Raw genomic sequence first — 72089 nt, 5'->3', positions numbered from 1 at the left:
AGGTGATCTCATATATCTAACCTTGTCTCAACGTTTTTCTGAAAATCTTTGACATGCATAAGATAATCATTTACTAGATATAAGTTCAAAAGATGAAGTTACAAGATACTCCAATATACTTATATCTTTTCCGAATACTACTTGAACTACCACCGTTCAAGTTATAATTAGTTTCAAAAGTTCATCACACTTATGAGACTACAAGATAAGACTTGAATAGATTCAATCTTTGAAATATCATTTGAAAGAAATGAAGTTACGAGATACTTCATGAAGTCCCGATATATATATACACCTATATATATATACATTTCATACACTCCTTGAAAACCTCTGTTATGAAAATTATAAACAGAGTTGCAATATCCAATGAATTTTGGAAAGGAGAAAACCTTGGCATAAACCTGATATCTTGCTGATCAGGCAAAGATACCAATAATTAATCTTTTCTACTAGTAGATGGACGAATTCCCCACTGGTCATCACCCTGGCCGCAATAGGACCTTATGCTGGACTGCAACTCAACCACTTACGCATTTTATAAACTCCCACTGAGCCACTTACACTTTCATGGACGCCCACTGAGCCCATGTTGCTTATGCCGACTCAAATAGATGAACTTACTTCCCGAACGATGGGCAAGTGATCAAGATTTTTTCTCAAAACAACAACCTCATTGCGAATGTAAAATACACCACTGAGCCGGGTCCCTCAGGTTTTGAGCGAGTATTTAAATCCCCTTCGAAAGGAAGATCTTAAATATCAAAATGAGTTTTGGGATCCGTTCTAACTTTTAAAAATCATTTTGAAGACTCGAAAACATTTTTAAGAATGTTTGGAGTATTACTGATTTAATGAAATAAATCAGTCCCGATATATTAGAAAATATCTGAATATTATTATTTAATAATATTCCCATAAAGGATAATCTTTATAGAAATAATTGAAGTACAAGTTTTAAAAAAACTCATACTTGAAATGAATAATAAATAACCAAAGATATACTTATACAAAAGCACGATCTTTATTTGAATAATCGAAAATAAGTTTGATTATCGAAACATTATTCTTTAATAAAATAAAAAATATTATTTAATAAAATAAGCGGAGTCATAAGTCCTCGAATGAATATTCAAAATAATATTCATTAAATAAAGTATGCGGAGTCATAAGTCCTCGAATGAATATTCAAAAAAATATTCATTAAATAAAGTAAGCGGAGTCATAAGTCCTCGAATGAATTATCAATTATCAAAATAATATTCATTAAATAAAATAAAGTTATCGAATAAACCTTATTCGATTAATAGTTTTGAAAACTATATCCATATATATATAAATATAAATATATATATATTATACTCGGGAACATCGACTCCCGGTTTAGAAAATGTTCACCTTTGGGTCCCCTATACTAAGGGTATACACAACCACTGCTTATCTCTAGCATAGGTATTATGCAACTTATAAGCATTTGAATCAACAATTAGATATCAAGATTACGAAACAGACATGCATATATACCATATCAGCATGCTCCAATATATCGCAAAATTTGCTAATAACAATCATGCACTTATCACAAGATAATGCATATACATATATTTACATCACAACAACAGTATAACGGGTAGAAAACTTGCCTGAGTGCTCCGGTGTAGACTTAAGCTTAAAGTGGGTCCGGTAACCTATGAACAACAACATAAGCCGGAATTAAACCACGGTCGCTTAAGAAACTAGACTTTAACCAATTGAACCCTAACGTTTGCTTATGCTCATTTCTACGCTTAACAAATCACATAAGTCGTTCGAGTACCCTCGGCTCCACAATTTTTAATAAATTAACCGTTACGAATTTTAAGGCGACGCTTTCGCGAATACACTACCAACTTCCTAGTCCACTTTACATAATTGTTTCATACTCCAATTAGTCATTTAAGAGCCTTAACCAAGGTTTCAAAGTAAGGCGAGGGGTAATGGTTCATTCGTGAAACGTCGTTACTTAAAACAGTCGTTTCTCCTAAACCGTACATCGGATTCAAGCGAACCACATATCAAAACAAAGCTCGTAACATGAACTATCTAAACATGGCAAAGGTTAGAATCTTTCAGTGAGTTCATGGGTCCTAAATTTAAGAACAGAACAGTTAAGGAAAATCGGGCATTATGACGTTTATGTTTACGCGATTTCCAATTTAATTAACACTCTAAATTATCATCAATTCACTCACAACCACCAATACAACAATATTCAACCATAATACTACAAACTCAGTCCCCAACTCCATATTTTACCAATTTATCCAACCAATCAAAGAGCCAATATTCAAAACCAATACAAATCCACCAAAACTACTTATAATCAAAGATCAAGCCTTAATACTAACAATGCTTCAATAAAACTTAATGGAATCATAAAATGAAAGCTAGGGTTTGAAGTTGATACCTTCCTCGGTAGGTATTAAGTTTCTAGGAAGCCTTAGGGAGCCTTAATCTAACTTCCTACAAGCTTGATCTTTCCAAAGAAATCAAGAACACAAAGTTAGGTTTTGAAGTTTCTAAAAGTCCGATTTAAAGAACTGTAAAAATGAGGGTCTTTCCATACTTATTTGGACGAGACTTGTGAATTAGAGTTGTATTCCATCTCAATACCTTTCCAACGAGCTATAGAAGACAACATTTGAGTGAGTATTGAAGGAGATATGGTAGTTTTAAGTTGCTGCTCTGGTTTTTGCCGAGAGCAAGGGAAGAAAAAGTGAAGTAAAAATGTTTCTAGTTTGATTAAATGATTTGTGTGGTGTTTAGCTTGGTTACTTACTTTTGTTGTTAATTAGTTTGTTACCATGGTAAAAATTGTGTGGCTCACAATTAACCAACGAATTCCTTCCCATTGTGTCATGCTTATGTCATCCTCTTATGTCATCTTCCCGCATTTGTCTTCTTCTTGTTGGTGTGATATCATCATCTCTAACCTCTTTGATTAACTCCTAATTACTTGGCTAATGATCACTGATCTGTTATACGGTTCTCTTAATTTTCGTTTTCGTTTATCATTTGAGGGATCATACCCGGGATCTTATTACTTGGGTTTCCTTAACCTTTCTCAATATATTATATTCCTTTTATGATCCTCTCTTATAATCCTTGAATTTAAATCCTTTTTATCCTGTTACCTTATACTCAATCCTTTCGGTATCTGGTGGATTTTTGGGAAAAATCAAAGTGTTCGAATTTGGATTCTGACGATCTTTACATACACTTATATACCATATAGAGTACTAATAAGATCTCAGAATAACAATAAAAGAACCCCTACAAAGTGTGACATGAAAAGTTTTCTTTTTCAGTATAATCAGCAAAATCACTATTCATAAGGGTTACAAAAAGTCCAAAATTTTGGGTTTATTATAATTTTGTACCAACAATTGATCTGTTCTTTGGTCTTGGCACTAGGTTCTAGACTTTATTTCTTTCAAATTCATTTAACTCTTCCTGCATTGCTTGCACCCAATCAGCATCTTGAAGAGCTTCTTCCACTTTCATTGGTTCAGTCTGAGATAGAAAGGAATGATAGAGACATTCATTTGTTGTTGTTGTTCTAATTCTGACACCTGCTTCAGGATATCTAATTATTAAGTCAGGTGTGTGTGATTTAGTCCACTTCCTTGCATATGGAAGTTGATCTCTAGAACTGGATCCTCCCCCGTTATCCATGTTGTCTCCATCAGCATTTTCTGATGCTCCCCCTGAAGTTATGCTCTCTGAAATTCCAAAATTTGAGTTGGATCCTTCAGGAATTGAAGAATTAGAGTTTCCAGAATTGTCAGAATTTGGCTCATCAGAACTTGATGAATCAGAACTTGAAGAGCCAGTGACTGGTGCTGATGCTTCTTGAGAATTTTGAGGTGTGGTATGATCATCAGCTTGCTCCCCCTGAACAGGTGCATTTTCCTTTGGAGCAATTACCACAGTTTCAATGATATCAGAATTTAACCCGTCAGAACTTACAGGATCAGGATTTAGGTCATCAGAATTTACAGAATCAGAATTTACATCTTCATTTTCAAATCTCAGCTGATCATGATCATTAAAATCTTCAAGTCCAGTAATCTTTTTATCATCAAAAGATACAATGATAGATTCCGTGACAACCCTTGTTCTTAAATTGTAGACTCTGAAGGCTTTTGTGGAAAGTGGATATCCAACAAAAATTCCTTCATCAGCTTTTAAATCAAATTTTTACAGCTGTTCAGGATGAGTCTTAAGAATAAAACACTTACATCCAAATATATGAAAGTATTTCAGATTTGGCTTCTTTTTCTTCACCATCTCATATGGTGTTTTTCCATGCTTGTTTATGAGTGTGGCATTCTGTGTAAAACAAGCAGTCTGCACAACTTCAGCCCAAAAATAGGTTGGTAGCTTTGCTTTATCAAGCATAGTTCGTGCAACTTCAATAAGAGTCCTATTCTTTCTTTCTACAACTCCATTCTGCTGTGGAGTTCCAGGTGCATAAAATTCCTGCTTTAGTCTATTAGGTCACACAACACTATAGAAGGGGGTTGAATATATTATTTATGCATTCAAATTGATTTCGAACACAAGTATGTAACAGTAATCAAGTATATTCAATATAACAAACTCTGTTACAATAGAACATTTGTTCTCTCTTAGTGATGAACAATATCACTAAGAGCTGCTAGGTTATAATGTATAATCTTCCCCGTGAATAATAACACATATAGTGTAAACCCTAAGCCGTGTTTATATAGTACACAGTTACAAGATATCTTCTCATTGATATGGAATATAATTTTGTCTCCTAAAATATATCAATCAGATAATATCTTCTACAAGTCTTCTAGTCTTCTAACTCTTCATGCATATCTTCTATTGTTTTAGTCACGATCCTTTCCTGTAAATTAGCTGCTTTCCTTATCTGAAGTATCCGCACTTAAGTCCTGATATAAATCCTGACGGCCTTAAGTTCTGATATACGTTTTGACTTCAGTAAGTTCTGATTTCCAGTAAGTCCTGATACTTAAGTTCTGAAACTAAACACAACAGATTAGACATGACATCTCAAATATATCTAACAATCTCCCCCAACTTGTAAATTATGAAAAATAAACAAGTTAATAGATTTGATGATGTCAAAAACATTTAAGTACAAATGCAATGAGAGTTTAATTAGACAACTAACTACAACTTACAGTCCTTGTAGCTTTTACCAATTTTACTGAGTCAATCTGAATCCAAAGTGATTCTTGACAAAGTTTGATATCAGCTTCTCTTCTGCATTCCTCAAGACTTGAGCTAATGTAGCTTTGACTTGCTTCATCTCTTCATCTTGACTTCCAATCTGGTAGATTACAGTCCTAAGTGCTGAGATGTGATTTCTTCCTAATCCATCACCAAGTCTGATTACTCTTGGGTGAGATGAGTCTTCATTATAGCACATACATTTCTCTTTCAGAAAAACTTCAAGTTTAGCAGAATCCTTCTTCATTGGAATTTCACTTCCATCATCTTCAATTATATTTGGAATGAATTCTGTAACCCTTGATCCATAAATTCTTGCTTTATCCCTTATGGTCTTCAGTATGAAATTTGACCATCTCCTGGTAATCTCAGACTTTATCTCCAAAAGATAATGAAAGAATTGAAGTTCTTTCAGAGATTTGTTCAGCACATCCGATTCTGACATTCTGTATGTTCTTCCATCTTCAAGAAACAAAATCAGCTTTTCTTTGACATTACTTTTATCATAAGCATCCAGTACCACTTGAACAGATATAACCTTATCAAGGTGTTTATGTGTAACTTCTTCAAGAGGTTTGTCAGTTAGTAAGAATGGATCTCTAGTAAGTACTTCAAATCCTGTCTTGATTTTGGTTTCTTCAGAACCTAATCCAACTCTGTTTCTTGCTTCTCTGGCTCTCAATCCAACAGTCATGAAATCAGAGAGCAGTTGGCTTTTCATAGGATCTGATGGATTAACATTCTTCCATAGGAGTTTTCTCTTATCAGTAACTGTCATTTTGTTCAAATCAACTTAAGCACTATCAGAGGTTGATATCTTGATGACTTGATCAAAATTTGTCATTTCTTCTGTAGCTTGTTGTTCTTTACTCTGAACTTGAGCTATGTCATAGGATGTCTTAGATTCTTCTGTTATCTTCCTTCGTTTCAGAGTTTCAACAGTTTCATCTTCTGCAGTTGTATCATCAAAAACTTGAACCATTTTGCGTACTGGTTTCATTAGGATTTGAGGAATCTTCATCTCCTGTTTCTTTGTTGGTTCATCAATCTTTCCTTTCCCTTTTGCCTTGGGATCAATTTCAACATTTGATCTTGTCTTGGGCTTTGAAGCCTCAGAGCTTTCCTTGATCATAATGCCTTTTTCCTTAGGGCTTGGAGGTTTCTTTGCATCAAAAGCTTTATACTTAAGATTTGTCTTCTGAGCTGCAAATCTAGCTTCTTTCTCCTTGAGAGTCTCTAAATCCATTCCAGTATTATGTTTGAAAAATAGTCTTCTAGCAATTTCTTCATCAAGTGTCTGAATCTTGGGATCTTTATAATAGACTATAGTCTCCCTTCCCTTAAGCATCAGAGTTTGCAAAAACTTCTGAGAGTCTTTACTTCATCCTTGAATAAGAATATCAGAACTTGATATCAGAGTTTGATCATCAGAACTTGCTATCCGAGCTTGAGCATTTACAGCTTCAGAACTTGTCTTCTTCTGTGTAGAAGATTTGCTAGAGTCAGAAATTAGTTTCCTTGAAGAAAATTTGTTGTTTTGCCCTTGACCTTGACCCTTTCCCTTGCTAGGGTTTCCCTGGTCATCTTCTTTATCATCCTTCTTCTTCAGTACTTGACTAGTTGAGCATTTCGACTTCACTACCTTCTCCCCCTTTTTGGCATCATCTGGTAGGAGTAGAGATAGAAGAAGTTCTACTGAATATTTGATTTCATTCAGTTGAGCTTGTTGAGAGGCTTGATTCTGCAGGACCTCAGTCAGTTGGGCCTGTTGCTTTTGTTGAACCTTCTCAATAGCTTCTACTTTCTCATGAATAGGTCTAATAAACCCTTTCTTGTCCATTTTGATCATCAGGTCCAGCTTATCAGCATTTTCCTGTAGTCTATCAACATTGGCATAAGTAATGGAGTATTGACCTTAAAGGCTTTTAGTAATGAGAGCCGTGACTTTAAGTTGAGCTTTAAAGTCAGAATTTGTCATCAACTCATCAGCCTTTGCAATATGATCTGATAGAACTTTTGAGCTTGGTATGAAATCAGATTCATTCCACTTCTTGGTCCATTCAAATCCTCTATGAGTTTCTTCCCATGGAACGAGAGCATCTTTTTCAACAAACTTTTTAATCATTGCCCCCTTTCCAAGAGTTTGAGCTGGTGTGTTTACTGGAGCTGACTCTCCAGAACATGCAAGAAACTCATCATCTTCAGACAACACAAGTGTGTGTGTGGCTGTTGGAGATTCTGGTACAACTTCATTTGTTTCCACATCCAGAATTGGAGTAGTTGGAACTTCAGCATTTATTAGAGAAACTGGTGGAGTTGTCACTTGTCCTTGTGGTGCTTCCAGAAACAGGACAGATGGAATGTGCAGTTTGTGAATATCAATTTCAGGACTTAATCCTGAATCTTCAACTGGAACATTTTCTTTGATAGGAGAGATAGGAGGTGTGATCACTGTGTCAGGAACAGTGTCTTTAGCTTGAGATGGAGGTGGCAAGGCTTCAATCACTATTGGTCCCGTTGAGATCAGAGATTCCTGATCCCCTTTCTCAGCTTCATGAGCATCCTCAGAGCGAGGTTGTGCCATATGCCTTCCTGCTCTCATTTTGTTTGATCTCCTGAATGGTGGAGGAGTTGTTTGAGCAACATCAGAACTTGAAGTTCTTTTCCTCTTTAAAATACTAGAATCCTCAACGTCAGTTTCATTCTGAGAAATATCTTTTTCAGCTGCTACCTCCTTCTGAAAAATTTCTTTTTCAGCTTCTACTGTCACAGGTTCTGATGCATGAACCTGGACTTGCTCCTCTTCGTCTGATTCATCCCTGAAAATCATCCTTCTTCTCCTTGGTGGAGATTTAGAAACAGATTTTGCTCTTGAAGGTTTGGGTCTAGATGTTGTAGCAGATGGTTGTGGTTGAGAAGATTGTGCAGGTTGGAAATAAGTTATGATGATAGGTTATGGTTGAGGTTGAGAAGATTGTGTTGGCTATTTATTGGTTGTAGGTACTGATGGAGGTTGATCTGGTGCTATATCAGGATATATGGTACTATATATGAGAGTATCAGAATTTACTAAGAACTGTTTGACTGATTGAGAAATTTGGAGGGGTCTTAGTATAGTCTTCTTATTATCAGTAGATGATAAGTCAGTAAAAGCCCTTTTGTGTAGCTTAAAGGGTTCAATCAACTCACTAAAGGTGTGTGGTGTATCAGGATAACAGAAATTATAAATAAGTTGACAAAACCGAGCAAAATAGACTATATTGCTATCTTCTTTCATCCTATCACAAATAAACCCTAAAACAGCACTTGTATAATCAAAATGTGTTTGATTCAAAAGGACATACCCGATTTGCTGACTCATTATGGGTATAGCATCAAAATTTGAGCACTTGTTGGCAAAAGCTTTTGTAATATAGTCAAATAAAAAACTCCACTCCCTCCTGATGTAGGGTCTCTTCAATTGTCCCAGCTTTGCCAAAGACTTTTCATAGCCTAGATTTTCCATCATTTGTTGAAGAGCCGGCTCCTCAGCTGGTGAATTGAAGGTGCAATCTTCTGGTAAATGTAGTGCTTGTCGAACAGTTGACAAGGTCACCACATGCTCATCCTCCCCTGTTGTAAAGATAATACTTGGGGACCCAGCTTTTCCACCATCATTATAAACACCAGACCGCCAAAACTCTAGAATCTGCTTGCCTGAGAGAACCTAGGGTTGGGTCAGTGCATAGCCTGTTTCACTCCGAGCAAGAAAGTCTTGGACGAAATGAAGTTCTGAAGGAGCCTCGTCCTTAGAAAGAATAGCCATGTAGTTATTAGGAACAAACTTGGCTCCATCATATATCAGATCTTTGGGTGCCATTTCTGTAAAGACATAAGTGAGAAAATGTGTGTTCACAAGATGTTTGTTAAAATTTCTGTAAGAAAGTTCGTCAGAAAATAGAGAGTAAAAGAGAGAGAGAGAGAGAGAGAGATAGAGAGAGAGAGAGAGAGAGAGAGAGTAAAAGAAATAAGAGATTAAGTAAGAGAGAAAGTAAAAGATTTGGGTAATCTTTTGTCTATAATATTTATACTCTTTCCACTCAATGGCTCTTTTTGGAAGTAAAACAGACACTTTACACCTGTCATCGAGTAAATAGTCAAAGCAGTAGTTAGTGGGTGTGACGCCCTCAATCTCGGGGTTAGGAAATGAGGACTCACACACCTCTAGTCTAATAATTAAATATGCATAAACCCCGATTAACTACTAACAGGATCAACATGATAAAGTATGAGACAAGATTACAACTACCAATCATAAAATATAACTTACAAACCCAAAATATTATTAAATAAACAATATCGATTCCGGATGGGAACCAACAGATAACCCATTGTATCTTTACACTTTTCCTTCTAGGCGCGTGCTCACTCAAAAATACCACTACCTGCTCTGGCAACCGGAAGCCCTCAACACGGTAGGGGCCACCAGGTACGCTCTTACGAGCAGTGCACCTAAGCCTGGCCATATTCTTGCTTAACTGCCATGATTAGATTAAAACAAAAATTATGAGTATAAAACTCAGCAAGCAACTATATAGCAGTTCTACAATATCAATTCTCAATATGCTTTACCAAACTCAGGGCATTCTACTTTATTTGATCTAGGTGGCAGATTTCCAGCTTTTGGGTTAAGGAAAGGTTTTTGAAGGAACAATATGGAGCTTTTAAGGAACAAGAATGTAAGTCAAAAGCCGACATTCATCACAAATCAATAAAGGATCAGAATAGATCTTTCAATAGAGGAAAGCAACAGTATTTCAATATATGGAATCAGTCATATGATCAACAGATTTAAGAATCAGGGTTCTCGAGCTTTAAGCTTCACATTAACATAATCAACTCTTTTCAAAGCAAGATAAACCCTTTTCATTTTCAAAAATCAATTTACTGAACAGAAAGTTTCAGTTCCCCTTTTTAAATAATCATTTAGAACCCTTGATTGGATCACTTTATCTTTCCATTTCATATTAATACGGGTGATCAGCCCGTACCGACCTCCATCCGGTCTTTAAGGTACCAATCGGCATAATTTCAGCCTTAAGTTGGACTAGCCCCGCTAGCCTCTTACCATGACTGGACTAGTCCCACTAGCTTCTTACGTCCCAATCCAATCCATCAGGAATTCATTTGGAAAACCTTGCGTTGGAAAAACAAATAGGTTTTCTAAACTTCATTTTATCATTACCAAGCATTTGAAATCACTCGGACTCTTTCAAGTCGAAACTCATTCTTAATTCAGATTTTAAGGAAACAAAGTTCAGGGAGTGATTCAAAGATAAACAAGGAACAATTCATAAGGATTTTGTATCAAGGATAACAAGGCACTTAAGTTAGAAGGATCAACATCTGTTTAGGGATCAATAGGGTGATCAGGAGAACAGGGTATCATTAAACAGGGTTAACAAGGATAATCAGAGGGTTCAATATAATCCATGGCTTAATAAATAACTTGATAAGAAAGAACAGATTATCAAAGGGTTGAATCATTAAGCTTATCAATAACTGTTTATCAAGAACAAAGGCAGGGTATCTCAAATCAATATCAAGGTTTCATAATTAAATAGTTCAATACTCTACATGGTATGAACAACATTCTCTTTATAAACATTTACACAAGTAATCAGAGTTACTTGCCTGAATTTGCTTTCCTGAAGGTTGAACTACTGCCACCTAGTATATCATTTCCTTTCCTAGCCTGAATGCCCTCACGCTCCGAATCTACAATCGAAAACCAAAACCTTAATCAGATTCTCAACTCTCGTTCCCGGAACGATCACTCAATACGATAACTCGATTATATCCTTGACTCGAGTATATGATTATAGCTTATACACATAAGCACATAGCACATAGCATATAGCATATTCCTTTCTCGTAAATTTTATATCTTTCTATATACTTAACAATCAAAGCGTACTTGCTTATCCTAATTTTCTCAAATCACACTAATATAATTCTTACGAGTACATGATTTATTTACAATTAAATCTTTGCGACCATAACTATCACTTATGGTTTTTAAAATCAATCAATCTCCACCTTAGCTCACATAAACATATAACATAATCAAAAATCTAAAAAAAAGAATCATTTTCTTCTCTTTTAACATCAATATTCGAACCCAAACAATCATATAAATCACATAATCTCTAAAATTTCTCATACATTGACTTAGCATCAAATCAATTCCTTTTATTCCTATATTCCATTCGGCTATATCCACAGAACACAATTCAAGGGTCGAACATTGACATGCAAGCATTAGATTTGCTTAACAACTTGAGATTATTCAAACACTCATCCTTTTTAGCTTATTCTTAACTTGACATTTACATGCAAGGCTATACTTTAACATGCATCACTAATATTTCTTGCAAATCAACATGCAAATCTCGAGAGTAGCTAATTAACCAAAGATCAAGTTACAAAATTTTAACTCCCTTTTCATTAGTACAAAACTCGGACCAAAACTTAGAATGCAACAACAATTTCACTCCTTTAAATCCATTAACCCTTCCAACAACAATCCCTAATTATTTTATTCAACAAGAAAAATCAAATTAATCACTCCAAGGATCAAAACCATTCGGGTTTTTTAAGAAAACAACACATGCAAAAGATTTCTCTTAATCCTTCAATCACAAATCAACCCATAATCAATTCATCACTTATTTCTAATAAACACTTATCAATTTATTTTTTTAGAAATCCAAAACCCTTTTTGAAATTTCAACGATCCAAGCATGCAAACATAAAAATCAAATTTTATAGTATTAGAGTTCAGTTTTTCACATCACAACTCACCACCGGTTCACCGGAGTTCATCACCGGTGGCGGTGGTTTCTTGGTGGTGCCCCATTTTGGGGTTTCCAACCTTGAAACCTCCGATTTATGTACACACAAGGCACATGCAAGACTCACTTAGCTTTGAAAATCATTTTTCAATCATAAAATCACCTCCTTAAGCACATATTAGACCATATACATACACGTACACACGCATCAAGCATGAACACACACACACACACACACACACACTTTGAGCTTGCATGCAATCAGATATTCACACATGCACACTCCAATAACCACTTATGTATGTTTAACAAGAGATTTTGAGAAGGATTGGTGAGAGTTATCAAAGAAACAAGAGGTTTACCAAGAGAAAAGAAGAAAAACCGAGAGAGTAGCCGAGAGAGAGAAAGAGAGAGTGAGAAAGAAAGAGAGAAGAGAGATTGATATGCTCGAGAAAAAGAAAGAAAAAGGGAGGAGAGAATGAGTTTTATACTCAATCAAAATCAAGGGCATTTTAATATATTACTAATTCCCCTTTTATTCTTATTTGTTCCTTCCTTTTTACTCAAATGTAACAAGAATTAAATATAAAATATATCTCTCTCGGGAAGTCGAGAATTATTGAAAATGACAATTTTAATCTGTAGGCCTCGAAATTAGCTTTCCAACCATTACTCATAATAAGATTTTGAGCGTACGGTTGATTTTATATGAATTTCGCAATCTCGCCTTAATAATAACATTTTCCACATAAAATCAATTTTAAAATGCAAAGACCACCAAATAGATCCACTCATCATTTTTAAAAAGTCTCTAGGACCTCTATGAAGATGGAAAAACAAATCCCATATTTTTATCTTACTCAGATGATTTTATAAAAATGCGCGAAGGTTAATTAAACCTTTATTTAAATCACATAATCCCTTCTATATTCATAAAATTGTCACAGAACACATAGTCATGCATACAGACAACAATCTTACATATATAATCACATAACGACTCAGGTCTGATCATAGAATTTATCCTTCTTTAATCTTTATCCTTTTCTACGCGTACCGGGTCACGCTCAGCCTGACGGCCCGACCCTCAGCGTTTCGATTACGCTTCTCATTATCATTATCAATCAACACGTCACTTAGGATGAAATACTTTATTTACTCATTCATTTCATTCAATCACACATAATTCACATTTTATATTCTTTAATTCCTTATTAGGACGGGTTCCGTTCTACCTGACGGCCCGACACCACACCTTAACTTCTAAGCAGACTCTTTAAATTGGAATGTTTTTATTTACGCTCCTATACTCTAACATACAGTAACGATAATTAATCAACACTTAATCACATAATTATAATCACATCACATAACACACTTTATTGACTTGATTACGTCGCAAAATTCTCAGTCGTCACAATCTACCCTTCTTAGAAGGATTCTGTCCCCAGAATCTAATCTAAGCAAATAGATGGGGATACTTTTCTTTCATTTCGCTTTCTAATTCCCAAGTCGATTCTTCGAATAATGGATTTCTCTATAACAGTCTAACTAGAGGTACAACTTTATTTCTAAATGTCCTTTCTTTTCGATCCAAAATTCGAACTGGCTGTTCCACATAGGACAAATCAGGTTGGATTTCCACTGGTTCCAACTCGATCACATGGCTCGCATCAGCATTATACTTCTTCAGAAGAGATACATGAAATATATTGTGCAGATGTTGCATTTGCGGAGGTAGCGCCAATTTATATGCCACTTTCCCAACTTGACGCAATACTTCAAATGGTCCAATATACCTAGGACTCAACTTTCCTTTCTTTCTGAATCGGGTTAAACCTTTCCAAGGAGATATCTTTAATAAGACTTTATCTCCAGTTTCGAATTGCACATCCATACGTTCTTGATTTGCGTACTTTGCTTGTCGATCTTGAGCTGCAATTAATCTCTTTTAAATCATTTCGACCTTTTCCTTCGTTTGTTGAACTAGCTCTGGGCCAATTAATTTGCGTTCACCAACTTTATCCCAATAAGTAGAGGACCTACACTTTCTTCCATACAACGCTTCATAAGGCGGCATGCCAATACTCGCATGATAACTGTTGTTGTAGGAAAACTCAATAAAGGGAAAATGATTGTCCCAATTTCCTTTGAAATCTATTGCACAGGTTCGCAACATATCTTCAATCGTCTGAATTGTCCTTTCACTTTGTCCGTCTGTCTGCGGATGATATGCCGTACTCATTTTCAACTTCGTTCCCAAATGATCATGGAATTGTCGCCAAAATCTCGAATTAAACCTTGGGTCTCTATCAGATACGATAGATACAGGAACTCCATGGCGCATCACAATCTCATCCAAATACAATTTGACCAACTTTTCCAACGAAAACCTTTCGTTCATCGGCAAGAAATGTGCTGACTTTGTCAACCGATCGATTACCACCCAAATCGCATCATGATTTGACTTGGTTTTAGGTAATCCTACCACGAAATCCATCGCTATATGCTCCCATTTCCATTCGGGTATGTCCGGTGGCTGAAGCAATCCACTTGGCCTTTGATGTTCCGCTTTGACTCATTGGCACGTGTAACATTTATTTATCCATTCTGCAATTTCCTTTTTCATGTTTGGCCACCAATAACTTTCTTTTAAATCCTGGTACATCTTCGTACTTCCAGGGTGAATTGAAAATCTCGAGTTATGCGCTCTTGCAAAATCTCGTGCTTTAGTTCCACGACATTAGGTATCCAAATACGTGAGTTAACACGGTATATCCCTTTTCCATCCTTTTGAGCTTTAATTTCTTCTCCCGTCAACTTATCCTTTTCACGATTCATCACTTGCTCTTGACATCATCGAATCTTTTCCAAAATCTCGGGTTGAAACAACATTGCATATATAGCTTCACCTCCACATTCTGGAGTCTGCACCTCTATTTCCATCTTTTCAAAGTCCTTGATCAATACTTCTGATGACGTTAACATATTCAACCTTTCTTTTAGACTTAAAGCATCAGCTACCACATTTGCCTTTCCAGGATGATAGTTTATCGCACAATCATAATCTTTGATCAATTTCAACCATCTTCTTTGTCGCATATTCAATTCTTTCTGAGTAAAGATATACTTTAAACTTTTATGATCCGTATAAATCTCGCACTTTTCCCCGTACAAATAATGCCTCCAAATCTTAAGGGCAAACACAATTGCTGCCAATTCCAAATTGTGCGTTGGATACTTTTGCTCGTGCGGCTTTAGTTGCCTTGACGCGTATGCTATTACCTTCCCATGGTGCATTAACACACATCCAAGTCCTTTATATGAAGCATCACTGAATATCACAAATTCCCATTTTTCATCTGGTAATACCAACACTGGGGCGGTTACCAACCTCTTCTTAACTCTTGAAAACTTTCCTCGCACTTTTCTGTCCAAAAAAACTTCTCGTTCTTTCTCGTCAACTTTGTCAACGGAACGACAATCTTATATAAATCTTGCACAAATCTCCTGTAATATCCGGCTAATCCCAGAAAACTTCTAACTTCCGTATGAGTCTTGGGTCTTTCCCAATTCATTACAGCTTCTATCTTGGCTGGGTCCACTTTGATTCCTTCTTTATTAACTACATGACCAAGAAATTGCACTTCCTTTATCCAAAATTCACACTTTGAAAACTTAGCATACAGCTTCTCTTTTCGCAGAATTTCCAAGGAAATCCTCAAATGCTTCTTATGATCTTCTTCCGTCTTGGAGTAAATCAGTATATCGTCGATAAACACAATAATAAACTTATCCAAATACTGCTTGAACACTTTGTTTATAAGATCCATAAATATGGATGGCACATTCGTCAAGCCAAACGCCATTACCAAAAACTCATAGTGTCCATATCTTGTTCGGAACGCTGTCTTGGGTATATCTTCCGCTTTAATCTTTAATTGATGATACCCATATCTTAAATCAATCTTTGAGAAACACGAAGCTCCTTTTAACTGGTCAAACAAGTCATCGATCCGCGGTAGAGGGTATTTATTCTTGATCGTCAACTTATTCAGTTCATGAAAATCAATGCACAACCTCATACTTCCATCCTTTTTCTTTACAAATAACACCGGTGCGCCCCATGGGGATACACTCGGTCGGATCACTCCTTTGTCCAATAATTCTTGCAACTGAGCTGCCAATTCCTTTATCTCGATCGGCGCCATGCGATAGGGAACTTTTGACACTGGTTCTGTTCCAGGAGCCAAATCAATCGTAAACTCGATCTCTCTGTCTGGAGGTAGTCCAGGCAATTCATCGGGAAATACGTTTGGAAAATCTCTTACTACCGGAATATCCTCGATCTTCATAGATTCTTTCTCCATGTCCACGACATGAGCCAAATAAACTTCGCATCCTTGACGTATTAACCTTCTTGCATCAATTGCCGTTAGAAATTTCTTCTCTTGCCTCTTTTCTTTGAATATCACTTCTTGACCATCCTTGGTTCTTAATTTCACCTTCTTACTTTTACATTCTATTTGCGCTTCATGGTTTGACAACCAATCCATTCCTAGTATAACCTCAAATTCTCCTAACTTAAAGGGAATTAAGTCAGCAAAAAAGTGCCGACCTTCTATAGTCACATCACAATTAGGACAAATCTTGCTAGCAATAACTTTCTCTTGATTTGCTACCTCTATAATCAAATTAGGTTCTAGAGGGTACGCAACAAAATTTAACTTAGCAAGAACACTTTCAGAGATAAAAGATCTAGTTGCTCTAGAATCCATCAGAACTTTTACTTCTACTGAGTTAATAACAAGCATACCTGCTACCACGTCCACATCTTGCACCACATCTTTCATCGACATGTTAAAGGTCCTAGCTCTGGGTTGAGCTGATGGTGCTGGGAGAGACGGCGGTCCAGCAATCCGGAGAACATTAGCCTTCTGAACAGGCTCCTTGCAATTCCTGGCCTTATGGCCCACTTTACCACACTTGAAACAAGCCGAATCAGGCTTCCTTGCTCCACTTGGGCATTCTGAAGAGTAATGCCCCTTCTGGTTGCACTTGAAACACGTTATATCCAGCTTATTACACCTTCCTGGGTTTCTCTTTCCACAATTCCTGTATTCTTGCATCTGGGGTCTGTTGTCCTTCCCCGGTTGACCAGCTTTCTGGAAATGGTTCTTCTGAGCTCCATTATCGGGTTTAAACTTCTGGAACTTTTGGTTCTGACCTCCACCATTCTTTCCAAACTTCCCTCTGAACTTTGAGCTTCCTTACACTTGCTCAGAGCTTTCAAACTTCCTCTTTCTTCCTTCGTTTTCTCTTCTTGCAGCTTCCTGCTCACCTTTCACTATCATTGCTTTTTGAACCAAAGCAGCATAATTCTTGATTTCTAACATTGTTATTTGACTCCTAATCCACGACTTAAGTCCCTGTTGAAACCTCTTAGCCTTCTTCGCCTCTGTATTCACGTACTCAGGTACAAATCTAGACAATTCCGAAAACTTCACCTCATATTCTGCTACTGACATATCCTCTTGTCTAAGGTCCAGAAATTTCATTTCCAACTAATCATGCATATAGCTTGGAAAATACTTCTCCGAAAACATCTCGGTAAACTACTCCCAAGATAAGTCTTTGCCTTCCAACAACGCCTTTGAAGACTCCCACCAGAAACTTGCTTCATCTTTCAGGTAATAACTTGCATACTGAGCTTTCTTATCGTCCTTAACTTCTGCTAACTCAAAACCTTTTTCCATTTCTCTTAACCAAGACTGAGCTTTAATCGGGTCTGGAAAACCTAAGAATTCTGGGGGATGAATAGAATGAAAGTGCTAAAAGTTTCCAACTTTGGGGGCCGCACGTTGTTGCAAAAGCTGAGCAAGTCTACTCATCATGGTGGTTTATGGGTTTACTTCTGGGTCTTGGGTGGGAATTTCTTCTTCTTGGTGATCTGGTGAGTTGGCCATTTCTTAAAAAACCTGATTGAGCAATTATTTAGCAATATGATAGCATGGCATAACAATAGTTTCTATAAAATCTCTTTTGTGGGTTTTAAGTTTTACCCAATTTGCACATGCAATCCTATTACTACATAATTCTCATATCAGTGTTGTTTTATCATGGCACAGAACAGGGTTTTATGATCTTTAAACATGGTTATATGAAAACATGGTTGTGTAGAAACATAATATTGAGAATGGTTTAGAGATATTTAAGGTGCACAAAGGAAAGCAAGACAATAGATTTATTTAAACAAGGGTACATAAAGACAGTTCTAGATATCACATGTTCTAAATCAAAGTACAATAAATAGCAGGGTTAAACAGAGGAAAAACTGGAAAACATCCCCTATTTACCCCTAACTTCTAACTACTACTACTACACAGATCTGAAATACAACAAGATAAATGAAAAGGGATCCCGGCATCTGACCAAGTATCCCAAAGCCTACCGGCGCTGAAAAATATCAATCTACGGGCTCAACCAACAGTCCCGTCTAATCGTCTAGAATCTCTCTCAACACAACCAACATCCAGCGAATGATCTTATACAGTCTCCGGGCCTCAGCATCAGCATCACTAGTGGATGGTCCCTCATCCAATCTCCTCCTGGCAACCTGCTCCACCATCTTCACCCGAACTCGCCACTCATCCTCCATAACGGAAGCACTCTGCCTAGAATCTCTGGCTAGCCTATCCACCAAAGCTCCCAACTCAGGAATGCGGGAGTACACAAAGTCTCCATCCTGGGCTAACTTGCCACCAACACTGACAGGTACAGTCTTAGGCATCTCGGACTCTGGCTCAGGGGCAGGGGTCTCTGAATCTGGCCTCAAGGGTGAAATCTGCATAGGGATCTCACTACTCTCAGAAGGGTCCTCCTCTGGGTCTGAACTAACATACACAGGCTCCTCTGGAGAGGATGGAATGGGGTCCACAGGAGTACCAGTCAAACTAATCTCTGAGTCTGAGTCACTACCACTACTAGGATCCTGAGAGAAAACACAAAACAGCAACCAAGAAACAATGTTAGGGTTAAATAAAGCTTCCAGCTAACTCACACCCTAACTCTAGTTTCTACTTCACCAATAAGCACTTTCCTTAGACTATACCTACTAGTCTAACTCAACTCTATATGAGTCGAACTCTCTCGCGATATAGATATATTCCCAAAATACCCCTTTCTTAATCCTAACTTGTCTCAGGGACTAGATCATGTAGCTCTGATACCAACTTGTGATGCCCTCAATCTCGGGGTTAGGAAATGAGGACTCACACACCTTTTGTTTAATAAGTAAATATGCATAAACCCCGATTAACTACTAACAGGATCAACAGGATAAAGTATGAGACAAGATTATAACTACCAATCATAAAATATAACTTACAAACCCAAAATATTATTAAATAAACAATATCGATTCCGGATGGGAACCGACAGATAACCCATTGTATCTTTAAACTTTTCCTTCTAGGCGCGTTCTCACTCAAAAATACCACTACCTGCTCTGGCAACCGGAAGCCCTCAACATGGTAGGGGCCACCAGGTACGCTCTTACGAGCAGTGCGCCTAAGCCTGGCCATCTTCTTGCTTAACTGCCATGGTTAGATTAAAACAAAACATATGAGTATAAAACTCAGCAAGCAACTATATAGAAGTTCTACAATATCAATTCTCAATATGCTTTACCAAACTCAGGGCATTCTACTTTATTTGATTTTGGTGGCAGATTTCCAGCTTTTGGATTAAGGAATGGTTTTTGAAGGAACAATATGGAGCTTTTAAGGAACAAGGCTCAATGTAAGTCGAAAGCCGACATTCATCACAAATCAATAAAGGATCAGAATAGATCTTTCAATAGAGGAAAGTAACAGTATTTCAATATATGGAATCAATCATATGATCAACAGATTTAAGAATCAGGGTTCTCGAGCTTTAAGCTTCATATTAACATAATCAACTCTTTTCAAAGCAATATAAAGCCTTTTCATTTTCAGAAATCAATTTACTGAACAGAAAGTTTCAGTTCCCCTTTTTAAATAATCATTTAGAACCCTTGATTGGATCACTTTATCTTTCAATTTCATATTAATACGGGTGATCAGCCCGTACCGACCTCCATCCGGTCTTTAAGGTACCAATCGGCATAATTTCAGCCTTAAGTTGGACTAGCCCCGCTAGCCTCTTACCATGACTGGACTAGTCCCACTAGCCTCTTACGTCCCAATCCATCAGGAATTCATTTGGAAAACCTTGCGTTGGAAAAACCAATAGGTTTTCTAAAATTCATTTTATCATTACCAAACATTTGAAATCATTCGGACTCTTTCAAGTTGAAACTCATTCTTAATTCAGATTTTAAGGAAACAAAGTTCAGGGAGTGATTCAAAGATAAACAAGGAACAATTCATAAGGATTTTGTATCAAGGATAACAAGGCACTTAAGTTAGAAGGATCAACATCTGTTTAGGGATCAATAGGGTGATCAGGAGAACAGGGTATCATTAAACAGGGTTAACAAGGATAATCAGAGGGTTCAATATAATCCATGGCTTAATAAATAACTTGATCAGAAAAACAGATTATCAAAGGGTTGAATCATTAAGCTTATCAATAACTGTTTATCAAGAACAAAGGCAGGGTATCTCAAATAAATATCAAGGTTTCATAATTAAACAGTTCAATACTCTACATGGTATGAACAACATTCTCTTTATAACCATTTACACAAGTAATCAGAGTTACTTTCCTGAATTTGCTTTCCTGAAGGTTGAACTACTGCCACCTAGTATATCCTTTCCTTTCCTAGCCTGAATGCCCTCACGCTCCGAATCTACAATCCAAAACCAAAACCTTAATCAGATTCTCAACTCTCGTTCCCGGAATGATCACTCAATACGATAACTCGATTATATCCTTGACTCGAGTATACGATTGTAGCTTATACACATAAGCATATAGCACATAGCATATAGCATATCCCTTTCTCGTAACTTTTATATCTTTCTATATACTTAACAATCAAAGTGTACTTGCTTATCCTTATTTTCTCAAATCACACTAATATAATTCTTACGAGTACATGATTTATTTACAATTAAATCTTTGCGACCATAACTATCACTTATGGTTTTCAAAATCAATCAATCTCCACCTTAGCTCACATAAACATATAACATAATCAAAAATCTAAAAAAAAAAGAATCATTTTCTTCTCTTTTAACATCAAAATTCGAACCCAAACAATCATATAAATCACATAATCTCTAAAATTACTCATGCATTGACTTAGCATCAAATCAATTCCTTTTATTCCTATATTCCATTCGGCTATATCCACAAAACACAATTCAAGGGTCGAACATTGACATGCAAGCATTAGATTTGGTTAACAACTTGAGATTATTCAAACACTCATCCTTTTTAGCTTATTTTTAACTTGACATTTACATGCAAGGCTATACTTTAACATGCATCACTAATTCTTCTTGCAAATCAACATGCAAATCTCGAGACTAGCTAATTAACCAAGAATCAAGTTACCAAATTTTAACTCCCTTTTCATTAGTACAAAACTCGGACCAAAACTTAGCATGCAACAATTTCACTCCTTTTAATCCATTAACCCTTCTAACAACAATCCCTAATTATTTTATTCAACAAGAAAAATCAAATTAATCACTCTAAGGATCAAAACCATTCGGGTTTTTTAAGAAAACAACACATGCAAAAGATTTCTCTTAATCCTTCAATCACAAATCAACCCATAATCAATTCATCACTTATTTCTAATAAACACTTATCAATTTATTTTTTTAGAAATCCAAAACCCTTTTTGAAATTTCAACGATCCAAGCATGCAAACATAAAAATCAAATTTTATGGTATTAGAGTTCAGTTTTTCACATTACAACTCACCACCGGTTCACCGGAGTTCATCACTGGTGGCGGTGGTTTCTCTGTGGTGCCCCATTTCGGGGTTTCCAACCTTAAAACCTCCGATTAATGTACACACAAGGCACATGCAAGACTCACTTGGCTTTGAAAATCATTTTTCAGTCATAAAATCACCTCCCTAAGCACATATTAGACCATATACACACACGTACACACGCATGAAGGATGAACACACACACACACACTTCGAGCTTGCATGCAATCAGATATTCACATATGCACACTCCTATAACCACTTATGTATGTTTAACAAGAGATTTTGAGAAGGATTGGTGAGAGTTATCAAAGAAACAAGTGGTTTACCAAGAGAAAAGAAGAAGAACCGAGAGAGAGAGTAGCCGAGAGAGAGAAAGAGAGAGTGAGAAAGAAAGAGAGAAGAGAGATTGATGTGCTCGGGAAAAGGAAAGAAAAAGGGGGGAGAGAATGAGTTTTATACTCAATCAAAATCAAGGGCATTTTAGTATATTACTAATTCCTCTTTTATTCTTATTTGTTCCTTCCTTTTTACTCAAATGTAACAAGAATTAAATATAAAATATATCTCTCTTGGGAATTCGAGAATTGTTGAAAATGACAATTTTAATACGTAGGCCTCAAAATTAGCTTTCCAACCATTACTCATAATAAGATTTTGAGCGTACGGTTGTTTTTATATGAATTTCGCAATCTCGCCTTAATAATAACATTTTCCACATAAAATCAATTTAAAAATGCAAAGACCACCAAATAGATCCACTCATCATTTTTAAAAAGTCTCTAGGACCTCTATGAAGATGACAAAACAAATCCCATGTTTTCATCTTACTCGGATGATTTTATAAAAATGCGCGAAGGTTAATTAAATCTTTATTTAAATCACATGATCCCTTCTAAATTCATAAAATTGTCACAGAACACATAGTCATGCATACAGACAACAATCTCACATATATAATCACATAATGACTCAGGTCTGATCATAGAATTTATCCTTCTTTAATCTTTATCCTTTTCTACGCGTACCGGGTCACGCTCAGCCTGACGGCCCGACACTCAGCGTTTCGATTACGCTTCTCATTATCATTATCAATCAACACATCACTTAGGACGAAATACTTTATTTACTCATTCATTTCATTCAATCACACATAATTCACAGTTTATATTCTTTAATTCCTTATCAGGACGGGTTCTGTTCTAACTAACGGCCCGACACCACAGCTTAACTTCTAAGCTGACTCTTTAAATTGGAACGTTTTTATTTACGCTCCTATACTCTAACATACAGTAACGACAATTAATCAACACTTAATCACATAATTATAATCACATCACATAACACACTTTATTGACTTGATTACGTCGCAAAATTCTCAGTCGTCACAGTGGGCACGGGAAATAAGCAGTAATTATTGCTCACATGATGTTACCAAAACAAACACGCAACCCATAAACTAAATGATTATCACTGTTTTTATCTCACTAAATTATTTTCTGACAAAATATAACTGTTACGGTAAATATTAAAAATAATCCAAGTAATTAAATAATGCTACGTAAGCATTAGAGTTTCCATCAGGATTTTCATTAGAACTTGACTATTATCATAATTTAATGGTTATCAGAACATGGCTTCTGTACTCAAAAAGTGAATTTCTGTGTCTGTGATTCTTCATAAAAATACTAACTGGTTTCTTCAGAGTTTAATCATCAGAACTTGTCCTCATAATTTATGCAAATAATACTTAACTATTTGTCAGAAACAACTTAATCACCATAGTAATTTTCTTCATTCATATGGAGTGAGAGTGTGTGCATTTGCAAATGATCAGATAAGATTAAAGTCTGATAAACTTCACTATATCTTAGAAATAAGGCATAACTAAGAAAAGTGCTTAAAATCTGTCTTTAATTTTGAAGTCTACTATAGAATAAATTCATGCAAGAGTCCACCTCAGATGTTTGTGCTCATTTTATGCATCTTTTAACATTCCTTTTACAGTGGCTTCTCAGTGTAAATGAGCCACAACTGCTATCAGAATTTATGCTATTATCAGAGTATTTCTCCAGTAATCAGAGAACGTGAAAAGTCACCAAGAAAAATTTATTTGATTTTCTAATGCATATAACTTAATACCAACAATGCACTTGGGTCTTCCCTTTCACATATTTACTCTAGATATCAAAGGAGAACCTGACTTCAATTTTTCTTTTCTTTTGCTTTTTTCAGATAAGTGAGGCTTATCAAGCATGTAGTTCATCTATAAGATTTACTGACATCAGAATTTGACAGATAAAAAGCAATATTATAGTTTGTGACTTAATAATAAGATACACAAAGTAAATTTGACTAAGATCAAAATCAGAATTTGCTTGTGTTATGGATTTCCACATAAACAACTAATTCAAATATGGGATACACAGTTTATTAAAGACTACTAAGTCAGCATTTAACAAATAATCCTCATTGGATTGAATAGTCACAAAACATTCAAAACACTATTAGAGTATATAGAATCATATCAGATAACAATCAGTATTTAATATATTACAATTTAAGCACAGATTACATAGAGATAAGACAATCTGTAAATACTGATCATAAAGTCTGATGCATGAGAACAAAAACTAAACAGATTTTGAGAAAGAACCTGAAACCATTCCAAGTTCATTTACCAGTCTTGTAAAAGTAGCTTCAGATAGTGGTTTTGTGAAGATATCTGCTAGTTGTTGATCTGTTGGGACAAAATACAATTCCACTGTACCTTCCATCATATGTTCCCTTATGAAATGGTAACTAATGTTGATGTTCTTTGTCATTGAGTGTTGAACTGGATTACCTGTCATAGAAATAACACTTTGATTATCACAGTAAATGGGTATTTTAGAAAATTATAAGCCATTGTCCAGTAGCTGATTCTTCATCCAAAGAATCTGTGCACAACAGCTTCCTGCAACAATATATTCTGCTTCTGCAGTTGATGTGGAAATTGATTTCTGTTTCTTGCTAAATTAAGAAACCAATTTGCCTCCAAGAAATTGGCAGCTTCCACTAGTGCTTTTCCTGTCTATTTTGCATCCTGCAAAATCTGCATCTGAGTAACCTATTAGCTTAAAATCTGATTCTCTAGGATACGACAATCCTAGATCAGCTGTACCTTTTAGGTACTTGAAAATTCTTTTCACAGCTATTAGATGAGGTTCTCTTGGATCAGCCTGAAATCTTGCACAAAGACATGTAGCATACATGATATCAGGTTTACTTGCAGTTAAATAGAGTAAAGATCCAATCATACTTCTGTAGTTAGTAATATCTACTGATGCTCCAGTATCTTTATCTAACTTGGTTGTAGTGGCCATGGAAGTGGATGTAGTTGAACATTCTTGCATTCCAAATTTCTTGAGTAAATTTTTGGTGTACTTGGATTGATTTATTAAAGTACCTTCTTCATTTTGCTTGACTTGAAGTCCTGAAAAATAGCTAAGTTCTCCCATCATACTCATTTGATATTTTGACTGCATTAGCTTTGCAAACCTTTCACAGAGTTTGGCATTTGTAGAACCAAAGATGATATCATCAACATATATCTGTACCAAAAGTAAGTCCTGTCCATGGTTGAGGTAGAACAGTGTTTTATCAATTGTGCCTCTGTTAAATCCACTTTCCACAAGGAATTGAGCTAAAGTCTCATACCATGCTCTTGGAGCTTGCTTAAGGCCATAAAGTGCTTTATCAATCCTGTAGCCATGATTTGGAAATTTTGGATCTACAAAGCCTGGAGGTTGTTCAACATATACCTCTTCTTCTAATTCTTCATTGAGAAAAGCACTTTTCACATCCATTTGAAAGACTTTAAACCTTTTGTGAGCAGCATAAGCCAAAAAGATTTTTATGGCTTCCAATCTAGCAACTGGAGCACATGTTTCATCATAGTCAATACCCTCATGTTGAGAGTAACCTTTAGCAACCAGCCTTACTTTGTTTCTTATAATTATGCCATCACTATCAGTTTTTTTTCTGAACACCCATTTTGTGCCAACAATGGATCTGTTCTTTGCTCTTGGCACTAGGGTCCAGACTTTATTTCTTTCAAATTCATTTAACTCTTCCTGCATTGCTTGCACCCAATCAGCATCTTGAAGAGCTTCTTCCACTTTCTTTGGTTTAGTCTGAGATAGAAAGGAATGATAGAGACATTCATTTGATGTTGATGTTCTAGTTCTGACACCTGCTTCAGGATCTTCAATTATTAAGTCAGGTGTGTGTGATTTGGTCCACTTCCTTGCAGATAGAAGTTGATCTCTAGAACTGGATCCTCCCCCATAATCCATGTTGTCTCTATCAGCATTTTCTGATGCTCCCCCTGAAGTTATGCTCTCTGAAATTTCAGAATTTGAGTTGGATCCTTCACGAATTGAAGAATCAGAGATTCCAGAATTATCAGAATTTGGCTCATCAGAACTTAATGAATCAGAACTTGAAGAGCCAGTGTCAGGTTTTGATGCTTCTTGAGAGTCTTGAGTTGTGGTAGGATCATTATCTTGCTCCCCCTGAACAGGATCATTAGGTGGGGTTTGTGTTTCTTCAGACATGATTGTAAACTGGATCTTAATGTTTGTAAATCAACAGAGAGGCTCTGATACCACTTTATAGGTCACACAACACTATAGAAGGGGGTTGAATATAGTGTTTATACAATCAAACTGATTTCGAACACAAGTATGTTACAGTAATCAAGTATATTCAATATAACAAACTCTGTTACAATAGAATAGTTGTTCTCTCTCAGTGATGAACAATATCACTAAGAGCTGCTAGGTTACAATGTATAATCTTCCTCGTGAATGATAACACATATAGTGTAAACCCTAAGCTGTGTTTATATAGTACAACGTTACAAGACATCTTCTAATTGATATGGAATATAATTCTGTCTCCTAAAATATATCAATCAGATATTATCTTCTACAAGTCTTCTAGTCTTCTAACTCTTCATGCATATCTTCTATTATTTTAGTCACGATCCTTTCTTGTAAATCATCTGCTTTCCTTATCTGAAGTATCCGCACTTCAATCCTGATATAAATCCTGACGGCCTTAAGTTCTGATATAAGTTCTGACTTCAGTAAGTTCTGATTTCCAGTAAGTCCTGATATTTAAGTTCTGAAACTAAACACAACAGATTAGACATGTCATCTCAAATATATCTAACATATTCCTTGCTCTTTGCAGAACTCTTTCATGATTAAATTCTTGAACTCAGTGCCATTATCACTTCTTATTATTTTAACAGAATCTTTGACTAACTTATCCAGTTGTCTAACATGATCAGTTAGAGTAGATGTAGTTTCATTCTTATTATGCAAGAAATACACCCAAGTGTATCTTGTGAACTCATCCACTATAACTATAGCATATTTCTTCTTTACCGTAGACATGACATTGACTGGACCATATAGATCAACATGCAGTAAGTGATAAGGCTCAAGAATTGATGATTCAGTTTTGCTTTTGAATGAAGGTTTCATTTGTTTTGCCTTTTGACACGAGTCACAAAGACCATCAGGAGCAAATATTTATTTTGGAAGTCCTCTCACAAGATCTTTCTTTACTAGCTCATTTATGTTTTTTAAATTTAAATGAGAGAGTCTCTTGTGCCAATTCCAGCTTTCTTCAATTGATTCTCTGCTTAACAGACAGATTGTAAAACCATCAGAATTTGTTGAAAGTCAGGCTTCATAGATGTTACCATTTATATAACCTTTCAGAACTACTTTTCATGTTGAATTACTTACAACTTCACAGTGTTCTTCAAAGAAATCCACATGATAACCTCTGTCACAGATTTGACTCACACTTAGCAGATTGTGTTTAAGTCCTGAGACAAGAGCTACTAAATCAATTATGACATTCCCAAGATTGATATTGCCATATCCCAGGGTCTTTTCCATGTTACCATCTCCATAAGAAACTAATGGGCCAGCTTTCTCCACAAAGTCTGATAGCAGGGCTTTATTTCCAGTCATATGTCCTGAACATCCACTGTCCAGAACCAGGATGTTTTTCCTGTTGCCCTGTAATCACAAAGACCACTATTGGTTAGTTTTAAGGACCCAGACTTGCTTGGGTCCTTTGGCCTTGTTAAGTTTGTTAGCATTTGCAGCGGATTTAGTTTCAGAGTTTATGCTAACATGCTTTTTATCAGACTTTGCATCAGAATTTACACTAGAAGGAATTATACTAACTTTCTTTAAAGAAGGTTTTATTTCATAATAATCATAGTACATACTATGATATTCCATACAAGTATAAATAGAATGCCATAAACTACCACAATGGAAATAAGGATTTTGTGGTTTAAACCTAACAGACTGACTCTTAACTCCTTATCTAGGAGGTAAAGAGTTTATATCTTTATTTTTCCTGGAAAAAGAAGCAAGATGGTTAGAGTTTCCACAATTATAGCATTTCTTCCTAGGAGCATTAGGAACAGGCATATAATTATTACATTTATTCACACCTTTCTTTCCATTCTTATTTTTCCTAGCTTCCTTTACCTTGTTCACATTTTTAATCTCGTTCCGCTTATACTTAAGCTGCTTCTTTGTCATTAAGCCTATGTTTACTACAGCTGGTTTATCCCGTTTTAATTTGTCAGAAGTTGACTTTTCTTTGACTTCTGTCTTAGAGTATTTCATCTCTTCAAAATCAGACACAACAGTTTTTGCTACAAATTTAACATGATTTACCTTTTCCTTAATTGGAAAAGTCCCTTTTCTCACTTTTACCATCTTTATAACCTAGCCCCTCTTTCCAGTTTCCAGTACTTAGAATATTCTGAGTTATTTTGCCTGAGTTAGTCCAAGTCCAAATAATTTCTCTTTCTTTTTCTAATTCAGTTTTTTAGATAATAATTTTGTTTAAGCAATTCATTCTTAACATACACAACATTATCTCTCTCTTCCTGAACAGTGTTCTGGTGGACTAACTCTTCTTCAAGATAGCTATTTCTGTTTTTGTACTTTAGATTTTCAGATTTTAATCTTTCATTCTCTAAAGTCTGATTTCTATAACTAATATAAATGTTTTTTCAGAAATAATCTCAACTCAGTAATATCATCTATATCCAAAGCAAGAGTTGATAGAGGTACCTCTAGTTTAGCAACATCAGAACTGCTATCAGCATTTGCCATTAAGGCATAGTTCACCTCTTCTTCAGATTCTGAAGTGTCTGCCCAGTTTTTGTTCTTTATGATAAGTGCCTAGCCTTTATCACCTTTTCCTTTCTTGCAATCAGGAGAGATGTGGCCTCTTTCACCACAATTGTAGCATTTGACATTTGAGTTGTCTCCTCTGTCAAACTTTCCTCCTTTGCCTTCAGACTTTTTGAACCCTTTCTTGTCAGAACTTCCACCTTTCCTGGAAAATTTCTTCCCTTTCTGAATTTCTTGTAGGCTATCTCTGTGATACCGTTCACCATAAGAGCACACAGTTGCATCATCTCTGCATCAACATCCACTTCAGATAAATTTTTAGGTTCTGAATCATCATCATCAGAATTTGATGACTCTGAATCAGACTGTATGATGAGAGCCTTTCCTTTTGCCTTCCTAGAGACAATTGGCTTTTCTTCAGACTTTAGAGCAACTGTCTTAGACTTCCCTCCATGCCTCTTCTTTCTTTGCTCCGTCTCAAGTTCATGAGTCTTGATCATCCCATAGATTTCATCAAGAGACATATCAGCAAGTTCATAGTTGTCTCTTATTGTAGTAGCTTTCAAATCCCACTTTTCAGGAAGAGCTAGTAGGATTTTCAGATTTGAATCTTCTTGATCATATTCCTTATCCACTAGTGACAGATCATTCAACAGCTTTGTGAATCTGTCATATGTCTCAGTTAGTGACTCATCAGATTTTGAGTCAAAGTGCTCATACTCCTGTGTCAGTATTGTCTTCCTGTTCTTTTTGATAGCATTGGTTCCTTGACATCTCACTTCCAATGCATCCCATATTTCTTTTGCAGTCTTGCATCCAATCACCCTGTTTGACATGACATTGTTAATTGCACTATGAAGCAAGTGTCTTACTTTTGCATCCTTGCCTAGTGAAGAGATGTCTTCAGTGGTGTATTCTCTCTTTTCTTTGGGAATCATCCTTTGAGGCTCATTCCCAAATGCAATAGAAAGCTTTGTGGGCTTGTGTGAACCATCATAAATTCTGTCTAAATATTCTGGATCTGTAGCTTCCAGAAATATGGCCATCTTCACACTCCATACAGGGTACTCAGACACCCTGAGCATAGGAACCCTGATAATTTCATATCTACTGGTGTTTTGAATGGGTTGAACCTTTGCAGGTTCTTGGGGGTCTGGTATTTTTGCTTGATCAGACATGATTGATTGTTTATTTGGATCTTAACTGTTTGTAAGCTTAATAGATTGGCTCTGATACCACTTGTTAGGCCTCAATGATACTATAGAAGGGGGTTGAATATAGTATCTACAATCAATTTGATTCTGAACACAAGTATGTAACAGAAAACAAGTTTATTCAATATATCAAACTCTGTTACAGTAGGTTAATCTACTCTCTCAGTGATGTATGGCATCGCTAAGAGCTGCTAGGGTTAAAATGAATAATATTCTCGTTAATGATAACACTTATAGTGTAAACCCTAATCTGTGTTTATATAGTATACAGTTACAAGATATCTTCTAATTGATATGAAATATATCTCTTCCTAAAATATATCAATCAAATATTATCTTCTGTAGTCCTTTAGCTGTCCAACTCTCAAAGCATATCTTCTTTTGTTTAATCCAGAACCTCTCCTGTAAATCAATCACTTTTCATCCCTAAAGTGTATCCGCACTTAAGTTCTGATATAAGTTCTGACGCCTTAAGTTCTGATAACTTCCTGTCTTCAGTAAGTTCTGATTTCCAGTTAATTTCTGATATTCTGATAATAAGTTCTGAAACTAAACAAATCAGATTAGACATGACATCACAAATATATCTAACATTCTGAATTATGGTGAAATGATGAGTTTGGTGGATGGAAGTTGATTGATGTGCTTGTGGATGGCTTGGTTGATTGATGATGTCGGCTCAAATCCGACTGGTAGTCCATAATATAGGGGAAGTGCTGCCCAAATGTTTAGGAAGTACCCTACTTTTAAGGATAAAAAGTATACTTTCATATGTTATTGAGATTTCTATTGATACTCCAAATGATTGCGATTTTGGTTCTTGAAAAATATTGTTGTGACCAAACTGACTCTATGTAATTGGATTTTGATTTCATTTAGCTAGTCATCACTTGATCTAATTGAGCAATTAAAAGAGTTAATTGATTAACTTTACCAACTACTGGTCAGTTAACTGGAAATCGATTCCAATTAGATTAAGTCAAATTCTGACATGATTTTCAGATCTGAAATTAAAGCAAGTAGGAATTTGGAGGAAGTAAAGACCTTAGTAGAAATAGGAAGTTTAGTAGAATTAGCGTGATGTTATTACAAGCTTGTGCGAGGTTTTATCTAGATAAATATGCCTTGGCAATAAATAAGAAGAACAAAAAGATTATCGGTGCATGCTAGTGAGAAGAATATTCTCAAGAATTGAAGGTTGAAGATAGAGCAAAGAGATTTTATCATCTGTAATAGTGCTCCATGAAGGACGTGAAAGTATATCCATATCGAATGACGAGGTAATGGAAGTTACTATGCAATACTAAAAAACTCGCAAATACGAGTATCTGATGTATGACATAGACTGGCAATATCCGTATGTGAACTAAGAAAAAAGAAGTGTTGAATATGTAGGAAAAATATATATAGAAGGTGCATACCTCAATAATCTGAAGCGTATCTTCAATTGTGAAAAGCTAAATATGAGATAAGGAATAGTGAGAGTTAATTAGAAGTAAAAGTATGCGATCGGTGATAAATTAAGTAAGGCTAAGAAAATAGCTGTCAATTGGTTTTGATGATTCCGTTAGTAAGAAATTTAATATTTACAAATAAAACCCATCATTCTAGTGTTAACCCTAGAGATGGCTTATCTAATAATGAAGAGATTAGTACTATTGTAACGACTCGTATATTTTTAGTATTATTTAAATGTGTAATTATTGAACAATTAAATAAATAAAATATGTATATGGATTCTGTCAGCGGGTTATTACTTTGTTATTATGCATATGTGATTATTAGTGTATGAGATTGAATTGCGTGGTTAATTATTGGGTTGTATGATTTTGTTTCGCTTTTAAAAGTGATTTTATTGCAGTTTTATTTTTCATAAATATTTGGATTGTCTCTAAAATTGTTTTTATGATTTTATAATTACAATATCTAGCTTTGGGATTTTATAAAATTTAGAAATCAATATTTCATTAATTATTTAGCCCTGAATGATTTTCTGATGATATTAAAATGTAAACTCAATATTAAATCCAAGAATTCTTCAAAAATTATGAAACTCATATTTTATTACGTTTGGATTATTCCGGGAATTTTAAAATTATTTTGGAAATTTTGGGGATTAATTTTACCCGCGCGTTGATTCGTTTAATTGCTAAAAGCGGGTATAAATTGCATTTCAGAAATGACTTTAAAATTACGAAATTTATGTTTTTATTAACTTCGGGATATTTATAACATTTTAAGACTATTTTCGTGATTTTCTGAAATCGTTTTAAGTGCACCTCGATCCGTAAATTTTGAAAAATCGGGACAAAATCCAGGCTCGCAGATGGAAACATGACATGTGTTGCACTTCTGGGTCATTATTTGATACGTGTCAATTGTTGATTTAAAGAAAAAATAATAATAAATAAAGATAGATATACATAAAACACCCCCTCAATTCTTCCCCTGTATCTCTTTCGATTACAGCTCTCTCCTCTCGCTTTCAATTATCTCTAGACCTCTCTCTTTTCTCAGTTTCTCCTCCCTCTTTTCCTCTTCTCTATCCCCTTTCAATTTCCCTTCGGTCTTTTTCCATGTTTCCCGGTAAGTTGCTTCCTGATTTTTTTTGTTTTCTGATCACCCGCTGTTCCAGCTGGTTTGTGTTTGACAAAATTATATGGCTCTGTTCTTTTTGGTTGTTGTGAAAATATACATATGTATATATATAAGTGTGTGTGCGCGCTGTGTTGTGCATGTGAGTGTGTTTTCTGTGTGTTTGTGTGTAAAATTATGGGTGTGTGTGATGTGGGTGCATGGGTCGTGTGTGTTGCTGCTGTTTTGGCTCCGCCGTGTGCCGCCTGATTCCTGTGTTTCCGACCATGGATTTGTCCTGTGTTTGGCGCGTGTTATACGCGTGTGTGGTGGAATTTTTTTTAATTATTTTGTTTCATTTTCTGCAGGGATTAATTGACTGGGTTTTGTGAAATAAAATAGTTAATTCTGTGTGGGATTAATTATTAATTAATCGGTGGGATTCGCGAAGGATGTCCGATAATCGAAAACCCGTGAATTTTACCGCCATTGGCGAACCGACGGTGGACTGTGATAATTTGTTCTGAGTCCTAATATTTTAAAATAAATAATTTAGTTCGTACATTATTAGTCGAAATAAAAAGTAGTTAAATAATACATTTCAGGATTATTGGGATTGTGAAGTTGGATTGATTGTCTGATTCTTGGGTTGTGATTGAATTAATTTGTGATTGTGATTGGGATTTGACATCGATTATGTTTCGACGGGCCGCTCGATAAACAAGGAGACGCTGCCCGATTTCCGGGAAATTGAACTATGGATATAAGGGAGCATATCCGATGATTATCGAGACGTCGATCGACTATATAAATGCATATGTATCTTGTACGAAACTTGATTGTACGATGTGATGAAATTTTTTCCAAAACCAATAACCCTAATTTCATACAATGGCGAGTATACGTATTTTCTGAAAACAAACACCGAACCGATTTTCGAGAACATGAACCATAACTGATGCGTGTATTACAACAATGTGTGTGTGTTATGAGTCATGTGTTATTAACGTACATGTAAATTGTTAGCGAGGATATGTCAAGCATAATCGAGTGTCTAAATTAGGGTATTTCGACTCTATAGGTTCTAGTCGGAAGGCCCAAGAGTTGGCGTTGGTCTAAAGATATCCTAGTGGACAGTTGATGAGCCCAGTAAGGTTCCAAATGAAGGACCTGAGTGTTGAAATTGAATCCAATATGATCTAGTGGTTAGACGATAAAGCCTGAGCGTCCGAGTCGGCTCAAAGTCAATCAATAATAGTTGTACAGCTCTGCAAGGAAAGTACCCCTGACCATATCTTTATGGATCAGTAATATATGAATAATTGTTGATTTAAATTTACGTACTGGAACAGAATGTTTTAAGTTACGTATCCCTTGTGTTCAAATTGCTTTGTTAACTTGTGTTTTGGGGGAAAAGTAACTTCTGAAAGTACCTATCTCTAAACTTTGAATAAAATGAAATTTTTTTGAGAACGTGTTATGTGATAGAATTGTTTTGAAAAGAGATAGGTAAGTGGTTTGGAAAACTGGATAAAGTTAATCAGATAATTGGATGAACGTGCGAAAGGGCCCGTAACGGCCAGGAAGATAGCGTAAGAGGCGAAGTGGTTGCGCACCCTATTATAATCACCAGCCCAGCATGACAGGGACCTAGCTAGTCTCTTCCAAAATGAGTTTCATAGGATGGCCAAGATAGAGACGTCATATGGAGATAGCCTGATCAGCTGTCTCACCAGGGATCATCCAATACTCTTATATCTGAGCGTGATTTTGAGGTTCTTGTAACGGAACAAGTGATTTTGAGGTTCCCGTAACAGAACAAGTTATTTTAAGGTTCCCGTAGTGGAACAAGTGATTTTGAGGTTCCCGTAACGGAACAAATGATTTTATGGTCCCCGTAACGGGAAAAACGGTTTTAAGGTTCCTATAATGGAACGGAAGATTTGGAAATAAAAGTAGCATGATAAAATTGAACTCTGGTATTCACACAGCACACAACTAATGATACATTATACAGAGCATGCTAGTTATTGATATCCAGTTTACACATGATTTACTTGTTTTTCATAAACGAGTTATGATTTTTGTTCCTACAACCGTTTATCATAAACTGTTTTACTTGTTATTCGTATATTGGTACTGCTAAGCAATTGATTGCTCATCCTTGCAAAATGTTTTATATATGCATTGCAGATACCTAGGAGATTCTTCCCTGGTAGTCGGGGCCAGAGTTCCAGTTCCTTCCGTGTCAGGCTCCTCTGAGGTAGTTGTGTCAGACCTGAAATAGTCTGTTGAGTTGCTGTATTAAGATAGTATTATCAAGGATGAGTTTTTGCGAGCGGATGGTGGACCGTGATGATCGTAAACTGAGTCCTAATTTTATAAATAAATAAAAATAAATCGTATATTGAAGTTGTACATAAATAATTGCGTGATTGTGGAATTTGTATTTTGTCGAGACATGTGATTTATTGGTTGTTGACGTCGATTGTAAAAGACGGGTAGGCTTATAAACAGAAAAGATGATGCTGAAATTTTCCTAAAAATTTATTTTAAATATGACAAATTACTTTATTATATAAAACGTGTTACCCTTATTCGAATACGAAGTACGTGACTATGTGTATAATTATTATACGAGTCGGGTTATCGAATTGGGTTATTAGGATTCGAGGATATCAAGCATGTCGGTATAACTGATTAGGATATTCTATTATTGTAGATCCGAATCGAGTTTCGCAAGGACCGAAGTCAGCTTAAAAGCTACTTAGGGTTTCAGAAAGTGTTGTAAGGCAAGTACCCTGACCATTCTTTTATGGTTCAGTACGTATGAATAAACTGTTGTTTTATACTCGTAAAGGAACATAAATGTTTAAAGTTACATATTCCCTATAGTTATAAATCACTGTTTTAAACTGTTTTGGGGGAAAAGTAACTTTGAAAGGTACCTATCTCGAATGAAAATGATTTGTGAACCAGTTTTACGTGTGCTGTTAGAATAAATGGTTTGGAAATGAGATAGGTACAAGTGTTTTGAAAAATGGATAAAATGATCAGATATGGGATACATAGGGGCCAGAGTAGGCCTATTGAGGTGGCGTAAGAGGCTAATTTGGTTGCACGTATTTCATAACAGATTAGTCTAGCAGGTAAGAGACCTAGCTAGTCTCTGAGTTCTGGAACATGTATATGGGATGGCAGTTGGATCCGTCTGGTGTTGATAGCCTGATCAACTGTCTTCACATATCCGTTAGTATCTGATTTGGCTTTGTGATTCCCGTAAGGGAATAAGTGATTGATACAGTTGATTTATAAATGTGAATAGCATGCTAAAATTGGACTCTGGTACTTACACAGCACACAACTACGTTTGTTTTGTTAAAAGCATGCTAGTCAGTGATATCCAGTTATCTCAGCTTTTCTTATATACTGATGCTCAGAATGATTTACAGATTGCAGATTTCATATTGATTTATTGTTCTGTTCCTATAATTATTTACATTACTGTTGTTATCTTGATATTCATATGTTCACCCTTGCAACCTATTATATATATATATATCATAGATGCCTAGAAGACCAGTCAGACCTTGGCAGAACCGTGTATCATCCCCTTCAGGACCTGGCTCCTCAGAGGTAGTTAATATCAGACCATATGCGGTCTGATGAGTTGCTGAATAAGTTAGTGTGTCAAAATTTTTAAATCAGTGGTTTGTAATAATGTGTAGCTTGGATCATACTTGAACCTAGATCGGATCTTGGTATGGGATCGAGTTAGTATATAATAATAATAAAAATCTTGTTGTTTATATTTCTGCTTGTCGTGTTTGGTGACGTCAACTCCTGACCCTGTGGTTGAGGCCGTCACATTCCCCCCTTAAAAGGATTCCGTCGCAGAATCAGTTCAGAAACAAGCGGGGACACGCTTCTCACATGACCACCTCGAGTTCTCACGTTAAGTTCGTAGTATTGGATCTCTTCATAAAATTTTCATTTTTCCGTCAAATATATTTTAGAGTACTCGTTCTTGTAAACCTATGATTTCTACACGTTGCTCTACATATGCTAAGTATGGCTGCAAGTTTACTAGCTCACTTCCAATCATATATCTGGCATTGTCAGTTAAATTTCCTAACATCGATTCATGGTACTCATTATAAACGTGGCAATTGTTTGACGATGGTGCTAATTTATAAGCCAAATTTCTTAGTCTTGTAAAGATTTCAACTGGTCCAATAAATTTTGGTTTCAACATTTCCTTACCTTTCGAATCTCATCACTCCCTCCCCGGGAGGCACTTTCAACAATACTTGGTCTGTTACGTTGTAATTTCTGTCTTTATAGCTCTGGTCCGCATATCTCTATTGTTCATCCTGGGCTGCCACATGCCGGGTTCTGATAAGTTCTAGGAATTCCTTTGGTTTGTTGACTCAACTACGGTCCAAGTATCCTCCGCTTACCAACTTCTGCCCAACCTAAGGGAGAACGATTCTTTCTTTCGTACAAAGCTTTGTTGTCGTTCCAATTCCCGCATGATAACTCATTATTATCGGTAATTCGATTAACGTCAATTGGTCACTTCATCTTCCTTAAAGATATATAATATGGACTATTAGCGCATCTTCTAGTGTTTGGAATGTTCTTTCAACTTATTTGGAAGAGTTTGCTCATTTCGGCGCATCATCTCTGTCGATTATTTTATGTAAGAAGTTCTCGTTACATTTTTACACGTTCATCTCCTACTAAATGCTTAGCGCCAGATTTAACATTTCTTCCCGTAGTAATGTAAGGCACATCGGGTCCTATTTCCGTCTTGAAGGAAGTATCATTTCATACGTAATTGATTGATATGCTTTAGAATCGTGGAACGCTCAGCTTTCGCTATCGGTCAGACTTCTTTAATCATTTCTCGTATAATATTTATAGTACTACAATACCTTCCAGGTCTTATTCATTATTCTCGCAAGCACATTAGACGTATTCGCGTTTATTGGGAACAACTACTAGTGGCCTTTAAAGGGCGTGTACGATCTTTCTTGCCTTCAGTCAGCTCTAACCATAACATCTTTCATTCTTCCAAGTTATCCTTCGTAAGGGATATCGGCATCTATTTTCCGTATGCTCGCGTGGTAAGTATATCTATACAAATTTTCTGTCAATAATAGGCGATTCTTCTAACCGTTCCAAATAAAAGGCAAGCCGAGAGAGGTATCTTCAATGGTCTGGATAGTCCTCCCATTCTACTTGTCGATTTAAGAACTCTAAGTCGTGCTTCTGTTCGTTCTTTTTTTTTTATAAATTATCTTGGGAAATAATCCAGTTGTGAAATTAATTCTTGGGTCCTTGCGTGGCGCAATTATTACAGGGTCTCTCTATCATCAATTATCTCTTCCGCGTTCATACAATTTTGTAGAGCGGAGATCTATCATTTGCATAATAAAATAAGCGATCTTAATTAACATATCGCTCAAAATCCTAAAATAGCACGACATCTTACTTGGTTCTTTATAATCCTCCTTCAAAATTTAATATAATAAACTCTTACTCCCATTTGGGTCATTTACAAGCCGCAATCACCAAAATTTTAATCCTAGTTATTCCGTTTTCATTTTCAATCATGTCAATGACATCCCTTTTTATATTCGGTAATGACTAACATCCTCTTTAAGTTTCTAGACATCGTTAATTCTTCCTGTTATGTAATAAGGGTTCTCTTCACATTTTCTCAACTTCAAAATTCATTCATTCGATCCTTCTCATTAGTTGTTCTGAAATTTTTCATCCTCAATATATCTTTTCCTACTAAATGTTGGCCACCACATTGGCCTTTCCTTGATGATAATAGATTTCTCAATTATAACTCTTGATCAGTTTGACTATAGCCTCTATCTCGTGTTCAGTGTAAGAAAAAAAATTCCAAATTTTCCTTATATGTTAAACTCTTTATCCCTTTCAGTGCGAACCTTATCGCGATTATTCTAGATTATTATTACAACACTTTATGTCACGGTCCTTAAGCCACATGGTCATATTATTATACTTCGCTGAAAATCCTCTTTTTTATCGTCAGGTATTGCTAACACATGGTTGTTACTAATCTTACCTTCACTTTTTCAAAATCTTATTCCTCGAATTCATACATGCTTGGTATTTCCCAAATTCATTAGTACCTATCCTGATAATGTTTCATAGAAGCGTACCTCACTAATCCCGTCGATATCTGTATTATCACTCTTCTATAACCATGTTAAAGATCCTTATGATAATAACTAAACATGGTATTCCCTTTTTGAAACAACTCACTCATTACGATGCTCCGATTACACCATCATAGCACTGATTTTTCAGTCTCATATTACAACAATCGGTTCTCAACTATACTTCTATTTGTTCCGAAGAAATCATCCTTGGAAGAATGATTTTCACAATATCGATGTAATTTAGACAATCTGAACAAGATTTCAAATCTAATATCTAAAGAAATAATGAGCTCTGAATAAAAGAGTAGCAACACTCAAAAGATTTATAACTTGGAAGGAATAATACAACAAGGATTATCCTTCCATGTCCTTAGAATTTTATATTATGATATAATAAAGAATATCTCTTGAAAGCAATGATTGCTGAATAATAACATCATTCGAATGACATTTTCAAGGTTTTCCCCATTGAAAGAATACTTTTCTTTTCGAATAATAAAAGGAACCTTAAATAAAATCATCAACCAAAGGTTAAGCATTAAGGTTTTAAAATGATGCTACCTTGAAAGAAGGAATTATATCCGATAGTTAACAATTAAGGAAGTATATTATTTTTCAATCAGTTTATGATTTTAAATGGATATTCATTATATAAACGAAAGAATAGAACATTTCATGAACAAATATTTCAGAAAAATGAATATGAATCCTTGTTCGAGTGGGTGACCTAGTTAGGTCTCAATTAAATCATTCTTTGAAAATTTCATCAACAATTAAATTTTTCATATATAATGCACTCTGTAAAACAAAAATTTGATTGGAAGTGGAACAAGAAAAATAATAACTAGTCCATATCAAGCAATATTATCAATCGGCTAAGAATATGGTCCTCTCAATTGGTTTGGCCCATAACAACTAGCTAGGACGATTAGCTAGGCTTTCATCGTATTAATTAAAATTTTGACTAGTTAGGACAATTAACTAGTCATTCATAAGAACATATGCAACTAGGCATATTTCAGTTTGTTTGAAAAAATCTCAACATCATAACCACTGAAAAAATTTGTGGCTATCCAGATGACGATTTTGAAATAAAGAGTTTTCAAATTTGGGCCGAGAAAGACAATTATAACTCTGAATCGAGTGGTCTTGGCATCGGAACAATCGATAGACTCTTATCAAATATTTCTTGCCAATAAAAAGGGTTCACTCAGAGGTGCCCTCGTTCACATACTTTACCAGATTCTCAAATAGAATTGAATTCAGAATACCAATATGAAATTGATACCCTTATTATGATTTCAAAGTTCAATATACAATTTCATCCCGATTAGAAGAAAAGGATTCCCGAGGAATCCATGGATATTAGATCATCCATGTTCTTAACAATTTGTTAGATATTTACAATCTCGACTGAGAACGTAACTATGAAAGAAGAATCAAATGAAGATATTCATTATGAATATTCGTCGATGAATTGAGGAAAAATTATTAAAAATTCCTTGGATAATTGATATAAAGTATAAATAGCTCTGAGCCGAACAAGAAGATCATAACCTATGAATGAAAGTTCATGGATTAACTAAAAGAATTGAACAAGTCCTGATGCGGAGAAAGACTATTCAAGATGGTCACATCTGAAGTTTAAAGTAGGGAACGAAAAATGATCAATAGTTTGGAGGGAGTGGTGTGACAGTGAGTAGGTGCCAAAATATTTCACTGATTATCCTAACCATCATCATTATCCTTCTGAGGATGATACCTCCTCTTCGTCTTTGTGATTCCATGTTTCAGCTAGTGTCTCTTTCAACATCATTTTAAAATCGCTTAATAAATTGACTTTCGCACGTATATATGTCATTCTGGTATTTTACCTCGAAGACCTTACTTAGAAATATTCCAAAAGCTAATCCGATAGGGGCCTGCTACACGCATCTGTTACTAATTACAAGTGGCCAGTTCCCCTTGGTAACAGATCAAAGAGATCTCTTAGGAATCTCAATGCAGTCCATAAGTTCAGTGGCATGTGTGTGTAAGTGAACATACATTATCGTATATATTAGAGCTCTACGAGTATATATACGTAGTATCTAACATCATTTCTACTGAAGAATTCCGCTCTAGAATCATTGGTCTATCCTTTTAAAAGGTTCTAAGATCGAACTACCGCTCGTTGTAATCTTACGCCATTAAATTGTAGACATGCCATCAATTCTCGATGCTCTCGATCTCTGAGCTAAACCATCATATGTTAAGCGCACTAATAATATTATGTAGTGTACTTATTTTATAATGACACTTGTATATTATATTCAAATCTTCCTTAATGAAAATAAAAATCCTCAAGGGTATATCAGGCACTATCTCTATTGAATTCGTTATTAATACGATATTCAAATCCTCATTGGTAAAATGACACCTTCAACTAGTTTGGGTCAATAACCTCAACTGTATACTAATAATTAGACTTTATGATTTTCACATATGATGCCCCCTCATGGGAACCCTATTAGGAATTACGAGTAACCAGGCTTGTGTTATCCAATCATCATATGGTCTTGGTAATATCGTCTTTACCCCAGATGCCCTGGAGACTCAGCTCTGAGTTCTACAACCACATCCTTGCCAAATCATATATGATTCTAATTTTTCTTCTCATCATTCTGATAATCTCCAATGGTTCTATTAGTCACAATTTAATACCTCAAATACAAACTTATCATAACCTACACATTGGGGCTACTTCCGGTAGTCCAGTGATAAACTCTATATGAGCTCTTACTCAATCTCGCATCTAGACAGATTCCTAACACTCTCATCTCTAAATATTATAACTTATTGCTCTGATACCATTTCTGTAATGCCCCTAAATCTGGGGTCAGGAATCTTGGTCGTCACGCAATCTTTCAATCATATGTAACCTGCATTAACTCAATAATTCCATATCATAGACCCCCAATTTCACACACTCACAAGTTATAGTCTTAGAAATGACGTACAACAAGTATCATCTGTTATTAAAACTTAAATGTACTTTACATGATCTCAAACAATTATTCATAACCTCTACACGAAGTTACAATAATTACGACTGATATCTAATACTTATCTGATATTCTGGCCCACCTGGGACAAAGCTTCCAGGGATTCTCCCCATGACTGCAAGCGACTAAACCTCACACCGGCATACTGGTTATCTGCTGTGTTGTGATTTTTGAAAGAAAGCAAGAGTGAGTAATAATACTCAACCATAATAATCGAAAGTATAAAAAGACTGTTAAAGGAAATTATGTTAATCCGTACAAGGATACGTATTTTATTCAAAGAGTTTTATTGGTGATACACAATTTCTTTCGAAAAAAATTCTTTTGTTAACTTTTTATCCTGCAAATACCTTAATGGTAAACCCAACACTTAGGCTTGGGTTACGGTATTGCATCACAATTCCAATTGGAAGAATAAGACCTTCACCGGAGCTCCCGAGATACGTTGATCATTCGTATAAGGGTATAATTCTCTACATGTAGATGGACGACTTCCTAACATCCTGATTGTCACCCAAGCCGCATTCGGGCTTTATATGCTTCCTCATTCTACCCGGGTATATTTTGCATACTTCGTATGTCCTTCAGTACACATGGTACCTTCTCATACGGAAAATTAAAATGGCAGTCACCCCAGTCCACGAAGTACTAGATCTCTACCCCTCCTCTGTCCTTTTAAGAATCCTATCATGTACTTGGAACATCGAACTATATTGAAGTTCCCCAAGCATTTTTCTTGTTGATAGGCACCGCTCTTCTCATATATGTATACATATGTACTTCCGAGAATTTTCGGAGGAAGTACTAAGGATGTGAATTGACCGTTGTCAACAGATAAAAAAATAAGGGGGGGTTTCTTTTGAACTATGCTCAAACATTTAAAATAAGTCGAGATAATATTCATCGATGATCTAAAAGTATTTGAATGATTTCCTGAAATCTAGGAGTATATTAGAATAGGTTTTATGATTTTTAAATCATATTAAGTCATTTAATAAATAATAAATAATTAAATAATAATTATTAAATAATTAGACCTCGAATAATTATATTTTAAAAGAATATTTGAAATAATATTCCTCAACTAATTTATGTTTAAATAATTAGGGTAATCTTTAATAATATAATTAATCAACTTTGAAATACATAATCGTTAGAGAATATTTCTCCTATATTAAATGAATAATTAAAATAATATTTGTTGTTCGAGTGATTAAATATAGTTGAGGGAATACAATCTTTGGAAATCATATTAAATAAATTTGAGGTAGTTAATACTTCGCAAGTGGACATCGAGTCCCTTTTAATAAAATAAAAATACAGACTTTTGATCGTCCAAAACATCACCGGGATGATTCCCGGGTTTTTACTATAATATATATACCGACCGACTCCCGTTCTACAATATACATGTCACGCTCATCTCTAGCGTTAACATTTCTCAAATATAACAACTCCGTAATACTTCTGGGATTTTATAAACTTAAACCGACCAATCCTCGGTCAAAATATATCATTTCAAATCAGGTACTTTTATTATACCAAAATCATCATATCTTATGATTCAAAATATAACAATTTATAAATCACCATAAAACATTTATCATGCATATATTGCAGTATTTAAAAGAAATCACAACACAACAGTTCTTAAAAGGTAGGGTTTGAAAACTTGCCTAGAGTCCAAGATATGTTTTCAGACTTCCTCTCGTTCCGGGTATCCTAGTCAACAAATATCATAATCTTAATCAGTATTCCTAATCCCATCACCGACTTATATTTCTAATAAGTACAATACTTCATAATTTTCAATATCTGACTGACTCGAAATAAGTATCAATCCTTGGTCGAAATGGACGGTCGAAGTGGTCTTCTAGAGTTGACTTTACCGAATGTTACTATTACGTGACTCACACTCTAACATTTTTAATAAATTGTAAAATTAATATTTTAATACGAAACCACCTCGAGGAGCTTCTTGAGTGCTTTTAATATTTATCATAAAAGTTCCATTTTTATAAAATAATTTTAAATAGGTGAAACGCATTTTAAAAGTTCGGTCAACCACGGAGTTTTACTATTCATACCGCTTTCACTAAAACGTTGATTTCTCTCAAACCGTTAACTTAATAATTGACGCACCTTTTCACGTGCGCGATCTAGAAAAAATTTAGAAAAAATTATTTTTGAAAATGGTTTTCCGGGAAGAGGGTTAAAATCCCGAAGAAGCAGTTTCTAACAGGGGTTGTTTTTAATGTTCGTACTCCGCGCGACCTCTGCTCCGACATTTTTATAAAATTGAAAAATCAATTTATTTACTTGAAATTTTTATGGAAGTTTATAAACTATATTTCTTACTCTCTGTAGAAATTTCATGATTTTTAAATATTTCAATTCGATTATTTCTATTTACAAAGTTCGCAATTTGTAGCAGTTTTTGTCGCGTAAATCACTTTTACTAAAACAGTCATAACTTTTGATCCGTAAATCGAAATCAAGCGCATAAAGGATCCTCATAACATTTTATATCATATTTAAGTCTTACCTTTCAAGAAACTACAGTTTATACATTTGGGACTTTCTGCAGAAAACTTAAGTGTCGGCCGGCGGAAGCTGATTATTGTTTAATGGAAGTTCATGAAGGGATATGCGGATATCACATGTTTTCGAAGGCCCTGGCTCACAAGATCATAAGTCAGAGTTATTACTGGCCCACTATCCACCAAGATGCAGTTGAATTTGTGAAAAAATGCAAGCAATGCGAACTCTTCAGCAATGTATCCCGGCTCAGCCCAATCCTACCCTCCTCAGTCATATCTTCAATCCCCTTCGCTGTTTGGGGGATATATATCAAGGGATCCTTTCCCCGGGCTAGAGGATTTCTGAGATACGTATTAGTTTCAATCAACCATATGACTAAATGGGTAGAAGCGAAGGCAATGAGAACCATCAACCAACAAGACTGCATAAAGTTCATGGTTAATATTTTGATGAGGTTCAGGATTTTTAGGTCCCGAAGTATTGTAGAAGGGGGGGTTGAATACGATACTCACTAAATTAAAAAATTCTTTCGAATATTTTGCGGATATAAAATTTAGTGTACGGTTAGTGGTTCCGTGTTCTTGAGGTGAATGATATTCGGTATAATAAAATAAGGAACACAAGATATTCGGGGAAATATATATTCATATATAAATCTGCGAGGGTGTTGCTACACTCCGATAAATAAATTAACCGGCTACAATCTAAGAACAACAAAGTTCCAAGCTACTACAAAGATTTACAAATCAAATCCTATATAATATTCTAGCTTTTATTTGTCTAAGGATTTAATTATCGAGTAACGATTATAATGCCCCTATGAATATACAATAGTTAAACCAGGCATTATAACATTACTCCGGTGAGAAGTTAAACGGATATTCAAGGTGATTGAGCTTCTATGTATTTCTTTGCTTCTATTTTCACCAGCTCTCGTTGGAGAAGAAGATGAACAAAACAATTCTAATTGCTTGATCTGCTGCTGTGTACATTTATATCAATTTAAATGTGTGGCTAAAAATGAACCACATAAATAAATAGACTATACAATAAATTTATGGCTTAGGAGTTAATTGCATCCAGGACTTCGATCACTTACTTGCGCACACAGAGGGATGAATTGTACTTTGTTTTATTTCCACCAAAACGTACTTGTTTTATTTCTAACAATTAAACTTTGAACTCAGCCAATCCCCTGAGCTGTTTAGCTGTATACCCTGCGCACCTATTCCCATACTTTAATAGATAAACATTCAATCCAAGTACGTTCCTCAACTTAACAATTCTTCTAAAAATAATACTCAGATTCCTTTTACGAGCTGTTGACACCTAGTGCAACTGGTCTGGTTCACAGAAGACTAACTTCGATTCAGGTCTTCGTATTATAGCCTTGATTATATTGTTAAGCTTGCAACAATTTTATCGCTTCGAACACTGACAGTCAATAAACAGATGTACTTTCACTGGAATCGTTTCTGGTAGATTAGACAATGTCTTCATTGCTACTACAATCTTGAATACTTCATTCACTGTTCTTCACCGACGCTTGAACATATAAATGAACTCCTGTCAGTGAGTATAACTTCAAGACTGCAGCTGTCTTCTTTAACCTATGTCTTTAACCCTGTCTTCAATTCTTCAGATTCCAATGCTTCGTACTCTGTCTATCTTCAATCAATGCTAATATAATGAAATCTTCTAGTGGCAGTTGTACACTGAATCTTCATCATTTCTAAAAATCTGAAAGTCTTTAACCTTTATTCTTCATTGAGGCATGATCATATTTATGAACTTCTTTCAGTGACCTGTAAATAGACTTCAAGCTTTCTTCTAATCTATTGATTCTTTGTATTTTCCATGTCTTCATTTCTTTTGATTTCTTGTGTAGTCGTAGTATTATTGACCTATCATGTTCTAGTGTTGTTCTCATGTTGAGTTATCACGTAATTGTTCATACAACTACGCAGTCTCACCAATAATCTCCCCCTATTTGATTGTTAAACCTAGCAAACAAATTAAACAGAGAAGATAACTCAACTAACAACTTGGAAAAATTAAAGTACCAGGACTTGTAAATAATGCTACTGGTTTTCTCGATCAAATGCTGCATTTCCAGATTTCTTGAGTAACTGAAATGAAATATGCTTGTTCCTCTAGCACTGAAATGATCTTCAAGTAGTTTCATCTTCATTTCCTTGGTTCTTCAAATCTCTTCCAGATAATACTTCTCAGTATTGAAGTAATCATCAGCAACTTCTTTTGTACAACCATATTTTCTGTTGAGAAGCACATATCTCTCTTGCTTCCCCCCTATGAGAATCAACTGCTTAAAGGAGATCACCTTTGTCTACTACATCTCCCGTACAATAGGATCCGCAGATAAAAACCAATGATACTCCGCTTTTGGAAAACAGCTTCTCCCCTTATGAAAAATAGTGATGAACCAATCCACTTCTTCTGATGTTGTGTGATGTACATGAGCTTTACCTTTTTCCTCCTGCCTGTTATTTCTCCCCCTTAGTTGAGGAATCCTCCAAACTATTACTTAAGCTTTTATCTCCCCCTTAGAGAAGGAATGTATACTATCGTCTGAAGGAGTTCTCATATTTCACTTGGTTGGAAAAGAAATAACAAGTCATAGTCTAATCAACCATATCCCTTTAAATGCTGCAAGAATGACTTCACTATTGATCATCAAGTTGACAAATCTTCCCAACTCCTTATACCTCCCAAATGTGAGATCACCAATTGTTACCAGTTGTTATGTCTCGAACTTGTTAGGTCCCGAAGTATTCTAATCCAATCTATAAACTTTAGGTCCCTAAGAGTTAGGTTCCAATCATAAACAGATTCGAGACCCGAAATATCAAGAACCATGTTTAGGGATAGGGAATGGGATATGTTGTTTCTCTTTTTTCCTCACTGTGAGTGTGTGATTCTGTTTTGTGTACCTTACAAGTGTTTCACCCTTCTCTCCGCTCGTGTTTACACTCATTTTCACAAGTGTATCACTCCTCTCATTGCTCCAAAATCCAGTTGTACTTGCAAGAAAAATTACCTTAGCCATCCTTAATGAGGTCATAAGTGGTGCAATGGGAGTTCACAAATCCCCATCCTTGTTAGACTCGTCAGATGAATCTGAGTCATAATCTACAAGTTGCTAGTTTCCCTTTAAGGGTTCCAAATTTAAACTCTGGGAAGGTAAACAATGACCCAAAGAATTTAGCATAAAGATCAAAGTCTCCTTCTAATGTTTGTGAAGACATTTCCTTCTGACTCATCAGGTAAATCTAAATCATTGTCAGCAAGTTTTTGATCTGCACCTATGTCAGATCTACTATCCACAGATACATCCAGGAGATTTAAGCCTGGGGAGGTAGACACTGACCACTGACATATGGCTATTGGATCAGTATCCTCTCCTAACACCTATAAAGGCAATGGGTCCATTAAAGAACCTTTAACAATCGAATCTCACCGTAAAATGGTCGAAATTCTTATTTCCGTCAACTCTTCCTTTGTATGTGTAACCTTTACTTGTGCATCAACAAATTGTTTATATTTGAGGTGGTGACACTATATCGGATACCCTGGCCGACAAGCGAATTTCAATAGACGCACCCTGTTGAGAGGATGAATCTAGTAATTGTATATGTGCCTTTTCAGCCATTACATCTTTTTGAGAAGATGTATGGGGGCTAGCAGTTGCCTCGGTTTTAATATATCTCAACTTTGTAGCAGACAGAGCTGCTGGGTTGACTTCAGAACCTTCCTTATGTGGTGGACTAAGGCACTTTCTCCCTCACGCTCATTCGTAGTTCATTTTAGGGGTAAGATAGTGTTGGTTGGTTCTGTTTATGTGTTTGTCTTTACAGTCTGGGATAGAAGTTGTGGGTTTTCAAACTCATGACTATCAATGAAAGAAGGCCATCGGAGGCTGAATCTGCATCATGGAACATATGGCAATATAGAGAAAAATGTACTTAAGATATATAATGAATGAAAATTATGCATTTAATCTTTTGAGAGAAATGATGTACAATAGTGATTTCCAAAAATTTTTCATAAAATAAGTAATCACCACTTTAGAAAGAAGTTTGATTTTTCTCTTAAAACCGTTCGAGTGCACGAGTCGGTTTTCATGCATAAAGAGATAAATAATCATGTCTTTTAATATGAAAAAGACACAGACTCATGACTAGAAGTATTAAGATGAGAAAGAATGATTTTTCTTTCAATATGACCGAGTTCTTGTAAAAGCATTGATCACTTAGGTAAATTCTAAGCAATTCTCATTCATGTCAAAAGCTCCATAATCTATCTTTATAAAATTATTACCAACAACATTGTTTATTGATAAATAATCTTAATAAGAATGACTATGCTGCTGATTTCAAATTATAGTAAATTTGTCACATATAACAACTCATATAAATTCACTAGAACTTAAAATCTCACAATTATCTGCAACAAAATATTAACAATATATCATTGACTGATAATTGTCAAGTACTTTAGATACCAATAATTATGTTGCACCCTACTTTAATATAATTTAAACCATGAAACTGGTTTGACATGGAATTGTCTAACATCATAATTCAAATATATTAGAATAAGATATCAATGAATTAAATACCAATAATCTATCAAATAGAAATTAGCATTCAATTACATATATTATACAATTGTTAACTCCTAACAACTGTAATATCTCAAACAATACTGGTTCGATAAATAAAGCAACATTAACCATCATTGTCTTTTTTGTATTCTTAGAAAAAAATTATAAGTTTCACATACTTTGATCCATTGAGTATTGTATCTATTATCAAAGTGTTTAGGAATTTGCAAATAAATATAAAAAATATTCTCAGTGGATAACATATGGTTACTTCTAATAAAGCATTATCTATATTGACCATAGTTGTACTTAAAAAAGATTTTATACTTTTTATATTAGTATAAGTGATTGAGGATAAACATTAATTACTTAGAGGAGTTCTAAGTAATGTCTCAAATACTAATACTTCATAATTAGTTTGTACTTAAAATCTTAACTAAATATCATTAACTGATATAAGTCAAAAATTAGCATACAACTAATCATGCTACAATCATGATTCTGATTTCAGTGAATTCTTGAGATGTAAACATTGGTAAATTCACTAAAACCAAAATCTCATAATTAACGTATAACGCATAAGTTACAATCAATATACTAGATATCAATTGTTAACAAATTTAGTTATAATCAATCATGCTGCTTATTTATCTTAAGTTAGTTTAAATTATGGACCAAATAGAATCACTGAATTGCTTCAATTTCCATAATCGAAACTACCCAAAGTAAATATTAAATAAATAAATACTAAATATTTATGAGTTAGATACTAGCACTTAAATATTTATAATTATCATTGAATAATAACCAATAGAATATATGATTTATATACCTGGAAATCACTCTCTGGATAATTCTTGATTTTAGAAATACTTTTTATGCATAGAAAATATTGAGAGTTTATACACATAACTTAGAAAATACTTCAACTTTCAATATCAGTGATTTTAGAAATAAGCATTGATTACTTAGAACAAAAATTCTAAATATTATCACTAATACTAAAAGTACCACAATTATTCGTACATGATACAAATAACTATGCTGCATATTATTTTAATATAATTTAAATTATGAGACTGATATGAAATGTAATTATCTACCATCATATTTTAAATCATTTAAAATAATATTGAAACTTAATGATATAGTACTTAACTACCACAAATTTATATGACATTGTAATCATGATAATCAAGATAGTAGCACTAAGTACGAGGTACTGGATTACTGATAAATTCAAAATTCCTTTAAATATTAAAGATTTAATACTTGTAAAGTTATATGAAAAATTGCTTACAGGTGGGATTTCCAAGTAATACGCAATAAATGATATCCCACACTTACAAACCAGTCTTGAAAAATTAGCTTTAACAAGTGATTTGGTAAATGTTTCTGTAGGTAACTCTTTGACTAAAAGACATGCTCTCGAAATAAATGATACCTGATGTAAAGGTGTCTTGTCATAGAGTGTTCCACCAAGTGATATAAAGTTATTTCATATCATGACAAGAAATCAATCTTCTTCCATGAAGTTGACAGCTTCCCGAGATGCTTCTCCTGTCACTTAAGTGGACAGCTTCAGAGATGCTTCTCCTGTCTTTCTTACAACCTGCGTAATCTATATATATATAGCTAAACATGTTAAGCATAATATCTTTAGGTTACTTTACTCCAAGAGTTGATAGTCCCTTAAGATATGTAATAATCTTGATAATAGCTATTAGATTGGATTCTCTAGGATCCACTTGGAACCTTCACTACTAGAATTCTGTCAATAGACATCGGTCCTTAGACATCGGTTGCTCAGACGACCGATGTTAAAGTTCATTTAGACATCGGTTATTTTAAAACCGATGTTACTTATTGTTTTAGACATCGGTCCAGAAAATAACCGATGTCTATACTTATTTTTCAAAAATAAAAAACGTTAGTTAGACATCGGTTTTCTATATAACCGATGTCTTTGTTTTATAGACATCGGTTGTATTTTACAACCGTTGTCGATGGTTAACTTAAAATAAATTAAAAAAAAACGCGGAAACTTTCCCCCCTTATTCCCAAATATTCCCCCCCTTAACCAAAAAAAAACCCGTTTCTCCCCCTAATTATTTTTCATGTCTCTCTCTCACTCTCTCTCTGCTCTCTCTCTCACTCTCACTCTCTCTGCGCTCTCTCTCTCTGAGCTCACTCTCTCTGGTTCTCTTTCCCTCTCTCTTCCATCTCTCTGCTTCTCTCCCTCTCTCTCTTCCATCTCTCTCTATCTCACACACACACCATATCAGTTTATAATAAGTACATAGGTTTTAATTAAACCCCAAATTGAAGAACACCATCAGTTAATCAAAATCCATCTACGAGAAACCTGAATTTCTGAACAGGTATGTTTGTTCATTTAGGTTTGTATGTTCGATTAGGTTACATTTGTTCAATTAGGGTTTGTTCATAAATTTTAATGGGTTTTTTCCTTTTTGAACAGGTTTTGAGATTAATTGAGCCAAATAAGGTTTGTACTCTAATTTTATATTTTTTCTTGAGTTGTTTTAAATATGCATGTATATATATTTACATAAATCTGCATTTTTTTAACATAAATTAGGTTTGTGTTCTTGTGTATATATATTTAGGTTTGCCTAAATATATCAATTAGGTTTGATATTTGCATGTATTTTTCTTTTCTGGTTGATATCTTCCGATTTTTGTCCGTTTAAAGTTTTAAGTAATAGTATGTTTTTAAATTCAATTTTGTCCATTTGCAGATTATCTCATCAAGTCTCGGAATTTGACAGTGCCTGCACATTTTACTTCAAGAAGGAGGTTAGAAATTCTTATTCGTTTGCTTTTTTCCTTTTTTTTGTATACATTATGTAGGAAGGGATTCACCAGTAACCGATCTGTCATTATTTATGTATACATTATTTGATTTGGATTGTTGTTTATGTATCAGATTTAGTGTATCGTTCTCTTTTAATAGATGAGATGCCATGAATGTACTAGTTGACATTTGTGTAAAATCTTTCAATTTTTTAAGGGCATGTTTGTTATTAATTCGCGCTTGAATATGTGCACTTGTATTGATTATGCTAGTTAAACAATGTTGACTTTCTTGGTTTTGTTTATGTGCACTTGAATATGTGCACTTGTATTGATTAATTCGCGCTTTGATGTTGAAATGACCATCAGGTGGTTAGGTTGCTAGATTGCTGGTCATACATTTTCATTTATGGATAAGTCGTGGATATCGAAAGATAGGGATTCTTTAGAATTTGAAATTGGCGTAGAAGAATTCTTGATTTTCGCTGAAAAAAATTGTAAAGATCCTAAAAGAATTCCTTGTCCATGTGGTCGATGTGTGAATTTTAAAAAATTCTCAACCAAAATCATAAGGGGACATATCTACGATCATGGTTTTAGTTTGGGGTATGCTGATTGGATTTGGCATGAAGAAAAATCTACTAGGATTACTAGGTCTTCTATAGGTAGTACACGTCCTGCTTCAGACCAACCTATAGAGCACTTTGTTGCATCAGAAACTGTTGAAGTTTGTGAAGCGGCTTTTAATTCGGGTAATTACGATAAGGATTCATATAATTTTCAGAGGTTTGTTGTTGATGCCGAACAACCGTTGTTTGAGGGCAGCGAGTGCACAAAGTTAGAGTCAATGTTAAAATTGCACAACTGGAAAGCTAGGTTTTGTATTAGCGACACTGCCTTTACTGAGCTGCTCTCTTCAGTTGGCTCGATCCTTCCCAAAGATAATGTGTTGCCTCCTAACGCATATGAAGCGAAGAAAACTTTATCCGATTTAGGTCTAGTGTATATAAAAATTCATTCGTGTCCCAATGATTGTATACTGTATAGGGACGTACATTCTGATGCTTCTCAGTGTCCTCATTGCAAGCTGTCACGTTGGAAAGTACGGAAGAATGGCCAACTTAGGGTCAATGTTCCAGCCAAGGTCATGTGGTATTTTCCTATAATTCCAAGATTTTAACGGTTATTTAAATCTCCCTCTACTGCTGAACTCATGACTTGGCATGCAAATCAGCGAATAAATGATGACAAGATGCGACATCCGACCGACTCTCCTTCTTGGAGGAATATCGATTACCGGTGGCCTGCCTTTGGTAGTGAATCTAGGAATATTAGGTTGGCTTTATCAGCGGATGGTATCAACCCGCATACTAATGGGTTAGTCAATCGATATACATGCTGGCCAGTAGTGTTGGTAACGTACAATCGATATCCTCCGTGGTTATGCATGAAAAGGAAGTTCATGATGTTGTCAGTTTTAGTTCCTAGTCCACATGAGCCGGGAAATAACATCGATGTTTATTTACAACCGTTGATTGATGATCTGAAAAAACTTTGGGAAGAAGGTGAACCAAACGTTTATGACGCCTATAGTAAATCATATTTCACTCTAAAAGCAATTTTATTGTGGACAATAAATGATTTTCCAGCATATGGAAACTTGTCAGGCTGCGTGAATAAGGGTTATAAGAGTTGTCCAATTTGTGGTGACGATACTGTGGCTAAATATTTAAGTCACAGTAGGAAGATGTGCTTCCAAGGTCATCGCCGTTATTTGCCTAGGTAGCACCCTTATAGGAGGCAGAAGGCGGCCTTTAACGGACAACAAGAGTTGGGGAACGCATGTCAACCCCTTTCCGGAGAAGAAGTATTAGCGCGTCAGGAACGAATTGATTTTTGTTTTGGAAAAGAGGTGAAGAAGTCGAAGAAGGTGGAATGTCCATGGAAGAAAAAATCTGTTTTCTTTGAGTTAGAATATTGGAAATATCATCATGTTCGCCAACTTCTCGATGTTATGCACATCGAGAAAAATGTGTGTGATAATCTGCTTGGGACGTTATTAAATATGCGAAAGTCAAAAGATAGTGAGGCGGCACATCGTGATATGATTGATATGGGTGTTAGACATGATTTAGCTCCTCAAGTAGGAGAAAAGAAGACCTATCTGCCTCCTTCCCCTTTTACTTTGTCGAAGGTTGAAAAAAAGAAAGTGTTGAACTCATTCTTGTCTATGAAACTTCCTTCTGGACATGGATCAAACATAAAAAATTGTGTATCCATGTCTGATTTGAAGATATACGGGCTTAAGTCCCATGACTGCCATATCCTTCTCCAACAACTCCTCCCTATTGCCATTCGATCCGTTCTCCCGAAAAATGTTAGGGTCACAATCATACGACTGTGCTTCTTTTTTAATGCTTTATGCAGCAAAGTTGTCGATGTCTCGAAACTCGATAAATTGCAGTCAGATGTTATAATAACCTTATGCGATCTAGAAAAAATATTCCCTTCATCATTTTTTGATGTAATGTTACATCTTATTGTCTACTTGGTCCTAGAAGTGCGTTTATGTGGACTGGTATTTTATAGATGGATGTATGCCTTCGAACGATTCAATAAAGTGCTAAAGAGCTACGTACGAAACCGATATTATCCTGAAGGTTGTATGGCAGAAAGCTACCTTAAAGAAGAATCAGTAGAATTCTGCACAGAATTTATGAGCCAGACTTGTACAACTGCCGGCATTCCAATTGAGCAAGTCAAGCAATCTGGTCCATTATCTGCCGCGATAATAAAGGTCGTGGAAGAAAAAGAGCGAGATGAGGCTCATCTGCATGTCCTTCAAAACAATGATGAAGTGTATCCCTATATCGTGTACGTTTATTTTATTAACTTGTCCTATTTGTTTGAAGATGTAATTTTTGTGGGTTATTTCTAATATTTATGCATATTCTCAAAATGCACAAGGAGTATTTGGATGAAATTTACCGAGGGAAGAAAAAAAGTGTTCATTGGCTCATGGGAGAGAACAATCGGCTATTTGCCGATTGGTTTGAAAAAAAGTAGGTTTTGTGTATTGTCTACTTAAATAGTTGTTAGTTGTAGTTTGCAACTGATGGATTTTTTTATTATATAATATTATGTATAGGTAAGTAGTGAAATGAAGGGAAATCCTGATGCTGTTTCAGAGACGATACGATGGCTCGCTGGAAAACCATCATTTTCTGTTTTAACTTATCAAGGTTTTTCAGTCAATGGAGTCGGATACTTTACGAAAGACCGAGATGATGCGCGGGTTGTTCAAAACAGTGGAGTTTCTGTGGTTGCTAAGGCAGTCCAGGTGTCCAGTGCGAAAGATTTAAACCCCGTTTAGAGTGATATGACCTTTTATGGCATAATCTTCGAAGTATGGGAGTTGGATTACCATGAGTTCAAAGCTCCACTCTTCTTGTGTAAATGGGCAGAGAATGATAAAGGCATAAAGATCGACGATCTTGGCTTCACACTTGTGGATTTCAATCGACAAGGCCATAAGAAGGATAAATATGTCTCTGTTGACCAAGTCAACCAGGTGTTTTACATTAAAGATCTGGTTGATCCTACTTGGTCGATCGTGTTAACTTCCACAATTAGAGACTATCAAGAGTTGTATAACGACGATGATTTGGGTGACACGATCATGGAACATCCTCCCTTCTGCTCTAACATCCCTGCTTCTGATGTGACCAATGAAGACGTTGCGCATAGTATTAGGCCTAATGTTGAGGGAATTTGGGTTAAAAAATGATCCTGTTAATTTAGCTCTCTGTACTTTGTGCTTGTTATAATTTAATCAGCATATTTAATTTTCCTTTGTAATTTTTTTGAGTAAATGAATTATAGTGACTAATGCATTTTTCTTTTGTAATTTTTCTTTTATAATTTTTTTGTATTTTGTTTTTGTATTTGTTTTGAAATTTTCCAGTTGTAATTTTGAATGCATTTTTATTCATGCATATGTAATTTTAAATGTATTTTAATTCATGTAGAGTTTCATTTATTCAGTGACTAATTATTTCTTGTTTTATTATTCAGAGTGAAGGACAAAAATGGCAAAGAAACAGAGAACCAACAAAACCAAATCTAAAAAAGTTAAAGAGGTCGAAGAACATTGTGATCAGGAGGTTGAAGAGCACTGTGATCAGGATGGACAAGCACCAAGTGAACCTCAAACTGAAAAGCAACAGTCTGAACAAGAAACAATAACTAATTCTAATTCTGCGAAAAGAAGGTCGGGAGCTGCACGAGGTGTTTTCTTTCTTAAAAAAGTATTGGTAAGGAAGGCCCAGGGCAAGAGATTTAAAATCAGATACAATGAGTTTGGAGTTCCTGTCGGAGATACTAGGTGTACCTTACAGTCCTACATAGGGCACCTGGCAAGAACTATGATTCCTATCGACATTGACAGCTGGCCAAATGTGGATCGGGAATTGAAAGATAAATTATGGCTTGATATTAAGGTATTAAATTATAGTTGACACACACAACTTATTTTTAGTACTACTATCTAAGCCTTATAAACTTGTGTATTTTATTATCCATAGGGTACATTTAAAGTTGTTCCGGAAAGTGAGGCTATGGTGCTTAAGTCTGCAGGAGAGAAGTGGAGACAGTTTAAAACTGATTTAACAACTAAACACGTGATGCCATATGCTGAAAAAAGAAGAAACTGAAGAGGCCTCCAAAAAATTATCGGTTTGTGGGTCAAGAAGCTTGGACGAGATTTATCGCGCAGAGGACAAGTGATAAGTGGCTGGTATGGATGCATTTTCTTTGCCGGTGTACCCTTTTTGGATTTAGAATATTTACTTAGATATAATTATTCGTTGTATGATGCAGAAACTACGCACCCTGCAGAGCGAAAGAGTGCGTAATCGAAAATATCATCATCGTTTGTCAAGGAAGGGTTACATTGGTTTACAAGAGGATGAAGTAAGAACCTAGCTATAATTTTTTCTCATCTTCAACAAATAAAGCACCTTTTAATTTTTTCTCATCTTAAACAGATAAAGAAAGGCAAACTGAAGCCCGAGGAGAAACCAGATCGGGCAATATTTTGGAAAAATGCTCGAAAGTCAAAGCTAGATGATGAGGAACTTGATAAAGATAAAGAAGCAGTATTTGCCAGAATTGTAAGTAAAAATTATGAAAAAAACTGCATTTAATCGAGAAAAACAGATTATAATGAGAAATATGTTTATTCCTTCGTTATTCATAATATGTCCCTAAGATCTGATGTGTATTCATATCTGCATTAGGATAAATTACTCGAAAAGAAGGAGAAGGGTGAATTCGTACCATCTGGAACTGATGATGTGTTGACTACGGCACTCGGAACTCCTGAGCATTCAGGCAGGGTTCGAGGAGTTGGAGGTTTCGTCACCCCAAAAATGTTCTTTAATCTGCCGAAAGAGAGAAAACCTGCAATTACCAAGGCGGAGTTGTTGGCCCGTGATAGAGTGTTACAGGAGGAGTTGGTAAGAACAAGGTGGGAAATGGCTAAGCTCAAGTCATTGTTTACAGGATCTAATCAGCAGTCTCCGAATTTTTCGGAGAGAGCAAGTTGCCAACCAGTTGAAGGAGAACCAAAAGCAAAAGAAATATTGGTGAATGATGATTGTCTTGCTTATGATCAACCCCCTCCATCAGAAAAGAAGGTATATTTCACAAATATTATTGTAATTATACGGTTCTTCAAATTGTAGAGTAATTATATAATTTACTCCTTACAATTATAGGGTCCACAAATTTGTAAGCTTTCGGTGGATAGCATCGAAAATAAGGTTGCTTTTGGTACTATTTTCGAAGATGATGAAATGAATGTTTCATTTCATGGAGTGCCCCTGAAGCCTGGACATGCTCGTGTGTCGGTTGATGGACATATCCAACCAGATGCTTTAGTTCCCGTGCCTATACCTGGTGAAATTGAACATGTTCGTGAAGCCGTTGGTTCACACTTGGCATGGCCTCGAAATTTAATCAGCCTACGGACAATTGTGGTATTTACATGTGCTTGTTGGTTGCTAAAGTTGTAGAAAAGTTGAAAAATAGGGGTTAATTAGGTGAATAAATGTCTACTTATATTCTTTCATTTTTTGTAGAAAAAGAAAAGAGATGTGTCGCAGTCAAAGAACAAGGGTGAGGTGCATAAAATTTAACAAGAGTTCACTCACGTCAAGGTCAGCAAGAAAGTGCCCCGCCAATACAAGGTATTGTACAAACATGCTACGACATTTATGAAAGCCAGCGGGGAATCGATCCCTATTCCATGTGATTCCGATGTGTTTGGAGTTGAGAAGACAATATATATATTGCATGAGAATTTAAAAGCATTGTTAGAGTTTGACATGATTGGACAAGCTGCGATATCTGCGTACATGGCGTAAGTAATTTATTTTCGTGGTTATAGGTTCTGTTTGAATTATCGCACAACTGGTCTGCTAGTAATTTTAATTTCTCCCACATATGTATAGGCACTTGCATAGTACAATTAAGAGGGTTCGCAAGAATGATGATGTGGTCCTGTATGGATTTTTTGATCCTGGCGCCAACTTTAATTTGAATGCTGATTTTCAACGAAATGTTGGTAGTCGGTTGAAAGAGGGTAATCAAAATCACATATTCTTCCTGCCACATAATCATCGGTAAGTATTTTTAAATGCATATTGTAATCTATTAATTTAATTTTCTTTTAGGTTTTTAGGCTATTTTTAAAAATATCTGACTTGTGTAAATTTATAATAATACAGTTGTCACTGGATTCTGGTCGTAATATGGGATGGCGACATTTACATTCTCAATCCTTTGCCTCATCCAACTCATTTTGATGATTTAGAAAAAGCTTTATCAGAGTAACATTATTCCTTTTATTTTTTAGGTTGTTTTCATTTATTTCTTGTATTCGAAATATGACTCTTGACACCGTGTCATTATAATATGCAGGACAATAAAACAAGTTAATTCTCAAACAGGAAGGGGTAACAAAGCTCCTAAAATCAAGAATCTTGTAGTAAGTAATTTATATTATAATTTTTATAGTACGACAGTAATCTTGATTTAATCAGTTTGTAAAGCCAGTTTTTTTTATCTTAACAGGGATCCCCGAAACAGCCTGGTGGGGTTGAATGTGGTTATGTGGTCATGAGGTACATGAAGGAAATTATTGAGGACAGGGAAATTTCTTTTACTTCTAAGGTCCGTACATTCATTTTTGTATGACTGAATGTGGCATTTTAGATGCATTTTTTTATGATTTCCCTTTTCGGTTTACTCAATTTTTAGTGGGCGACCAAGACTCACAAGTCTTACACTCTAGAGGAGCTAGACCAGGTTCGCTGTGATGTTATCGACTTCATTCAAGACAAAATGTAGATTGTAAATTTCCTTGCCTCGCTACTGTAAATTCTGGTTTCATAATGTACTTGATGATCGAATTTGTAAGATGCATGTTTGACAATGTGTTAGAACTATTTTTGCTATATATTTGTTGTTGGTTGGTTAATGTAGATGTTTTGAATTTTCTAGTAGATGTTTTAGGTTGTTGATTGGATAAAAACTGTTGTTGGTTGAATCTGGGTTAATTGTTGGTTGATGGGGTGAAAATTGTTGGTTGGTTGGATGGAAAATTATTGGTTGATTGGATTTTACCATATGGAGTTTTCTGGTTCATGAAAAAACAGAGATGCTCAGTTTAATTATAATAGAAACAGACATCACATTGTTATTAGAATCGATGTTAAAAAACCATAAATAACATCAGTTTACACATATAAAAAGCAATGTCTTAAAATCACAAAGACATCAGAAAAATAAAATATTCGATGTTAATAAAGGAATATTAGCACATGAAAACAGGGTAATAACATCGATTTAAAAATAAACACCCGATGTCTATTTATCATACTAATATCGGTTTTTTAGAAAACAACTGATGTCTATTATCAACATTGACATCGGGTCCTTAGAAAATGATCGATGTCTATTATCAACATTGACATCAGGTACTTAGAAAATGATTGATGTCTAATAAGATATAGACATCGGTTTTTTATTTTTAACCGATGTTATTTTATAAATATTGATTGTGTGTTATAGTTTTAAACAGGCCTAACCGTCCTAATATTACATTTCTGAACTTGACATTAAACAATTATATAACATCAATGTAAATTAGACATCAGAAATTTTTCAGAAACGATGTGTAATATTACATAGACATCGGTTTTTAACCGATGTCTATGAGAAAATACATGTAACATCAGTCGCGAAGACATCATACATTTTTTACAAAAACCGATGTCTAAGGTCTTTTTTCTAGTAGTGCTTGCTCATTGGCATCTTGAGAACATTACATGTTGTCTATTAGTATTTGAGTAAAAGAGTGAGCTTGTCATACCTCTATAGCTTGTCATGTTACCTGAGTTGCACTGAACAAGCTTAAGTGGTTTCTATTGGTAAGTAGTCTTGGCATGTTCAGAATCCTCCAGATTTTGCATCGTCAAAAGATCCTTAACTTACTTGTATTGCCATCATTCTTTTGGTTTACTTGTGCTCCTAAAAGAATTGTTCTTTTGGCTTGCTTGAGATCCTAAAAGAATAATTCTAATGGCTTGCTTGAAGTAATTCCAAAAAAAATTCTAACTTTTCCAACATGCTCCTCCATACCTACTCTGCAATTACTTATGTTTGTGCCTAGTGATAAAAGAGTTAATTATATGAAGACTCTACTAGTTCATGTTTAACTATAACTTCAGTTAGAGTGCCATACCATATTCTTGATGATTTCTTGAGTAGTATAATATTTCATACCAACATGAAGTGAGCTTGTGAAGAGATATGTGATAAGTGGCATTTTATACCACTTAGAACGTCTTAAAATGGCTTAAATTGGTGTCTTGAAATCAAGTATTTTGTGTATTTGATGTGTTTTTCTAGTGTTTATGCATTTCAGGGTATTAGTTGCATTTCGGAGAAGGAATCATCATGAATAAGCCTTGGCATGTGTTCACCATTGCGAGAGGAAAAGAACGGGCAGATTACGGCGAAGAAACGGAGCAAACCTGGAAATTTTCCAGTAGGGTCCTGCGCGCCCGCGCAGCAATGCTGAGCGGCCGCGCAGCAGCCTTGCGCGCCCACGCAGAAATGCTGAGCGGCCGCGCAGGGTCGGGGAAAAAGATATATTATTTTAGACTTCTACTTCTGTTTGGCTTCCAACTTCTATGTAATCTGAGTTTTATGGGACTATTATATAGGTAGATTTGAGACGTTTTTCAGAGAGTATTAAGAGGAGATTATGTTTTAGATTGTGTTTTGCAAGAAGCGAAGGAGATAAGGAAGAAGACCGATTTAGCACACAGCAGCGAAGAGGAAGCATATATTCTTGTGATTCTTGTTTCGTTGTAACGTTGGATGCTAGTTTTCTTGCTTTGACTTATTTACTCTTGTGACGTACTCTGTTTTAATATAATCAGTTTAGTCATTATTTTCTTGTGTTGTTTATCATGATTTCATATGAACCCATGATGGCGATAAGTTTTATTATGGGCTAATCGTGATCATGGGGTTGCAACGGATTTATTATGGAATTCTTTAGTTAATTGTTTAATACTTTAGTATGTGATGATTGCATGATATCTAGTATTGGTTGTGCGTATTCGTCTTATGTGCGTCGCGAACATATAAGATAGGGTGTTAATCTCTTGTGAAGCGACGGTGGATCTTGAGATTTAGAACTTGCCATGCTAGCATAGGTTCATGTATGTTGTGCATGATTAGTGGGTAACTCTAACAATTTTATTTGCCCTATGTAAACAAAAGGAATAACTTGTGCTTAAATTGTTGTGTTGTCAATTTCTGTAGACATATAGGAACTCAATATAATTGATGACTATTCAACTTCTATCTTAATTGTGGATGCTTGGTAGAATGGTATTAGTACAATGAAAGTTGGCTTTTATCAGTTTCGTGTTATTCGATTAATATCATCACTGTCACATGCTAAAGGTAATAACAATGGTTATAGAAGGAAGTAATAATGAAGTTGTGATCTCATGAGTGTTTTATTATTAAATTGAAGTGTTAGTTAAGTGGTTAAGTAAGTAGTTAATTATAGTTAATATTTAATCAACAATTTTAAGTGTTATCTTAACATTGAGAAGTAATCATACATTGGTGAGTGAGTTTAATTAGACAATAACTTAGTCTGAGTCTCTGAGGGAACGAACTAGAAAGTATTATATATTACTTGCGAACGCGTATACTTGCGTGAATATTAGTGCGTGATTTCGCCCTAACAAGTTTTTGGCGCCGCTGCCGGGGACTCGACGTATTTGTTTAGTTTATGTACTTACCATCATTGGTCATTAGGACTCAGTGATTAGGACGTAGTAGTTAATTACTCTTTTCGGTTGTGTTTCAGGTACTTTAGCAAACGTTTATGCAAACTCGTTCTCGTGCTCGCAAGAGGACCTTAGATACAGCTGAGGAGAAAGACGAAGTTCTTGATACACCGGAGAAGTTAGATTTTGAGGATTCGGATTCAGGAACTGAGCAGAAAGAACCAGTAAACATGGGAGATCGTATTGTTCAAGCTGATCCAGCTCTTATGGATTTTTCTCGGCCTAAAATTGATGACATTTAGTCAAGCATCCTTCATCCGGCTATTCAAGCTAACACCTTTGAGATCAAGCCGGGCACTATTCAGATGGTGCAGAATTCTGTTTCTTTTGGAGGAGCGGCAACTGAAGACCCCAACATGCACATAAGGAATTTTGTCGAGATCTGCAGCACTTTTAAGTATAATGGCGTGACTGATGAGGCTATCAAGTTGAGGCTTTTCCCATTCTCACTGAGGGATAAAGCTAAAGACTGGTTACATTATGAACCAGCTGGGTCAATCATTACGTGGCAAGATCTTGCGCAAAAGTTTCTGGTGAAGTTTTATCCAATGGCAAAGACTGCTGCTATGAGGAGTGCTCTTACTCAATTTGCGCAGCAACCTACAGAATCTATGTGCGAGGCTTGGGAACGCTACAAGGAAATGTTGAGAAAATGTCCACATCATGGAATGCCGGATTGGATGGTAATCACTGGTTTTATAATGGTTTGGGGGCCCAATCTCGGCCCATGCTCGATGCAGCAGCTGGAGGCGCCTTATGGGCTAAAAGCTATACTGAGGCGTATAATCTTATCGAGACGATGGCTACAAATGAGCATCAAAACCCAACTCAGAGGATGACGTCAGGCAAGGTAGCAGGTATTCTGGAAGTTGATGCAGCCACCGCTATTGCAGCCCAGCTCCAAGCGCTATCAATGAAGGTTGATTCTCTGGCTACGTATGGAGTTAATCAAATAGCTATGGTTTGTGAGCTTTGTGCAGGTTCTCATGCTACGATCAGTGTTCTCTTGTCAGTGAATCTGTTCAGTATGTGAATAATTATCAGTGACAACAGCAGCCTGTGCCAGTGACCTATCATCCTAACAACAGAAATCATCCAAATTTCAGCTGGGGGAATAATCAGAATGCTATTCAGCCACCATATCAGCAAGGAGTAAGTAAACAGTTTAACCCACCTGGATTCCAGCAACCACAGCAGTATGCTACAAGGCAATCATATCCTCAACAGGGAAGTGCAGTTGCACCTACTAGTGCTGATTTTGAGGAACTTAAGTTGTTGTGCAAGAGTCAGGCGGTTTCTATCAAGACCTTGGAAAATCAAATCGGTCAATTAGCCAATGCAGTGCTCAATCGTCAACTTGGCACTCTTCCCAGTGACACGGAAGTACCAGGCAGGAAGGAAGCCAAAGAGCAAGTCAAGGCTATTACCTTAAAGTCTGGAAAAGTAGCTGATGCTGAAAAGGCAAAAGAAATCGAAGCTGAAGTTAGGGATGAAGAATCTAAGCAAAAGGAGAAAGCGGCGGAACCAAGGAAGACTACTGTTGAACACACTCTGCCTGAGGCTAATACAGGGGAGAAACAGCTCTATCCTCCACCACCTTTTCCTAAGAGATTGCAGCAACAAAAGCTGGATAGACAGTTCGGGAAGTTTCTGGAGGTGTTCAAGAAACTTCACATCAATATACCTTTCGCTGAGGCTCTGGAACAAATGCCTAGTTATGCGAAGTTTATGAAGACTATTCTTTCAAGGAAGGTGAAACTGGATGACCTTGAAACCGTTGCTCTCATGGAAGAATGCAGCGCTGTTCTACAGCAAAAGTTACCACCAAAACTGAAAGGTCCAGGAAGCTTCACCATTCCTTGCACCATTGGCAATCTAACTTTTGACAAGTGCCTTTGTGATTTGGGAGCAAGCATTAATCTGATGCCCTTGTCGATCTTTAAAAAGCTGGATCTGCCTGATCCAAAACCCACATACATGTCGCTACAATTGGCGGACCGTTCCATTACTTACCCAAGGGGCATAGTTGAGGATGTGCTCGTCAAGGTGGATAAGCTCTTCTTTCCTGCAGATTTTGTTATTCTGGATTTTGAGGAAGATAAGAAGATTCCCATAATCTTGGGGAGGCCTTTCTTGGCTACTGGCCGTACCTTGATAGATGTGCAAAAAGGGGAACTTACTATGCGGGTCCAAGATCAGGATGTGACCTTCAACGTATTCAAGGCAACGAAATTCCCTACAGAAGATGAGGAGTGCTTAAAAGTGGATGTGATTGATTCTGCGGTTACGTCGGAACTCGATCACATGCTAATGTCTGATGCATTGGAAAAGGCCTTAGTGGGGGAATTTGACAGTGATGATGAAGATAGCAACGAGCAATTATAATATCTGAACGCTTCTCCATGGAAGCGAAAGCTCGACATACCATTTGAATCTCTTGGTACTTCTGACCTTAAGAATGCTGAAGGGAAGCTCAAACCATCAATAGAGGAAGCACCTACCTTGGAGCTTAAACCATTACCTGAACACTTGAGGTATGCTTTTTTAGGTGATTCATCTACGTTACCTGTTATTATTTCAGCTGACCTTTCAGGTAGTGAGGAAGACAAGCTCTTAAGGATTTTGAGAGAATTCAAATCGGCTATAGGATGGACCATAGCAGACATCAAGGGGATAAGTCCTTCATATTGTATGCATAAAATTCTGCTAGAGGAAGGAAGTAAGCCAACTGTGGAACATCAACGAAGACTGAACCCGATCATGAAGGAGGTGGTGAAGAAAGAAATTCTGAAATGGCTAGATGCAGGCATCATTTATCCTATTTCTGACAGCTCGTGGGTGAGCCTTGTACAATGTGTTCCTAAGAAAGGAGGTATCACTGTGGTCGCAAATGAAAAGAATGAGCTCATCCCTACTCAAACAGTTACAGGATGGAGAGTATGCATGGATTATAGGAAATTGAACAAAGCCACAAGAAAGGATCACTTCCCTCTCCCATTCATTGATCAAATGCTTGACAGATTGGCGGGACATGAGTATTTTTGTCTTCTGGATGGTTATTCCGGGTATAATCAGATTTGTATTGCACCAGAGGATCAGGAAAAGACTACCTTCACTTGTCTATTTGGCATATTTGCTTTTCGTAGAGTTTCATTTGGGTTATGTGGCGCCCCGGCCACCTTTCAGAGATGTATGATGGCTATATTCTCTGACATGATTGGAAATAACATCGAAGTGTTCATGGATGACTTCTCCGTCTGTGGACACTCATATGATGAATGTTTGGCAGCATTCGAAACTCTCAAGGAGAGTTTGATCACGGCACCAGTTATTACAGCACCAGATTGGACAGAACCGTTTGAGATGATGTGTGATGCGAGTGATTATGCGGTAGGTGCAGTTCTGGGACAGCGCAAGAAAAATCTCTTCCATGTGGTCTACTATGCGAGTAAAACTTTAAATGGGGCCCAATTGAACTACACCACTACTGAGAAGGAGCTTTTGGCTATAGTCTTTGGCTTTGAGAAATTTCGATCTTATCTGCTTGGTACGAAAGTGACAGTATTCACTGATCATGCAGCTATTCGCTATCTGGTTTCTAAGAAGGATTCGAAGCCGAGACTCATTCGTTGGGTGCTTTTACTTCAAGAATTTGAGTTAGAGATCAAAGATAGAAAAGGTACTGAGAATCAAGTAGCTGACCATCTCTCTAGGTTGGAGAATCCCGATTCTACTTCACAAGATAGAACGTTAATCAATGAATCTTTTCCGGATGAGCAGTTGTTTGCAATTCAGGAGGAAGAACCATGGTTTGCAGATATTGTAAACTATCTTGTCAGCAATATAATGCCTCCTAATTTGACATCCGCGCAAAAGAAGAAGTTTCTGCATGAGGTGAAGTGGTATATGTGGGATGAACCATATTTGTTTAGACAGGGAGCTGACCAGATCATCAGGAGATGTATCCCGTTCTGTGAGACGGAGGGGATATTATGAGACTGCCATTCCACGGTTTATGGTGGACACTATGGAGGTGAGAAGACGGCAGCTCGTATTCTGCAAGCAGGTTTTTTCTGGCCTACCTTGTTCAAGGATGCTCATCAGTTTGTTTTAAGGTGTGATCGTTGCCAAAGAGTGGGAAATTTGTCAAGGAAGGATGAGATGCCATTAAATGTGATGCTTGAAGTCGAGGTCTTTGATGTATGGGGAATCGATTTCATGGGGCCTTTTATCTCGTCTTGCAATAATCAGTACATCTTGCTGGCAGTCGATTATGTCTCAAAATGGGTCGAAGTTAAAGCTTTACCGACAAATGATGCAAAGGTAGTACTAAATTTTCTTCATAAGCAAATTTTCACAAGGTTTGGAACACCTCGGGTAATCATAAGTGATGAAGGATCGCATTTTTGCAACCGTAAGTTCACTTCTATGATGCAGCGTTATAATATGAATCATCGAGTAGCTACTGCCTATCATCCGCAAACAAATGGTCAAGCGGAAGTGTCTAACAGAGAGATAAAGCGCATTCTAGAGAAGGTTGTTTGTCTGTCAAGGAAGGATTGGTCTTTAAAGCTCGATAAAGCTGTTTGGGCTTACAGAACAGCATACAAAACTCCACTTGGGATGTCACCATTTCAGTTGGTGTACGGTAAGGGATGTCATCTACCGGCGGAGCTTGAGCATAAGGCCTACTGGGCATTGAAGAAATTGAACCTGGATTTAGATGCAGCTGGTAAGAAAAGAATGCTTCAGCTTAATGAACTTGATGAATTTCGACTTCAAGCGTACGAGAATAACAAAATGTATAAGGAAAAGGTGAAGAGGTGGCACGATAGGAAGCTACATCCTAAGTTATTTGTGCCAGGGCAACAAGTTCTATTATTCAACTCTCGGCTTCGACTTTTTCCTGGGAAGTTGAAATCAAGGTGGTCTGGACCTTTTATTGTCAAAACTGTTTCCACATGGAGCGGTGGAAATTTTTGAGAATGATTCGGACCAAGCATTCAAGGTTAACGGTCAGCGGTTAAAGCACTACTATGGGGACATGGCAAACCGAGAGGTGGTTAGTGCCATGTTGTTGACTACGTGAGAAAGGTACGGAACGTCAAGCTAATGACGAAAAAGAAGCGTTGCGTGGGAGGCAACCCATGAATTGTTGTTATAGGAACCCTTAGAAGTTCATAACCTATCCAAAAACACAAAAAAATCAGAAAACAGGGGCTGAAAAAAAAAAATTCCAGAGACCCTTTGCGCGCCCGCGCAGCTATGCTGAGCGGCCGCGCAGCTTGCTGCGCGCCCGCGCAGAAATGCTGAGCGGCCGCGCAGGGGTCGAGTTCCAGAAATTTTTTTTACAGTTCAGAAAAAAAAAAAAAAAACAAAAACACACAAAAAACCCATCACAGCCCATAAACCCACGAATTCTTTTCCCATTACCCCATGATTTTATCCCTCAACCCCACTTCTAATCTAATTTAACCTACTCCACACACTATATATACATACACCTATCCTACATATCTCCCACAAACTTCCTACACTTAAACCCTCTCATAAACATCAAAAATCAGTTCTTACACACTTTTATTCACAAATCAATGGCACCCAAGAGAGCACGCACTATTGACAGCAGCAGCACAGTTCCTACTGCTGATTCATCAAGGGGTACTGCTGCAAGACCTCGGTTAACTGACAGAGCCGCGGAGGAGGAGTACACTAGGCTGTTGGGGAAGCCGATTCTGAAGGAGAGGGGGTTTTTACCATCAGGGAGGGATGGTGAGTTGTTGCCCATGATTGCAGAGAAGGGGTGGATAGCTTTTTGTGAGTCACCCGAAGCATTACCGATGAGCGTTGTTCGCGAGTTCTACGCGAACGCGAAGGCTGAAAAGAATGGGTTTTCTGTAGTTCGTGGGCTGACGGTTGATTATCATCGTGCGGCGATTCGCCGTGTGATTGGACAGCGAGAGAGGAAGCCCGAGGAGGAGAACTGGAATGAAAAGACTGCTGAGGACTTTGACTTGGATTTGATTTGTGCGACTCTCTGTCGACCGGGCACAGTTTGGAACCGCAGTCCAGCCAATAATGAGTATCGTCACTTTCCGGCGATCGCCATGAACAGTTGTTGTGGGGAATTCTGAATGAGGAATACTATGTGGACCTTGGTGAGTTTATCTACCAAGGAATTCTGAAGTTTTTGAGGGGAGCAAAGCATATGAACATCCCTTATGCATCCACGGTTACAAAGCTATGCCGAGCAGTAGGAGTGAACTGGCCGGCTTATGAGCAGTTGCAGTTGCCAGCAGCTCCGATAGATTCTGGCACTCTGAATGGGATGCAGGAGTGGACCGGTGGTGAGCCTGAGGAGCATGGGCTGGGTTATCGTCTTCCAGGAGGGCGTCCAGCACGAGGTGCTACTATGGCTAGGCCAGGGCGTGGTGAGGCTAGTTCTTCGAGAGCTCAGGAGGGTGCTGGGATGGGTGATGCCCAATATAGGAGGCTTTCACGGCGGATGGATGCCATGTATGAGACGCAGAGCAGGTTTGCTCAGGAGCTCACTCTTGCGTTATGGACTGCTTTTCGAGGCCTTGGAGCTGATATCCAGTGGCCAGTTTTTGGTGAGGACTCTGCATACCCGCCGCCTAATACTCCACCCACTGAGGGTGATGATGATGATGACTCCGAGTAGGTATACCCTGTGTTCCTTTCTACTACCTTCACTGGGGACAGTGAAGATTTTAAGTTTGGGGTGGTAGTTAAGGAATATTTTGTGTGTGTCATATAGCTGCATATTCATGATAGTTAGTTCATATAGTTGCATAATTTTTGCCATATAGTTTTTTTATTTGTTTGTCATATCATATAGCTCATGCATATACCATGATCCCTTTTGCAATGCTTTATCGACTGAATTGTGATATTGATGCGAGTGTAGTGATAGCATTAAAGTGATATTAAGTTGTGTAGGTTGATATGAATGCTAGAAGCACTTGTATTGTCACTAAGTCTTAGAGAATGCTTAAGGACTAGATTGTTGTTATGATCTGATTATTTTCGAGGATAATCTATTTATTATGCTTAGAATTTGATAATAGGTTCTTAGTGGTAAAGGCATGAAAAAGAAAAAAAAATGGAGTAAAAATGGAATTTGTTGCTAGTTGTGGCTAGGCGTCAAATGGCTAGTAGCCGGCTCACATGTTATGCGAGTAGTCTAGGGGTGAGCAAGATGGAGCGAAACGCACTTGCTCAGAGTTAGTAAAATAAAAAAAAATAAAAAAAAATTGCATAATTGATCAAGAGTGGGCGCTTTGGTATTCGAGTTATTAAGTTCTTAGGGGACTTTGTGCCTAGTGACCTAAGGCTTTTAGAGTCTGGGATCTGCTAACCTAACGCTCGTTACATGGATACCATTGTATAAGTCTTTTGTGGACCTCACTCATTGCACGGTCAAATAAGCATTTGAGTTGTAAATAAAAAGCACGATTCCGTAGTAAGCTCCAGAGTTCTTGTAGTGTTGTATATCACTTTGTGCCTAGAATTTTTATTCTTTGTATAATCGTAGGATTGTCTTGAGGATAATCTAGTCATAGTAATTGGTCTAGTTCCAAAGCATATCTGTTAAGCATTTGCACACACCACGTTTCTGGCGGTATGTCCGTTTGCATGAGTTTATTGATCTTTAGTGTCTAACTGCATTCGTTGAGACGTGGCAATTTGGTTGGTTAATTGTAGTAAGGGGGATCGTTGCATTTTCATATAGATTGCATTCATGCATATTTTTATTTGTTTTTGAGTCTGTGACGCTTGAGGACAAGCATCGATTTAAGTTTGGGGGTGTGATAAGTGGCATTTTATACCACTTAGAACGTCTTAAAATGGCTTAAATTGGTGTCTTGAAATCAAGTATTTTGTGTATTTGATGTGTTTTTCTAGTGTTTATGCATTTCAGGGTATTAGTTGCATTTCGGAGAAGGAATCATCAAGAATAAGCCTTGGCATGTGTTCACCATTGCGAGAGGAAAAGAACGGGCCGATTACGGCGAAGAAACGGAGCAAACCTGGAAATTTTCCAGTAGGGTCCTGCGCGCCCGCGCAGCAATGCTGAGCGGCCGCGCTGCGCGCCCGCGCAGAAATGCTGAGCGGCCGCGCAGGGTCAGGGAAAAAGATATATTATTTTAGACTTCTATTTTTGTTTGGCTTCCAACTTCTATGTAATCTGAGTTTTATGGGACTATTATATAGGTAGATTTGAGACGTTTTTCAGAGAGTATTAAGAGGAGATTATGTTTTAGATTGTGTTTTGCAAGAAGCGAAGGAGATAAGGAAGAAGACCGATTTAGCACACAGCAGCGAAGAGGAAGCATATATTCTTGTGATTCTTGTTTCGTTGTAACGTTGGATGCTAGTTTTCTTGCTTTGACTTATTTACTCTTGTGACGTACTCTATTTTAATATAATCAGTTTAGTCGTTATTTTCTTGTGTTGTTTATCATGATTTCATATGAACCCATGATGGCGATAAGTTCTATTATGGGCTAATCGTGATCATGGGGTTGTAACGGATTTATTATGGAATTCTTTAGTTAATTGTTTAATACTTTAGTATGTGATGATTGCATGATATCTAGTATTGGTTGTGCGTATTCGTCTTATGTGCGTCGCGAACATATAAGATAGGGTGTTAATCTCTTGTGAAGCGACGGTGGATCTTGAGATTTAGAACTTGCCATGCTAGCATAGGTTCATGTATGTTGTGCATGATTAGTGGGTAACTCTAACAGTTTTATTTCCCTATGTAATCAAAAGGAATAACTTGTGCTTAAATCGTTGTGTTGTCAATTTCTGTAGACATATAGGAACTCAACATAATTGATGACTATTCAACTTCTATCTTAATTGTGGATGCTTGGTAGAATGGTATTAGTACAATAAAAGTTGGCTTTTATCAGTTTCGTATTATTCGATTAATATCATCACTGTCACATGCTAAAGGTAATAACAATGGTTATAGAAGGAAGTAATAATGAAGTTGTGATCTCATGAGTGTTTTATTATTAAATTGAAGTGTTAGTTAAGTGGTTAAGTAAGTAGTTAATTATATTTAATATTTAATCAACAATTTTAAGTGTTATCTTAACATTGAGAAGTAATCATACATTGGTGAGTGAGTTTAATTAGACAATAACTTAGTCTGAGTCTCTGAGGGAACGAACTAGAAAGTATTCTATATTACTTGCGAACGCGTATACTTGCGTGAATATTAGTGCGGGATTTCGCCCTAACAATATGCATAGTCCAAATGATCTGCAACTGCAAAGTCCATGAACTATTTTGCATTGACTTCCTCCTTTGACTCACCAGCCAGAAGTGCACTTGTACACATTAACCAGAGTCCAATTCCAA

The 72089-nt window shown here is 36.2% G+C and overlaps 1 protein-coding gene and 1 non-coding gene across 2 annotated transcripts; one reads left to right on the top strand and one right to left on the bottom strand.

The window, feature by feature from the left end:
* Positions 1-52666: 52666 nt before the first annotated feature.
* LOC141660961 (uncharacterized) lies at positions 52667-55630 on the top strand. The gene is made up of 4 exons (XM_074467938.1): positions 52667-53401; positions 53492-53929; positions 54044-55171; positions 55406-55630. Exons 1-4 carry the CDS (start codon positions 52667-52669, stop codon positions 55628-55630), a joined length of 2526 nt encoding a protein of 841 aa, XP_074324039.1.
* A 7626-nt stretch (positions 55631-63256) lies between these two features.
* Positions 63257-63363, bottom strand: LOC141662472 (small nucleolar RNA R71). The gene has a single exon (XR_012550588.1). It is a non-coding gene; the product is annotated as a small nucleolar RNA R71 (small nucleolar RNA).
* Between the last annotated feature and the right edge of the window lie 8726 nt (positions 63364-72089).

Source organism: Apium graveolens, chromosome 5, assembly GCF_009905375.1.
Source record: "Apium graveolens cultivar Ventura chromosome 5, ASM990537v1, whole genome shotgun sequence".
NCBI lineage: Eukaryota > Viridiplantae > Streptophyta > Magnoliopsida > Apiales > Apiaceae > Apium > Apium graveolens.
The sequence above is the reverse complement of the archived record's forward strand: the minus strand, read 5'-3'. Positions and strand labels throughout refer to the sequence as shown.

What these genes read in the sequence shown, in the direction of transcription:
- LOC141660961 (XM_074467938.1), top strand. Translation starts at nt 52,667, where the DNA reads ATGGATAAGTCGTGGATATCGAAAGATAGGGATTCTTTAGAATTTGAA. An exon ending in GGGTCAATGTTCCAGCCAAG is followed by an intron (nt 53,402 to 53,491) that starts GTCATGTGGTAT and finishes CATGCAAATCAG; the next exon opens with CGAATAAATGATGACAAGAT. An exon ending in TGTCCTATTTGTTTGAAGAT is followed by an intron (nt 55,172 to 55,405) that starts GTAATTTTTGTG and finishes TATTATGTATAG; the next exon opens with GTAAGTAGTGAAATGAAGGG.